Below are 72089 nucleotides of genomic sequence, written 5' to 3' on the forward strand. Positions count from 1 at the left end.
TTGTAGATATTTTTTATTTTTCTTATATTCCTTATGTAGTGCAACTGTCCCCAAAACAACTCGTAAAGTCAAAAGTTTCCAAAAGCATTTAAATAATAATACATGACTCTTTGTAAGTGAAAAAATATTAAGGGGGTTTGCTTAAAATATGGCACTGCTCGTACCAGTCTTTTCTTTCTTGTAATGCTGTCAAAGATGACTTAGCCTCAATTAACATTGCACTTTTGACTCAGAACTTGTCAAACATTTCATTTCATCATCTCTAAACTTGCCCCTAGACATGAACAGAAAAACAGGCAGCAATAATCATTAAACATGAAAAGCACATTTCCCTGTAAAGAGCAGAGTGGCATAGGGTAATGGGTAGGAGCAGACAAGTAAGTAAATGGATAAACGTATTGACAGTTTGCTTTTAACAAATCAACACTCTTCAACATTTTCTAGCAAGAACCAGCCACTGTGACAGGAGAACACACTGGCAGATGGATTTCTCTTCCCATTTACAGACCAGAACAAAATGAATGAAATAACGAGAAATATGTGTACAGTTACAAAGGCAGATACTTGATGTTAGAGACTAAGTGGGATGTGTTTAGTGGTTAGCAAAAAGAATATTTGCACAAGGCAAACACATTCCCTCAATAACCTTCAAATGGGAATCTGAATACTAAGAATCCATGGTAATGATTCTGACAGTAGAAACCAGCAGCCTCAGTGCTCCTGGCTCCAGTTATAGGTAGAACTTATGTTCTATATTTGGGCTCACAAAATGCTAAAGGAGAGATAATGAAGACCTTGAAGACAAACAGAATGGATCCTAATCACATTTTGATACTTGCTAGATGAGATATCTGAGGAACCTTAACCATATAATAGAGATTATAACAGCTATATAAATGCCCTCCTTAGGGAAATCAGTGAGTTGGTAACTGAAATATTCAATGAATAATTGAATCATTTCTTAAGTACTTGAATGGTTTCCTTATGTCTAGTATTCATTTTTGTAATACATTTTTCAAAGCAAGTTAAAAACAAAACTTTCTATACTATGAGCAAATGAAACAAATTGCCACCAGAGTGTCTGATTCTTCTCAGTATGGATATTTTCTCCAGTAGCCTATTTAGTTGAAGACAAGGGTAAGAATGGTGATGGGTATTCCTGAAAAAGAATAGGTGAAACACACACACACACACACACACACAAAAAAAACTGTGCCTCGGATGTAGGCAGAAAAACTGAGTCAATTGAAACTCATACTCTTTTACATATACATGAGTAACCACTGCTTTACAAACAAAAATAGCCATTTCAGCCAAAATGAATAAAACTTTTGTGAGCTCCACTGTAACCTCAGCCCAGTGAATTAGTAGTTCATTGACTTGATGGCATTCGTAGTATATTATTTAACAAAATGGAAGGTCAATATGTGCAAGTAGGTAGTGTCAACCCAAATTTTCAAAATGTTTTGTATGCCTAAAGTTAAAATTATATACAATCCATCATCTTTCCTTTTTTACTTTTCCCCCTAACTGGAACCTGCTACTGAATCCATTCAGATCCTTATATACTAACAAAAAGCATCTTTTCTCAAATGAACTATAGCATTAATTTTGATTTTAAGAACAGGTTAGGTTTGAATAATATATTGAACATGCTTTTGTTTTTTTAAAACTTGTAAAATTTATCTCTGTAGCATAAGGTTGCATTTCTCATAATAGACTTGAACAGACCCTGTGACTCACCTTACTTAAAGAGCCACAACACACTCAAAGGATTTTACCAGTAAGGAGCATTGTAGTATGTAAGGGCACCAGGGTTTTAGCCATTTGAGAAATTAAGAATTGTTTAATACTCTCTCATACTTCTCACAAATTATAGACAAACAAATGAGCAATACCAGTCAGAGATTCACCCAGTAGTTCATATCAGCTTTTAAGATCTTATGTTGACTTAAAGGCCATTTTGGAACAACAGCTCACACACACAGAAATAATGTATTTGAAATAATGTATTTGAAGAGTCTTTGCCAAATGGGATGCATTGATAGTATTTTTTTCTATTGACTTTAAGAGCTCAGAAGTAGATTAGTCATCATCTCTAGTAAATTATTTCCTAGTATATTTAGTGCATATGTAATGTTCTTTTTACTGACTTATTTAAAAATTTTTAAGCATATATATACATGTCCACCATATATTTTATCTTCCATCTACTCTGTTACATATTTTAATATATATTATAAGATGTTAAGGCATATAATGACATACACAAATTACACATGCAAATACAATTTGTTTCATCATATATATGAAATAAGCATGATATACTTGATAATATATGAAATTGATTTAAATATGCTTTATCATATACGTATACTGTATATTTTAATATGTATTTATGGTATCTATAAATGTATACAATATTTTCCTATATAACTATAAATGTAATATATTTCATTTGTTTTGAATTTATAAAGAGCATATCATATTGGAAATAGTCTTCTGCAACTTGGTATTTTGAAACTAGTCATCTGTGTTCAACAAAATTTTTATGTTTTTGATATACAATTGTAGTATTTTCTTTTTATCTTCTTAATTAGTAGTGCTTATTTTTGAGTTATATTATCTATGCTTTCTCTCATTTTTCTTTGTCAATTCTGTCAGAAGCATATCTGATCTGTACTTAAATAACCGGTTTCACTGATCTTTATCTTCTTTTCATTCCTGATCTTTTCTTTATTTTCTCATTCTCTTTATTCTGCTGTTATTTTCTTAACTGCCAGGTTGGAAACCCAGTGTATTGATTTTCTCCATTCAATTTTCATAGTTGTGATATAATGAGTTATAAGAAATACATATTTGGTCATTCAGATGACCAAAACATATCTCTGAGGTATACTTGGTCTTGAATGAGAAGAGCATTTTGCACTCTTTTGCATCCTGCTTCTCTGCCAGAGGAGCTGCCACGCTTGGGGAACCAAAGCACTTCCACGTGCCACGCCGCCAGGCCCAAGCTCCATGAGGACAGAAGCTCCTTCACTTGAGGCTTTGCCCTGTGTGCATCTTCATCTGGCTGTTAACTTGAATCCTTTATAGTGTCCTTTATTAAACTGGTTGACTCAAGCGTTTCCCTGAGTTCTGTGAGCCTCTGTAGCAAATTAATCAAACCCAAGGGTGAGGTCATGGAACCTCCAGTCTGTAGCCGGTCATTCTGAAGCGCAGGGAGCAGCCTGGGGTTTGCAACTAGCATCTAGAGTAGAGGGTGGAGGGCAATCTTGAAGGATGGAGTCCTCAGCCTGGGTAATCTGATGCGGTCTCCAAGCAGATACTGAGTTGAATTCTCAGATGCCCTGCTGGTGTTCCAGAATTGCTTAGTCTTGTGAGTGTGGAAAGTACCCCTAAAATACACACACACACAGCTGTTAGGTCTGGGAACCCTAGAGGAATAGCACAAACATTAAGGGGATAGGTTTCATTCTAATCATCTTTCATTACTACAAAAAAATTGATATAATGATTTTATTATGATTCATTTCTGGATAGTTTCAGACTTTATTATAATTTCATCTTTAATTCATAAATAAGTTATTTTTGTTTCCAAATACACATTTTTATGTTAAATTTTTGTCATAAATCCTTACTTTCATTTAATTCTACTTGGAGAAGTGGTCTGTGTAATTGAAATTCAGATGTGCTAAATAAAAAAATATTATGCAATCAATTTATATAAAATTTCCATATGTGCTCTAAATTTCCATGTTAAGCTCAGGAGTTTTGTTCAGATCTTTATCTTGTTTTCTCTTATATCTCCTCTTCCTGCTGCTGCTTCTCCCATTGACCAATTAATAACAGAGATAAGTTTGAAAATCTTCAACTACCATTTTAGCAGATTTGTTAATTCCTCTTGTTTTTACCAGATTTAGCATTTTATGATTACAATTTTATTAGGTACATCAGTATTTATTGTACTTTTCTTTCTGGTGAATTTAACTATATCATTATGTAGCTATTAATATAGCCATTCCAGTTATTTGCTTCAAAATTATTTTCCAATATTTTTATCTTCAGTCTTTTTGTCTTTCTTAGAATTAAATTATGTGACTTGTAGACAGGCCACTCCTGGATTTATTTTTTAAATGCAATCTGATAATCTTTGTGTTTTAAAATTTTTGTTTAATCTATTTTTTTCTTGTTGCTGATAGACACCTTCTCAGCATTTTTCCCATCATCTAACTTTCCTATATTCATAAGAAAATGAACTGATAGTATACATACATATTTTTGTTTCTTCAAGTAAAAGATTTACCCATATTCTTTGTGATTGGCTTTATGTTCTGGTCTTAGTCCCTGAAATGAAGAATGATACTTTCTATTGAGTTCAGAATTCTCAGTAAGGATTGATATGCCTTCTCTTCTGTTATGCCCTCCCTGGCTCCTTTAGATGGGGAAGAGTTTGTTCCACGTACTGAAGTTGGTCTTAGTTAGAGTTATCTCCTCTTTGAAAATGTATAGAATGTTTCTTCACGGAAATGCAGGAGGTTCCGTTTTTATATCCTAATCACTGAATGCCTGTTTTGGTTTTGATGACACATGTTGACTTCTAGAAGATATATGTACATACAACAGCTTGTGTGTTTTCCGACTTACTTTCTCCTTTAAGTTGGAGACCTGCTAACACTGAATCCAGACTGTTTATTTTATTTCTGAACCTAAGCACACACTTGAACATTGATTTGCCCTCTGTCAATGCCCTTATTGCAACATCACACTGGCTGTCTTGAGGCTGACTGAATCATTTTGCTGCAACCCACCAACTCATAGGTTTCTGATGTTACAGCAACTGGTTTCCTAGCAGATGTTCTCTTGTTTTCAGATACTAGTCAGAACTTAATTCAGTATTCAGTACTAAAATGTCATAATTTTTAAAAGCACTGGTCTTAGAGTAATTCCAAGATGAGGATTCTTGTTTTTCTATTGTTTATTGTATTACTTAGATAAGCTGATTAGCTTTCCATGGCTTTGGTTTTTAAAGTTGGGATAATAATAGAAATAAAAGTAATAGTAACTATAGTACCAACTACGGAACATAGTTATGAAAAGAATAAGTTGTAAAGATAAAATATTAAAAGCAACATGACATTTTTAACCACCTGTATTGAAAGTATAACGTATTCTAGGTAAAAATCAAATTGAATTTCACTTCCATATAGGGTGTTCCAAATATGATCTTTTCTCTGATTCTACCACTAACTATTCATCAGTTCAAAAGAAAGAATTCATTTAGCTGAAAGAAAATACTATTAGTAGTAGATGTTTTTCAATTCTACCTCTGATACAGAATGAAACTAGTTTTTCAATTATTGAGCACTTTTAAAAAAGATAAATATTTTGCAACCCAAATAACATGTAAATATGTCAAATTATTCAGTACTCAAAAACAAAAGTATTAACGTTCTCACATTCATTTTTTTGGTAAAATATAAATGGTTCAATATTTCATTAAACCAAACAAATCATATTTGCATAAGATCATCAGTTTGGCACTCTGCCCAATTATGCTTCTTGTTCACCTACAACTATAGGACCTATAGATGTCTGAAAAGCCCTGTTCCTCTAGCTGAGCCTGTGCATTGCAGTTACATTCATTGAGCTATACTTGGGTCCATCCTTTTTAAGGGTAGATGCTGGACTCCCATTTTTATCTACTTAGCACTCAAAGATTGCCAAAACCACTGTTTTGCTTTTCAGTGGCTATCAGTTTATTTGATTATGAACTTGACATACTCAGTTTTAAGAATATGGTTCATCCTTCAAAGGGAAAACCACACTCTGTATCATTTCTCTGTACCTGCCCCTCCTATTCGGGGAAGATTGAGCCCTTTATCCGGGGCTTCAGCAGCTCTGAGCTCCATTTTAGGACTCCAGCAATGTAGTGCTGGCCAAAATATCAATGGCTTCTCTGCTGCTTATTCATAACTCCTTACTTAACTTCAGCCTCTGGCTCTGCACCTGTAATAGACAAAGGCCTTGAGGAAAGCAATGGCTCTGTTCTCTTAGGTTTCCTTTCCTCTGAGATTTTAACCCTTTGAGCCCCAGTTTCCATAAAGGCAAACACACCAGGGCTTTCATTTATAGGTTATTTGCATATTATCCTAACTTGTTTTGAATCGAGTAACTCCATCTGACACGGAGCAGCAGTAATGGCTTTCCTTTAGTCTTGTCTTCTTACATTTACCCTGCATCTTTTCTTTTCCCCATTTTCTTTGCACACAATATGGAGCAAGAGCTAAAAAAAGATATGTAAATTAACATTTAAAAATATCTGGTAACTCATGATTGTTTCTGGGGTGTTCTGTTCTAGTCTTAAAATTTTACTAGATTTCATCATTTACAATGCTGTTTTCCAAATATTTTGAAATTAGTAATGATGTTTTCATTGCTGTAGTAAGCTACCTGGTCCCAACTTTTCCTCAAGCTTTCACTCTTCTCTCCACATTTGTTTTTCATACAAGTCTGAGTAGACAGTGTAATATAAACAAGAATGTTAAACTTTTTTTTTTTTAACTTTTTCTACTCTGGAATGCATCCAAATTTAGTTAAAATCTACTTTTTCCCATCTCTCATATCTTTTTTTTCAATAAGAAATATTTATACCTTTCTGTGTTAAAATTGTATAGAAAGGTTAAGATCTAAACAAATTAAATATTTGGTACCAATCCCAGATTCCTAAAGTAGGCATATATACAGAATGCTGCCATGGAAATTCTTAACTCTGCACACATAAGTAAAATGTAATTGTGGTTATTTTAGTATCAATCCCAACATATTTCACTTTTGTTAATAGAATTTGCAAAAGAGTATCCTTTGATACATCAGTAAAAGTATTGCTTAAGAGAGAGTAATAATTGATTTCTGGTAATTGCTCATTAGCAATTGCTAAATTTGCCTTCAGATTGGGAGAGTATTATAGAATAAAAGAAAAAAAACTGAAGAACTATGTCAACAAAATGAAAGGTGCATAAAAGTTAATATTTATGACAGGAAGAAAAAAATATCCTTGATTCAAAGTTAAATCATGCAAAATGTTATTTCTGATATTCTATGGGATTATATGTGAGACTATCCATAGACTCTATATTACCACATAAAAATATTAAAAGTCCTTTGACAATCCAGAGTGTGGGTGGAGGGATGAATTTTTAAATTTAAATTATTTATAAATAATAAAAATATTTACTTAGCCAGACCATATTTTTACCAAATGTAGTAATGCAGAACACCTGGAAATGTGACTTCTGCTACAATAACTAAAATGATGCTAGAAATCACAGGATCAAAACTCTGTTGATACTCATGAATGAAAAATAAATAATTTGTTTTTTAACTGAACCTAATACTTTCTGGAAAACTACTAATTGACACCCTTGCTCATGAAGTGGTATTTCCCTGACAAAAGAAAGGGGAATGTATATGATTTTAAGTAACTTATCATACAAGTATTTTGAATATTACAACCTCATTCCTCTTGGTGAAAAAGTGTAGTATATAAGCCTGAAATGAACATTCTTTTGTGTTTCCCATTTATCTGTCCCTTTAAAATAGCACTTATAAATAGAAAATGTGTACAATATCCTATAGCCCACTTTTAAATGGTGAGTTTTATGGCATATAAATTACATTTCAATAAAAACATCGTATTGTGACTGAGATTATAATTGTGATAGAAAACAATTTTTATCTAATTTTGAAGCAGATGAATTCTGTCAATTTTACTTGAAATATTCCTCAACATGTTTGTTTTGTTTCATTTTATGCTCTAAAGAAAGGCTTTGTGAAAATTTAGAAAAGTATAAAAGTCATTTGTTCGTGTAACTTTAAAAAGTTTAGAAATTTCCTAGATTCATTATGTTGTACTCTACAGGGAGACTAAAAAAAGAAGTGCCATTTCTTGCTTTTATTATTTTTTAATTCCTCCCTTCATGAAAGGTACAGGATGATCCTCATAACCCACATACTTAGCCTCACATAAATACATTTGGGTCTTTAAAATGTTCCTCTGTGCTTTATTTTTATAGGGAAATATTTCATAGGTTAATTTGGATATTGATATTACACACAGATTCAATAAGCCAAGGGTCCTTTGAGGTGCTGGATAATTTTCTTAAAACAAAGATACAGTGTGTTTACAAAGATTTTAGAAGATTCTCTTGGCATTCAGAAGATTCAGATGATTCTTGGGAGTTTCATAGAAAATATTATAATGCAGTGATTCCCTATTTGGTACCCATGTGACAAAGACTATGAGTATCTCCACATTAGCCACCCAAATAAAATTTTGATAAAAGATCAATGTGGAAAGGTAAAAACCTTCTCCAATTGCAATGTGTGACAAACTCCTTCCCTTTAATCCTCTCATTTTTAAATATATTCACTCAGTCTTTTATCTGTGTTATCTATACATGGCACACCAGCAGTTTGTTCTTTTTCATTGCTGTATAGTTTTCTATTGCATGAATATACCTTAATTTTAATCCTTTACCTAAAACCATAAATTCCCTCTCACCCTGAATAGTATGAAAATTAATTCAGGAAAATCAAATTTCAGTTGTGGCAGTCCCATCACTTCATTTTTTTTCTAATTGCCCTTCATTTTAATCTTAAACTTCCATCACTTTAATATAAATGTTCAGAATTACAAATGATTTTATGTAGCTACTGAATTAAAAAGTTAAAAAGACAAAACATATCCAAGTATGAGGCAACATGTGTGCTAGTGTTATCTTATTGTGTTTGTATGTTTAATTGAGCATAGTATATATATATATGTTAATAAAATAAATAATTTTACTGTATATGCAGCATTATAGCTACCATTATGATTGATATATTAGAAAATTCCCCTAAAGTAACCATTAGGAGCACTCTATATTAGTTCCAGAAGTTTTTGAACTTCATATAAATGAAAATCATACAGTACACACTCTCATTTTTAAATATATTCACTGAGTCTTTTATCTGTGTTATTTATACAAGGCACACCAGCAGTTTGTTTTTTTCATTGCTGTATAGTTTTCCATTGCATGAATATACCTTATTTTGTTTGTACTCTTATTTGTATCACTGATGGTCATTCCCAGTTTTGTGTTACCACAAATAAAGCTGCTATGAACATTCTTTCATATGTCTGGTTAGAATTGGCTTGTCATAGGATATAGCTTTGTTTTAGTTGGTAATGCCACACATTTTTCAGTAGTGATTGTTCTAAGTTATACTTTCATCACTGATATAACAATGTGGCAGTTGATTTATATCTTCTCTACTGCTTGTTATTCTCATTTCTGTTAATTGTATCACATTTATTTGGGTACAGTGGTACCTCAGGAATTTAATTTTCATTTCCTGAAGGCTAAAGCACTTCTTCATATCCCTATTGATTGGCTGGATATCTTTTCCTAAGCACTTGTTCAAAATTTTTGCTGCTTATTATTGTTGTATTTTGCTTATTATTTCATTTTAAATACATTTTGGTCATAGTCCTTTGTTGGTTATATTAAATGATCAGTCCCAGGCAGAGGCTCAATTTTTATCCTCTCAAATATGTCTTAGAATGATTTGATAGTCTTAACTTTAATGATACCTGATTGACCATATTTTATGACTTCTACTTATTATGGTGTGTTACTCAAAATAAACATGTCCTTAGTATAAAAATGTGAAGCTAATGTCCTGTAATTTATTCTAGATTTGTTGTTTTATTGTTAAACCTAGGTCTATGTTCTTTCTGAAATTAGAATTTTTTCCTTTTGAATGTGAGGTAGTGGTTATATTCATTTTTTCACCATATTGTGGGAGGCAGTCTCTAAAGTAGCCTTCAGTTATCACTGCCTGCTGATATTCATGCCTTATATAATTCCCTTTTCATGACTGTGCATTATATGGTACTGCAAAAGTGATGGGATGTCACTTCCAACATTACGTTATAAAAAGTCTGGTCTCTCTCTTTAATTGTGTCAATCACTTTCTCTTCAATTACTCACTCTGAGGTAAACCAGTGGCCCTGTCATAAATCAGCATTGTAGAGAGACTTATGAGTGATTTTGGAGGCTGATCTTAGGCCTGTGAACTGCCTGAACTTGAAAGTTGAGCCTTGAAGTGACTCCAACCCTGGGTAACTTTTGTTGATTGAAACCTTGTGAGAGAACCACCTAGAACCGCCCAGTTAAAATATTCCCATATTACTCAGATAAATAGAATGTGGGATAAATATTTATTGTTTTTAGTTACTATTGTTACATATAGATACCTAATTTATTCAGAACTATTTACTGAAAAGATATTTTATCCTACTAATTTAAGTGGAAGTTTATCTTATATCAGGTGACCATATAAAACAATGGTCATTTGTCAATTCTATTCGAAATTATTGGTCTATTTGTATAGCATTTGACCAGTATCATATAGTCTTTATTACCATAAACTTTATTAAAAATGTTGATATGATACTGTGAGTCCTCCAACATTGTTTTTCTATTTTAAGTTTACTTTGACTATTTTAATTCTTTCTAATCTCCATGTGAGTTTTTAAAATCAGCTTTTTAATTTTCACAAAAACCTGCTGGTATTTTCATTGAGATTGCATTAAATATTTTAATCAATTTGGAAGTGATATTTTTTCCAGTGCTGAGTATATGAGAAAATGAAGGAGAGAATTACATTCATTTTTAAGGTGATTTCCAAATTTTTAGAAGCCATTATTTAAAAAATTTAATTGTAGAGTTCTTACACACCTTTCATTAAATTTGTTCCTTGTTACTAGTTTTTTATACTACTATAATGATATTTTAACTTTTTTTTGAATTTCAGTAGATACACAAGTTATATTGAGTTTACATTCAGCATCCATGATACTTGGTGATTTTAATTTCTGTATTTTTGAATTTTCCAAATTCTCAATAATTTCCACATCCAAAATTAATATCGTTTGTTATTGGCAGTTTGTTTTTACTTACTATCTTAAAATTTTTATTTCTTAAGGTGCATCTCAGAGCATTACTAATAAATGTGCATAAAGATGCATATAAAAGAGTACTGGATATTGAACATTGAATCATTCCAAATCCATTCCATATACCCCTTGTTTGAAAGGTTGGAAACCAAAAGTGTTATATCTAAGACTCCAGTGCTGCTGGACCTTTGGAGGCACTAATACGAGATTTGTCATTTTTGTTTCTAACAGCACCAGTAGTGGCAGTATCATGACTTGATTTCCTCATCCTTGAAACAAAGCTTCAGATGTCTGCATTCTAACTTCAGGTTTCTTTGTAGGGATGACAGCAACAGCAATAAGAGTGTTGATAGCACTAGGTTACTGAACGTGGCATTAGTTTAATCCTGGTCTCACTTGTAGTTACCAATGTGTTGGGTAAATTTTTCATTATTTTGGAACCAAGTCAATAATTTCAGTTAAGTATCTTTTTCAATACTTTCAACTATTTGCTGGTACCCATTTTTGTATGATTATGATTATTGTTGTTACTATTTAAAATTCATAATTTGTTTCTTCTACTCATCCCTGACTAGTAAAAGTATTGTATGCAAGAGCTCCTCAAATAAATTAAAATAGGTAAAATTATCTGGCATGATTTTTGAAGTTAAGATGACCTTCAGTGAATCATCATGATTCAAATTATCCTAGCAATTCTTAACTACTAGGAAAGTTTCCCTAAAGTTTAACTTTTGGAGTATTTGCCTGCTGTAGTAGACTATTATTGGGACAATAATTGGAATGCAGAAACAATGAATTGATCGTATAGATTGCATGTTTTTGTTCCCCCAACATTCATATGTTGAAATCCTAACCTGCAAGATGACAGTTTCAGGAGGTGAGACATTTAGGAGGTAACTGGGTCCTGATAGGAGAGCCTTTGTGAATGGGATTAGTGCCCTTATATGTGGCTCCTCTCTGCTTCCACCATGTGAGATATGCTTCGAGATTCCAACATGTGAGGTTACAGGGAAAAGACAGCATCTAGGAATTAGGTCCTTTCCAGACACTGAATCTGCTGCCATCATGACCTTGAACATCCCAGACTCCAGAACTGTGAGAAATATTTACTGTTTATAAGGCACTTGGTCTCTAGTATTTTATTATAGCAGCCCAAACATACTAAAACAATGGAATACCTACTTCTGACTACAAAACATAATTTAATTAAAGAAAATAAAAACATTTTGGGCTTTAAAATCTGGCCTTTAATCTATCTTTAATTTATTTTTGTTTATAATGTAAGTTTCATTCTTTTGTATTGAGCTGTCCAGTTGTCTGAGCATCATTTATTGAAGGGACTTTTTCCCTATTGTATATTTTTTCCTCCTTTGTCATATACTAATTGACCATATACACATGGTTTATTTCTGAGCTCTCTATTCTTTTCCATTGGTCTATGTATCTGCTCTTGTGCCAACATCATACTGTTTTGATCACTGTAGCTTTGTACTATAGCTAGAAATCAGGGAGCATGATATGTCAAACTTTGTTCTTCTTTCTAAAGACTGCTTTGGGTATTCAGGGTCTTTTGTGATTCCAAAGAAATTTTAGGATTGTTTGATCTAGTTCAGTGAAGAATGCCATTGGTATTTTGATAGAGATTGCTTTGAATCTGTAGATTGCTTTGGGTACCATGACCATTTTGACAATATTCTTTCTATTCATGGGTATGTAACATCTTTCCATTTGTTTGCTTCTTCTTCAGTTTCTTTCAACTGCTGTATTGTAGTTTTCAGAGTACAAGTCTTTTTCCTCCTTGATTAGGTTTATTCTTAGATATTTTATTCTTTTAGATGCAAATAAATGGGATTTGTTTATTGTTTTCTCTTTCTGCTGGTTTGTTTAGTATGTAGAAATGCAACAGACTTCTGTAGATTGGTTTTGTATCCTTAGCCTTATTGAATTTATTTATTCTATAGTTTTTTGGTAGAATAGTTTGGGTTTTCTATATATATATAATATTGTGAACTCTGCAAATAGTGACAATTTTATTTATTTCTTATCAATTTGGATGCCTTTTATTTTTCTTGTCTGATTGTTGTGGCTAGGACTTTCAGTACTTTGTTGAATAAAATTGGTAAGAGTGGGTTTCCTTGTCTTGTTCCTTATCTTAGAGGAAAAGCTTTCAGCTTTTCACTCATTGAGTATGATGTTAGCTGTGGGTTTGTCACATATGGCCTTTGTTATGTTGAGGTATGTCCTCTGTATTCCCACTTCATTGAATGGATGTTGGATTTTTTCAAGTACTTTTTCAGCATCTATTGAGATGATCATATGATTTTTATCCTTCCTTTTATTAATGTGATGTATCATACTGATTGATTTGCAGATATTGAACCATCCTTGCATGCAGGGAATAAATCCCACTTGGTCATGGTGAATGGTCCTTTTGATGTATTTTTAAATTTGGTTTGCTAATATTTTGTTGAGAATTTTTGCATCTACATTCATCAGGGATATTGGGCTGTAATTTTCTTTTTTATACTGTCTTGTCTGGTTTTGGTATTAGAGTAATGCTGTTCTCATAGATTGAGTTTCAAAGTATTTGTTCCTCTTCTATTTTTTGGAATACCTTAACAATGATAGATATTAGCTCTTCTTTAAATGTTTGATAGAATTCACCTGTGAAGTTCTCTGCTCCTGAACTTTTGTTTATTGGAAGTTTTTTTATTACTGCTCCAATTTGTCTGTTCAAATATTCTCTTTCTTCCTGGTTCCATTTTGGAAAATTGTATGTTTCTCAGAATTTATCTATTTCTTCTATGTTGTCCGATTTATTGGCATATAAATTTTCATAGAATTCTCTTATATTCCTTTGAATTTCTGTGATGTCATTTGTAACTCTTTCATATCTGATTTTGAGTCCTCTCTTTTTAATAAGTCTACAAGTTTGTCAATTCTGTTTATTTTTTCAAAGAACCAGCTCTTAGTTTGATTTTTTCTATTTTTTCTTAGTCTCTGTTTCATTTATTTTTGCTCTAATCTTTTTTATGTATCTCCTTGTACAAACTTTGGGTTTTGTTTTTCTGTCTCTAGTTCCTTCAGTTGTAAGGTTAGATTGTTCATTTGAGATTACTCTTATTTTTTTAAGTAGTCCTGTATCACTATGAATTTCCCACCTAGAACTGCTTTTGCTACATCCCACAGATTTTTGAACAGTTTTGTTTCTGTTTTCATTTGTCTCCATGTATTTTTTGTCTCCTCTTTGATTTTTTTCATTGATCCATTGAGTATTTAGAAACATATTATTTAACTTCCATGCATTTGTGTTTTTTCCAGTTTATTTCTTATAATTGATTTCTAATTTCATACCATTGTGATCTGAAAAGATACTTGATATGATTTCAGTCTTAAATTTGAGACTTGTTTTGTAACCTAACATGTAATCTATCTTGGACAACATACCTTATGCACTTGAGAAGAATGTGTATTCTGCTGATTTTAGGTGGAATGTTCCTGTTAAGTCCGTCTGGTCTAATGTGTCATTCTCAGTGCCTCTGTTTCCTTATTTATTTTGTGTCTGGATGATCTATCCATTGATGTGAGCAGGGATTAAAGTCCCCTACTATTATTGTATTACTGTCAATTTCTCCCTTTAGGTCTGTGAGTATTTGCTTTATATATTTAGGTACCCCTATGATGGGTGCACAGATATTTACAGTTCTAATATCCTCTTGTTGGACTGTTCTCTTTATCATTATGTAATATCCTTCTTTATCTCTTGCTACTTTCATTATTTTGAAGTCTATTTTGCCTGATTCAAGCATTGGTACTCCTGCTTTTTTTTCTTCTGTTTGCATGGACTATCTTTTTTGATCCTTTTGCTTTCAGTCTTTATGTGTCTTTAGGTCTGAATGAGTTTCTTTAAGCAGCCAACAATAGATGAGTCTTATTTCTTCATCCATTCTGCTACTCTATTCCTTTTGATTAGAGCATTTAGTCCATTTAAATGTAAAATAATTATTGATAGGTATTTACTTATTAACATTTCATTAATTTTTTCTGGTTGTTTTTGTAGTTCTTCTCTGTTCCTTTCTTTCTCTCTTGCTCTCATCCCTTGTGACATGATGACTTTCTTTAGTGTATGTTGGATTCCTTTCTCTTTATTTTTGTGTGTTTATTATAGACTTTAGGTTTGTGTTAACAATAGGGATCCTCTGTGGCATTTATATATGTATGTGTATATATGTATATATAACAGTCTATATTAGGATGATGGTAGCATAAGTTCAAACTCATTCTAGCAGCACTGCTTTTTAATGATTATCCCCCCTCCACATTTTGTGTATATATAGTGCCATAATTTATCTTTTTATTTTGTGTATCGTTTGACTAATTTTTTTATATAATTGATTTTATTTTGCTTTTAAACTTCATACTCACTTTATAGGTAATTTGCTACCTTTATTATAGGTTTGTTTTCACTCATGGAAAAAAATTCCATTTAAAGAAGTCCCGTTAACATATCTTGTAAGGCTGGTTTAGTGGTGATGAGTCCTTTTAACATTTGTTTATCCAAAAAGCTTTTTATCTCCTTCAATTCTGAATGATAACTTCTGGGTGGAGTACTCTTTGTTGTAGTTTTTTCCCTTTCAGCAATTTAAATATTTCATGCCACTCCCTTCTGACCTATAAAGTTTCTGCTGACAGCCTTACGAGGTTTCCCTTGTAGGTCACTATATGCCCTTCTCTTGCTGCTTTTTTATTCTCTTTTTATCTATAATCTTTACCATTTTAATTATTATGTGTCTTGTGTGAACCTCCTTCGGTTCATCTTGTTAGAAGCTCCCGGATTTGAATGTTTGCTTCCTACCTCAGGTTAGGGAAGTTTTTAACTGTTATGTTTTTCAAATTGGCTTTCTGCTTCTTTCTCCTTTTCTTCTCCTCTGGAACCCCTAATATGTGAACATTGTTTTAAGTTGTCTCTTGGCATATTTTCATTTTCAGAAATTCTTCTTTCTTTCTGTTGCTCAGTTTGAGTACCACCGCCCTGTCACCAGATCACTGATCTGTTCTTCTGCATCCTCTGACCTGCTCTTCATTCCCTCTATTGTATTTTTCATTTCAGTTATTGGATTCTTCAGCCCTTGATGGTTCTTTTTGTATTTTCTATTTCTTTGTTGAAGTGCTTGCTGAGTTCACCTATTCTTCTCCAGTGAGCACCTTTATGACCATATTTTGAATTCTTTATTATGTAGATTGCTTATCACTGTTTCAGTCATCAATTTTTTACTGGTGTTTTGTCCTGCTCTTTTGTTTGGAACATATTCCTGTGCCTCCTTTCCTTTGATTCTCTGTGTTTATCTTTCGTATTAGGTGAACCAGATATGTCTTCTGGTTTGAATATAGTGTCTTTATGTAGTAGGCATCCTGTGGTGCCCAAAGGCACAAAACACCCTGGTCACCAAAGCCAGATGCTGTGCAGGTGTCCCTTTGGAGGATTGTGCTCACCACCCTTTTGTTGCTGTGCTGTAGTTGCTGTGAGTGGGCTGTGGGCATGGACTGCACTGAGCACAGCTGCCATCGTTGGCCAACTGCCACTGCTCTTCTCTAGTATGAGATGCTGGTACAGCCCAATGCATGGGAAACTCTGCTGCTGGTGTGTTGTCATGGGGCCCACACTAAGCCAGGCTTCTAGCAATGGCCAATGTGACTAATTACTTCTGGGCTGGGCATGATAGATCAGGCAAGTCTTCACAGGAATGCCTGGGCCAAACAGATAGGGTAGATGAAGAGCTTCAGAACTGGCTTCCATAAGCTTCTGGACAGCTAGGCTGGAAAAGGGTTAGAAGAGTCATGTCTGCCAGCCTTTCCTCCCCTGGGGAGAGTCCTGTCAGACCCAGGCACTCTGGCACACTTCTGAAAACTTATCTCATTTCAAACTGCTGCTTCTCTATTGGGTCTCAAAGTGATTGACACAGCTCCCTGGTTCTCCACAGCTCACCAGGTTTCCCTGGTGTCTAGCTCCACTGATTTTCAAAGCCCAGTGCTGTGGGGGCTCATCTTCCAAAGGCATATTCCCAGGGCCAAATGTTCTCAGGTATTTATCTCCTCCCTCCTGTGTTCTTTTCTCCCATTTATGGGTTGGGATGGAGGAAGGACTTGGATCCTCACTGATCACAGCTCTGGCCCTTTATACTTCTCTTTTCATTAGTTTTAGAAGGTCTGTTCTGGCAGTCTGAAAATGCCAAGTCATTTTCAGAGTTAGGTCATATTAAATGTAGTTGCTTACTCAGTGTGTACATGGGAGGAGGTTTTCACAGTGACCTCCTATTCCTTCATCTTCCCAGAATCTGTCTTCCATATGCTCTTTTGAAATGTGTTCTTTTTTTTTTTTTTTTTGAGAGGGCATCTCTCATATTTATTGATCAAATGGTTGTTAACAACAATAAAATTCTGTATAGGGGACTCAATGCACAGTCATTAATCAACCCCAAGCCTATATCTCAACAGTCTCCAATCTTCTGAAGCATAACAAACAAGTTCTTACATGGTGAACAGTTCAAGGGCAGTCATATCACAGAAACTTTTGGTTTTGATCACGCATCATGAACTATAAACAATCAAGTCAGATATGATTATTCGTTTGATTTTTATACATGATTTATATGTGAATCCCACATTTCTCCCTTATTATTATTATTACTATTTTTAATAAAATGCTGAAGTGGTAGGTAGATGCAAGATAAAGGTAGAAAACATAATTTAGTGCTGTAAGAGGGCAAATGTGATCACATTTGCCCTCTTACAGCACTAAATTATGAAATGTGTTCTTTAACATCCCATCAAGAGGAAGAGTTTGCAGGCCCTGAGACAGCGTTATGCAGTAGAGTAATGCAGAAATGATCTTATGTCAATAAACAAGAATTATTTATACACTGCTATCAGTTACTGCAATTTACAGAATTGTAAAATCTCTGAGACAACAGACTAAAATCAGATATCATGGAATTTTGTTCCCTGGATCATGCAGATTTTCTCACTGAAGTACAGGTAAGAAGCCTGGTCTGTTCTGGTGATCATGTTGTGTGGGTGGGGAGAGGAAGGGAGAGAGAGAGGAAAAATAGAGCATGAGAGAGAAAGAGAGAGAGACCGACTACTTGGAAGAGAAGAGGTACCAGACATGTAAGTGAAGGAACCAACTTGGATATCTAGCCCAGTCTAGGTTCAGATGACTGTAGTGTCCTTATCTTCAGATGACTCTAGCACCAATTTCTGTATGACTACCACTGCATGTGAGGACCAGTGAGAACAATGAAACTGATCCTAGTAAAGTCATGGAAGCAAAGAATAATAATTTTTCTCTAAACCATAAAGTTTTTTTGGTGTTCTGTCACAAAGTAATAGATAGAAGAATGGAAACTGTTATGGATAATGGGGTGTTCACAAACAAAAGCCTATAATATGTGGCACTGATCTTAGAACTGGTAACAGAAGTGGCCAGGAAGACCTTGAGTAAACTCATGATGGAAGCTAGAAAAATAATGAGGAAATTGTTTTTAGAGTCTGGAAGGAAAGCAATCTCTGTTAAGAAAAGTTGAAAATATAGTAAAACTGACACATGTTATAGGTCGGAAAATAGAAAACATACTTAATGAACTAGTGAATCTGGCTGAAGATATTTCCAGAAAGAGTGTTAAAAATGCCAACTGATATTTTTTAGCCATTTGATAAGAAACACATATATAGGATGAATGAAAGAAGGGACCATTCCATTTTTGAGCAGAATTTATAGGAAATCTGGATGCCTTTCCAGCCAAAATGTTACCAAAGTAAGAAATGGCCCCAGGGTTAAAGATCAAATTCAGGGCACTTTCAGTAAAATATGTCCTCAGAGGCTGTTTAAATTAAGGATATTTCTCTAAAACTCTTTAAGACATTGGAAAAATTTAAGGGGACATCTCTTATGTCACCCCAGCTCGACCAAATAACTTGAGAACCTTATGAGCATGTTTTCTAGACTTCCTCTGCTAGGCAAAATGGCTTCTAAGAATCATCAGGCTATTGTGCAATAGCAATTTCTCACTCATCCCACAAATCTCATTGACACAGCTCATTTGCCTCTTTGAGAGGAGTATGTCTTGAAGAAATTTTCAGATGTGACTTGATTTAATAGTAAAAATACCAGTAAGATTCATAGACCATTGAGACAGGGACCTGGTATTAGACACAGTAGAGTGAGGGCTTCAGGGAGAAGAAAAACAGGATACTTGAGATTGAAGCAATGTAACAAAGTATAGAGAAACCCCCCACACACCTGTGATATAGAACAGCTTGCTGACCATAGTCAGTGTAGGCGTATTAGTTTAAAACAGGAGTACCTTTGAAAGAATTGGTTAAAACAAAAAACAGCATTCGGGTAGGAACCAATGAAGAGCCAGCAATTCAGTTTAAGCATTCAGGCAAGAACCAGTAAGAAACAGACAATTTAGTCTAAACTAAGATATAAACCCCTAGACAAAACCCAGCCACCGGTACTCTTGCCCCTCCCCACTTGTCAAGGGCCCTGTACTTGCACTTTCTCTCTAAATAAAAGCCTTCGCCCTACTTGCCTACTTTGAGTGTGTGCAAAGTTCATTCTTCGACTTTGTGAACAAGAACCACGGTGTCACCATCACAAAGATTTTAGGAGAATTGGATCAGCAAAAACACCATTAACTTGGACTAAACCAGGCAGACAGTTTACGAAAAAAACAGTCCCCAGGGCTCCCAACATTCAAATGTCAAGAAGCATATTCAGAAAGCTACTCAGCTGCAAATATGAACATTGTCTTACCAAAAGGGAGGCTGAGCAGAGCACAGAGTTAAAACCCAAGTAAATCCCTAAGAACAGGAATGATCCTAATCAAGGAACTTATGAAATATGCCTATGCAGAGTCAAGACTTTCTAGGGGACAGTGACTACTGTTTCCTTCCACATTCTCTGTATCTGCTTCACCAATATATTTTGGGTGAATGTGGAGGTAGATAATTTGGCTCCTTAGTTGATGGGTCTTCAAATATAAACATTATCTCCATCCATCCATATTCAGGGTTCATGGGGGTTCTTGTTATCTAATTTATTTGAAATTGCCCATATTTTCTCTTTTACTCCTCTTTAAAATAAGGGAATTTATGAAAGTTTAAATAAAAAAACAATCCAATGTTGTTTAAATATGAGTTCTGAAGAATTCCTAGATCTCCAACCTGATTTTTTTAGATAGCTTTCTGTCTTTTTAAAAATTGTTTATCATTAGTTTGGAATCAGAACTTAACATCAAGACTTTTTAATACCATAGATGTTAGAGCTTCATCAGCTTAAATATCTGTGATCTTCCCAACATCATATAAAAAAATTGTACCACACATACTTGATCTAAACTTTACTCTAAGGCAAAAATCTTTGCCACATTCTACTGGAAATGTCCTGGATTTGATCTTTACCCTAAGGCCATTTTTTGCTTTGATAATATTTTGTGGGCTGAAAATACCGAAGAACCATAGCTGTAGATTTCTGAAGATTTGGGGTTTTTTTGGAGTTACTTTTTGTTTATATGTTTCCATTAAGTCTAGAAAACATACATGGCTAATCATGACCTCCATTCTTTGGCAATTACAGACTCCAAACTTCAGATTCCATTTTCTCCCCTAAAATCTTATCACATCCACTTTCAACTGGTTATTCCTAAATGGTCAGATTAAGCTGCAAAGAGCATTTCCTATTATGAATGACATCTTGAATCATACAGGAAAGGTACAATTTTAACAAAAGTACATCAGACTTTCCATTTCAGGTCTGCCTTTTTGAAGGTGCATCACCAAAAGTATGATAAAATGGAATTCATATGCTTTTAATTAAGAGAGATCTAATTGTTAGGTACATGAATTTGAGGAATGTACTTAGTTACTCAGAGCCTATCACTATGATTTAAATGCAAATGGTCTCTTTTTGGAATTTTAATTAATATTAATGATATAATACACACAGAGTGGTCAACAGAACTTAGGCATCCATACTCCTGTTTTATCTTAAAAATTTTGATTAAGAAGGCATCATCTATGCATGTACCTGGCTGAAGATAGATGGATAGATGGCTGAAACAGTATTCCAGCCATCATTTAGAAGTTTTCAATATATTTTCTCTCTTAAATTCTCCCCACAAATGATGGTCCCATTCACCTACAATACTATTTGGTACTCCTCGCTATTGAAGACACGTTGATTGGTCAATAGTTACACTGGCTTCTAAGCCAAATGCAAAGGTGTAAAAAGATGACTTTGCCTCACCCATGGAGATTCCAATTCAGTATGTGCAGGATGAGGCCAGGATGCTGCATTTAAAAAATATTCCCCAAATAAATGAACATATCCAAGTTTGGATTAAAGAAACTAACGTATGCTTCTTTTCCCTAGTCTGAATAATAACATCCACAGAACAAACATCAATAGATGAAAAGAAAGCAATTGTGATTCATAAATTAATAAAAAGACAGTGGCAACAGTATACATTTGAGATCCTGAGGCAGAGCTTATTTTTTTCTTAGACTAATAGTTTACTATTTAAGAAAAAGACATGTATCACTGGATTTGAAGACCTGAACATTTATTAAAAATCATATAACACATATTTGTTTTTCTGGGTCTTCATTTTACCTTATCTGATTGATTTTCCCTAATTTATTTATGTCATATTTTCCCCTTCTTTGTTTCTTTAGATACAATACTAACTAGGAAGCTAGCATGAGACTTAGCAATTCCTGATGAAATATATTGTGCTAAGGAATTCTATCGCTAGTGGAGAGAACATATTAAAAGTATTCCACCTGTAACCCTGTTAAAAGGTTAACCTTTAAAATAAGACTTTCCATATTTTCTTAGTGTTTTTACTGTTTAATTAAATTGTATTCTGAGAAAATAAAGTTTAAGTTCAGGTAAAGTTTTCACTAACACAAACTTTATTCATTTCCTAACTGGGACCTTCCTTTGTAAATATGAACACAAAGGGTATCTGAGTCATTGGAGCTTGGGAAACGCTGGTCTTAGTGTTTTGTGGAACAAGAATGTATGATTGTATTGCTGTTACTATTCCTTTGGGTAAAATAAACTGTGACTGGTGGCAAATACTGTTAACATTGTTCCCAGAACTGCAGGCTTTGGATTTAGTAATCCGAGCATGGAGATTGTCTTAAATCAAAATAAGTGCTTATTTAGCAGTACTGTCTGGCCAAGGAGTTTGCTCTGCTTCTTTTGTCAATAAGTTATTTTGATAAATGCTTCCAATTTTCTAATAAAAAATTTAAGGGTTAGGGAATTCTCTCTGCTTAAGAAAGCAGAGAGAAACCATTGGAGTTATTAGAAAAGTATATAAACCCAGGATAATTAAAAGAAAGATCCCAGTTTTTCTACTACAGCTAATTTCATTTTAATGAAAAAGATAGATAGATGATAGATATTTTCTAGTTTTTGATCTATAGATATATTAAGAAAATCTTATAATGGAGATAAAATATGTAAGTATAAAACAAATCAGGATTTAATAGTTTATCTGAGAGAGACCCAAAGTGCCAGTGGTCACAGAAAAGAATATTGTAACTGGGTATTGTGGAAAGTTTTAAAAAGAGTAAGTTATTTGTGGAAGTAAATAACTGGTAGGTTAAATCAATTGTCATACCATAGGAAAGAGCTTCAAGAGATCAAGTGTTGATGATAACCACAGTCTTGCTAAGTTTCCTTTAGTTTTCTCCACTTACGTATCAGTGATTGTTATATCATTAATGATCTATAACCTCTGCTGTGTATAGATGATGATCTTTATTTATGCATCTATAAAAACAAAGGATATACCAAAAATGTGATGTAGTAACACAATTGCATTTTAGGAAAATAACTGAAAAGATGACCCTCTAGTATTTAGGTAACTCAACATTTGGGGATCAGATTAATATCCAAGTTTATTCACTGTATGTATGCAATTGCCAAAAAATAAAGAAGAGTTACCTCCTCCAATTGCAGCACTAGACAGAGAATTGCTGTTGCTCTCACATTTGCATTCTTCACTAATTAATTTTATTTCAACAATATTAGCAAATAACATAATTTAACCCACTTAGTGCTTTGTTAGCATACCAATTATTGGTGAGGGCAAGGAGGAATGAATTTGTAGTTAATGGGCAAGTTCCATATTTAAGCATCTAAACTTTTTCAAGGTTTTATCAGTCTCATTTAGCATGCAGGTGGGCAATTCTGGTGAAGATTTCAATTTCTCTCTAAATGAGTTGAGGCTTTGAACTTTCTTCAGAAGCATTGTTTGTCCAGGAATATTTTGCTTCATAATTATTTCATGAATTATGAAGCAAAATTCTGTCATTTTACAGTTACCAAGTGAAGCAACATGTGACCACAGCCAGGGGTAATCAGTCACGGGCAAGGAAAAGAGGCTGTCACACAGGCTCAGACTTCAAGGCATCCTCAATCGTCCTGTGGACTTCAGCCACCATCATTAGCCATTAGTTTCCATATCTAGACATGGCAGATGGCAAATTGTTTCTCAAATAGTAAATACAAAAATAATTTTAAAAGTCAGTGAACAGTAATAGGAATAGAAACAAAACAGTCTTTAGAAAAGTGTTCCAAACAAACTGAACTAGTTTGTGATTTTGACAGTTCTATTTCCTCCAGTTCAGTATAATCAAAATCATATACAAAAAACATTGTCATATTGCATGCTGTGTTGCAGTATAAATATGGTATATTTTATAGAGTATAAATATGCATAAGAAATGTTATATTTTATTTCAATTAGTTCACACAAATAGCAAAGTTGATATTTAATTTGCAAACTTGGTCTGCTAATACAAAGAAAAATAAATTAATGCTATATGACTAGAAAGTTAATTTAAAAGGGCATTTGTTTAATTTTGTAGGTAATACACTTCTTAATAACAGCAAATTAGAAAAATAGTATATTTAGAAAATTTTTTAAAAGAGTCACTTGGCTTACTCTTATTTCATCTGGTATTTTTCACAAAACACACTTTAAAAGATGTATGCTTTATTAAAATTAGTTTTTTTTACAAATGTTAACTCTCAAATGAAATAATGAATGACTTTAAAATACTGAATCTGTTTTATTCTGGTGTAGCATTATTACAAATATTAAAGCAAATAACCCCCATGCTGTAAACATATCTGTGGGGTTTTTATAGATGACAGAGCACATCAAACATACATTAGGCTTTATAAAGGTATATAACATTTATATAATGCATAATCTTGAAAGGCTAATGTTTGTTTGATTTTGAATTCCACTAAGGAGATTAGCAGAATAAATAAGTACTTTGGAAGTTAAGGAATGGTCCAGAAAAGTGAGTTTTAACACAGGTTTTCAATTCAGAGAAATTTGTCACTGAAAATAATAATCTGGAGGTGTGGTCAGAAAACAGCTTTTTGGAATGACATCTCCAGCATGTGACTCTTGCTACAGGAGAAGTATCTCATTTAAAATATTGATAAAGCAGCAGATGGCAAGAAGGAAGGCAGTGCAGGGAAGAGAGATGTCACGTCTGTGCACTAGTGCTATAAAATGTAGCTGGTAGGAGATTTCTTGCGCCATCTGAATAAGGTCTTGATAGAAGGTGACAGCCACTTAGCAGTGCACCTCCCAACTGTAGAGACCTTTATGAAGGCCTTTCTGCACCCCCAAATGTACCAGGAGAATGCAAGTTCTTATCCTGACTCCTGTCCTGAGACTCACACTTTTGTGGGACGTCCATTCCCATATCACTATATCCTTTTGGCTGCCCCTCCTTTATCACAAATCCTAGACATGAAAGACATAAATCATGATAGAGCATTAGAAAATAGCATTTATTACTCCAGGTTTTAGTAGTAAATTGCATCAGTTGAATCTAGTCTCACCATTTTAAAATTTGGAACTGTGGAACAACCCATTTTTTTCCTCCAAACCTGTTATTTCATCTGTAAAATGAATATTATGCTAACCTATGATACAGTATATTTGTAAGAATTAAATGAAATAAATGATACAAAATCTTAGCAGAACCTATGATACCCAACAATGAAAAGCAAATGTCACTTTTTAATAAAATTCTGTTTGAATTGAGTTCTGCTTCTACTACTTGGCTGTCTGATACATAATACAAATTTAGTAAAACCATTTTGGACACTGGAATTCTGACTAATATAATTTAGATGTGTCCACTAAGGTTAGATATAATCCTCTTAAATGATAGAGACAAGTTCCTTAAATCATAACTTTAGGAAGAAGAGCGAGAGAATTCACTGCATTCTCTGTGTTCACTTCTCTGAGATGAAAGCTAGATGCATTTTACTATATTCTTCACTTCATTTGGGCATATTTGTATGCAAACCCTAAAAGACTGTGGAACTTTATTTCTCCTTGATAGCTCTTAAAATAAACAGTAACTGTGAGAAGGCCCTCTCTTCTCATATAAACCGAACTTATTTCTTATACAGTCTTTTGATCCTCCTTCCAGTGCTTTATTTGTTCTTGGCTTAAACTTCTCCTTATCAGTCCCTTTTCTTTAGACCCTTATTTTTGGTTGAAATTTTCTTTTGCACTTTCTTATGAGTTCACATCAAATAGCTTTTATCAAGTGTTATCAAAGAATGTTTTTCCCCCATATTCAGTAAAACACTGGCTACTTGCTTTATAGTTCTTACTGTAAGCACAGTGTCCCTTTTTTTCTTTGGGGAACCCATTTCATGTGTGTGCGTGTGTGTGTGTGAGAGAGAGAGATGTGGGTTTTCCCCTGTTACATTACCAAAATGGAGAGAATGTGATGGTGGTTCAATTTTCGTTGTTCAATATAGCAAGAATATTGTACTTTAAAGAATTTTTATTATAATACTTGGAAATCAGTGATTATTATTATCACTATTATTATTTTGTTCTTAGATGATTCTAAATTCACATTCATAATCATAATCAGTTACCACAGTAAATATAGGAAAACTCATATGAATCATAAGTGTTAAGGGGTCTGTGTAACATGAGTGTAGAAATAGAACATGAAGAATTGTTGAGATGCATTAACATAAGTTGAGTTTAAACTATAGTAGTATAGGGTACTTTTATTAAAAATGTTTACCTTCCATCTTTTTGATTTATATTTTTATTCCTTTTTGTCAAACTTAAGGTTATATTTCCTGTGCATTAAAATTGAGAAATAAACAGCAACTTAATTAGGAGGAGAAAAGTAATGTCTCTTAGATATATTACCTTCACATCAAAATTTCCAAGTAACAGAACAGACTCAAAATCTATTGTGAATAGCACAGTAAGAGATATGACTTCTGTGATTAAGACTGTTAGCAAAGGGATTTATTCCATAGAGTGTGAAGAAAACTCTAAATAGTTCATATAGGTAAAACGCAGGTTTCTTATCTGTACTGTATGTAAAGAGCTGCTATAGATTCATCTCAACACATTTTATTCTGTAAAAAGGATTAACTAGAAACATTTTAAATATAAGGATGATGAAACAAATATAAAGTTATACCATATGGATGCATTATATACTGAATTATAAGTAGTATTGTAGTAATTTCAATATATATATATATATATATATATATATATACACACCTCATTCCAACATACTAATATTATTATAATTTCATATATATATGCCCACATTGCATATGTAAATATATATCTTCATTGAAACCTGGGGAGTTTACTATGAGTATGCCTGCCTCGTTGAGTAATGACAACACAAAGAAACTATATGACTTGCTCATAATATTATAAAGGTAAAGTTGGAACACAAATTCCAGTTCCTTACTCTAAATCCTAGTTCTTCCATCACAGAATGGCACCTGTAATGGAATCAAAGACCTTGAAAGAGTCCTTTGAGATCATCTCAATGAGAATTGTGCCTTCATGCAAATCTAACTATTCATAACGAATGGCTTCAAGAAGATAGGTGACCTTCCTGATGCTTCATTTCCCAGTAGAAATCTCCTTTCTTTCCGTTCCAATTCATTTACTTATCTATGACTCCCAGTGGCTGTGAAGAACAATGAGAGAAAGAGTGAGAGAGGGCAGACACTCCTAAGTGTGGATCCTCTAGTCAGCTTCATTCCCCTTATTTATTTCTCTGTGTCTAACTACTTAAGAAACAAATGTTAAAACTATTAGTATAGTTTTTTCTCATTATCAAATATTTTGCCTTCTCCTTTTAAAATTATTTAAATTCTTGAGCAATTTCTTATCAAATATAATCTCTAGCTTGTAAGCCATCTTACTGAGTTCCTTGGGCCTTTTATACTTTTCTCATCATCAGTAGTATGCATTATTTTTTCCTTTTTCTTAAGGTTATCACTCATATATTATCTAATAAATTGTGTTATGTTTTGTGGGATATTTTTCTGGCTTGCCTTCCCAAATATACTGTGTACTTATTTTAGCAGGGCAATAATAAAAATTTGATATAATGAGTTCTCAGGAAAAATTGTATGGGGGCACTAATCAATACTTGTCTATTTAAATTATGAGAAGTATAGATAAGATGAGCTAAATGATTTTTCAACCATCTAATATTTTAAGCATTTTATTTCATTGGCATTTTTAGTGAGTATATTTAATGGAAAGATTGTAAGATTTTGCTGAAATCTGAAATATATTTTTCCTTCCTTATTTATCCAAGAGATAACAATGACAGCATTTGAGAACGTTATTCTTTATATATTCACATAAACTTTTCAGATGCACAAGATTATATTTTATGTTTCTGACTAATTTTTTTTCCTTCTATTAATTGCTAATTGCAAAGGAAAAAAATGTATCATTACAATGAAGATACTGGCTGTCATTAACCTTGTGAGTAAATTGGCTCTCTTTATAGTGGGACACCTTATATTATTCACATTCTGTTTTGATGAAAAATGAAATAAACAGACTCATCTATGACTTTGCTTTTTTAATCCCAGATCTAACTGATAGGCTGCAGGAAATACAAAGGAGAGAGGAGCAAAGTTAACTATATAAGAAGACAACACTAAAATATAGACACTTTAAATGATAACTGGCCAGGACACTTCAAAAAGCTCATTTTTTCACTTTTTGATACCCATAGAAAAACAGGGACCACATTTTCATGAGATATAAATAGCACAGAGAACATATCACATCACCTACTTTAAACATGAATACAGCATAGCTTGAGGACAGAGAGTATCACAAACTTTAAAGTACATGCAGCGAATGGGGAGTAAGTCACACAGTAAGTTTCCAAACTAACTTACATCCTTTCAGAGAATTAGTTTAGGACCAAGCACAACAGAGGACACTCTACTAAGGTCTGTGGAGAAGAGGCACAGATCATATCAACAAGAGTTCATGCCAGAAGGAGAAAGTCCAGTCTGAGTTAGGAATTATGGGTGACAGGTCTGAACTCTGGAGGATCCCAGCACAGGCTCTTGGGGAGAAAAACAAAACGACTTGGAAAATGTGTGGAAACAAAGGCAGCAGTTTTGGGATATATCTCCTCAGGGGCATGCCTTTGGACAGGCGATGACAAGAAGGAAGCTCTGCAGAATCTGGACAGGTGTCACAGGGAAAGAAGGCATTGCTCACTAACCTCCCTAATGGTTTTATTTATGTAAAAAAACACGATTTAATGGAAAAAAATAAAGAATGACAGTTTAAACTCTAGAGCAGAGTAGACAGCGGCATGTTACAAAGCTCACTGAGGTAACAACAATCATTCAGTGTTAAACTGGGTAAAGGAACTTTGGACTTTTGCCTCTGTATCCGCTGTTCTGTGCTACGAGTTTGATGTTTCTCAGGCACAAAAAAAATGAAGCCAGAAGTTTTAAGTATTTTTAAAGTCTCTCTCACCAATAAAAAGTTTCCAAGGCATCTTTCCCAATAAACTGTTTTTTTCCCATGAATTCTCCCAGGTTTGTTACACAACTTCTTAAAGATTCAATGCTCCTCTTCCTTGGAGTGGAAACGCTCATAACATAGAACCGTGGATAAAAAGACAAAAGTCAAAGTGTCTTTACCCAGTTTAACACTGAGTAATTGTTGTGACACTCAGTAAGTCTTGTAACATGCCATTGTCTACCCTGCTTTATAGTTTAAACTTGCCTTCCTAATATTTTTCCCATAAAATTTTGTTTTTGGAGGTGTGTGTTTAGTACCTTAATCATGGTGATGAAATCACGGCGTATGCATCTGGTCAAACTCATCAAGATATATACATTAAATGTGTGCAACTGTTTTGTATATCAATGACACCTCAAAAACGTCATGCCTGGCATGCATTACAATCACCCTGTATTGTAACTTAGGGTTGATACTTTGTTGGCCACACTACATTGTAAACTTCTTGATAAGCAGACACTTTTAATTCCTTAAAAACCATAGAAGCATCTTGTAAATATACTATATTGTGAAACATATCATTCCTGGTATCCTTACAAGTTTTATAAGAATTATTTTTAGAGAAAACAACAGGGCTGTATCAGAGCTTTTAATTTTTTAAGATACCATTATTCTGGGTTGATGGTAGATTTTTATAAATGTAAAATGAAAACAGTTTATTCTGAGCTTTTGTGCAGCTGAACATGCATTAATTATTCTTTGTGCTTCATCAGAATGAGATGATTATGGGCTCTTAAAATAATTCTAGAAGAATATTTAAAAATGAGCTAAAATGTTATGCCAAAATCTTTTAAAAAGAGATTTTTAATCAGTATTTAAATTAGTATCAGTTTTTTTTAATGTCAGAATTTTATAATATTTAATGTTCTTCATAATGATTTTAGACTGTAATGAATGTTACCTTATGGTACCTTTGTTAGAAATGTGGTTGTTAATACATTTCATAGATAACCTTCAAATTTGTCAAGTTGTGCTTTATTACTTCATCAGTATTTACAATGAACTGAGTTAATGTCATTTGGGCCTACAGATTATTATTCCCATAGCATGCTAAGCAAGGTTTTCTGGGTAACTCTTTAAATTGTGAATTTCCAAATTCAAGTGTTGGAAATGCAAAACTCTTCAGATAATTTAATTTCCTCTTCAGACTTTTACATAGTTTGGAAACTAACTAGAAAAATACTGCCTATTATTTGTAAAAAGGAATTATGGGAATTTGGGGTCATTTCTAAAGTGAAATATAATAAGGTCCCTGAGAACATAATTTGAATTTGTTGGTGTATGGAGGCAGCAAGCCTGTTTAGAAATCTCATTGTCTTTCTGACTTACTGATTTATGATGGATATAAAATCAGTGCATGTTAAAGCAATGAACTGAGCCTCATAGTATTTTTTTAATCCTTGGGAGCATTTAAGAATCATGGATCCTTTTTCATTTCTAAAACCTTTTTTTTATATTTGTATGCGCACGTTTGCTTCTTTCTTTGTGCACATTGTTCTTTCTTGTGTCAGAAACTTGACCATGTTCCTTCTTAACATCTTTTAAGTACTGTTCTAATAGCCTCTTAATGGTAAACTCATGTTTGTTTATGTGAAATATCTTTTTCTGTCTTTTTTGAAAGTATTTTTGAAGCTGTCATTTCTGCTATGCTGCCATTGAGAGCTTCTCTTAATCTTTCAATATTCCAAAATTTCACAATGATGTATCTAGGTATGGATTTAATAGGCTTTAAAGGATGGTTGAGGATCCAGTGGATTTCATGAATTGAAGATTCATTTTTTCAATGAGTCTTTTCATTTATTCCTTCAAATATTGTCTCTTCTGTGTTAAATACCATCTTTTTTCAGAAGTCAAACACGCTTTAGCATGCCTCCAGACATTGCTCTGTATTTTTGCTGTCTCATAACCTATCACATTTGACATCTTTTTATCTCTCTTGACATCCAGCAATCTCTAAGTTGATTATCTGTCATTCTGTATCTAGTCCACTGTTCAACACATTCATTAAGCTTCTAATTTATAGTTCCTCTTTTTCTTCTTAGATTTGAAAATCTTAAAACATGCTTATAATTGCTACCCTTAGTATTTGTTGACTTGTTAATTCTGATTATTAATTTTTTTCTACTGATTTTTGTTTATGGCAGTTTGTTTCCATGTGAGTTCATGTCTGTGTCTGTATGAGAAAGGGGGTGGAGGAAGAAGACAGAGATTTGTGGTTTTTGTATTTTATAGAACTATAATGAGGCCTGCATTGGAAGTCAATCTTAGGTAGATAATTTGTATTTGTTTCCATGAGGATCAGTTTAGAAGAGTCTTTGGCTTGTAGAAGGGGAGGGGGGCGCTTAAGCTGTTACACAGGGCTGAGGAATTCTGCCCAGGTGCGCATTTGAAGACTCGATTTTGGTTTTAGATTCTGAGGAGAGTCTCTCCATACGTATTCCCATCCTCCAACTATGATGGCCAAAATAGGCCCATTTCCTCACCTTTCTCCCCTCTCCATGAGTTTTGTCCTAGTCTACATATCCTGGAATAAATTTTGCAGGGGGAACCAGCTTTATGCAAATTCTTTGTTCTCATTTCTGAGTTCTCTGAGGCCCCAGTCTTGCATCCTCTTCCGAATCTTGTTGAAAAGGAAAATCTAGGCAAGTGGGATATAATACATGTTCCCTGGGCAGCCACCAGCTTTATTTGCTCAGTTTCTTCCCTGTTTATAGTGCTTTTTGGCCTCAGGCTTTCTCTCTAACTTTTGTATTGTTGGACAGGATAACTAGATGGCAGGTTGCCAAAAACTGCAGGCTTCATTGTGACTTTACATTTATATAATGCAAGAAGGCCAGTTCCACTAAAATTTGTGAACAAAACAATATAGCTATTCCAGCTGATTTAATATTTATGTTCATTAACTTAAACAGCTGAAATTATTTCTGTCATCTATCCCTGGTTTTTAAACTGTGAAAGAATGTATCTTTTAATTCATTTTCTTTTTTTCATATCTAAAGGTAAAACACATATGATCATTATTCTGAGAGTGATTCAACATTTAAATATGGTGGTTGGGGATTTTTCTGTTTTTTTTTTTAATAATTTAGAAGCATATTTTACCCTCAAGTAGCATCCACTTCCCTGGATACGGGGAACTTTGCCACTTATAACCACCTCTTTGGAAACTTCAGTTGGCTCAGACATAATTATTTAATGAGAATAATCCTTGATTCTTTGACAATGTATAATCAAATTAAACACTTTTTATTTACTGGCAGACTTATGTGCAAACATAAGTAATACAATTTTCAGTTTTCATGAAAAAGATTTTGTCTTTTTTTCTCTTCTTTTGTTCTAGAGTAAAACACAAAGAACTCCTTAGAATTTTTCCAGTCATACTACATACATTTCCCATGTTTCTAAGGTATTTCTCACCACTTGTCCCTCAAACACCTGACAAAGTCAAAGTTGTGTCTGTCCTGTTTTACTACAAATAAGGGGTAATTATTGAAATTCCTAAGGGTAGGAATTTGGCACCTTAAAAGTAAAGGCTGTAATTATCCTCAGGAACATGAATTGGTACTTTTGTATCATATATATCACCATTTTGCAAATGTGAAGTTAGAGACTCAAAGGGAATAAACTACTTGCCCAATGTTATGTAATAAAGTAGCTAGAAAGACTAGGAAAATATCAATATGTCTGTCTATAATACCAAGTCTTTACTTAAGAAAGGCTGCTTCACTAAATTCAGTAACAGCAGTTATATACAAATTGATTTTAAAACAATGATCAATACTAAGTTGAAAAAGTATGTTTTCTTCCTATCTTGTGTATTGTATTTTTAGCTGTGTCTCATTTATCATCAGTTAAAGCCAAATTGGGGAATAGGTATAAAAGAAAAGTAGAGAAAACTTTAGCATTGTTTTCTAAGACATTTTTCTCCAAGTCAGATCTGTATCAAAGATATATTTTACCTTATATTTAGAAGAATATGTTAGAAGTAAAGAAATATCTTAAACAATGAAGATATCTTAAAGAAATTAGTATTACATTGGGCAAATGACTTACTCTGTTGAAGACTAACTTTTCATTTGCAAATTTTAAATGATATGATTCAGACACATTAAAAATACAGATTATAATAATTTTCAGGAATGTTTGTAATTATAATCTATACTTTTAATGTGCCTGAATCCTGTCATTTAGGATTTCATTAGTCTTGCATTCAGTAAAAATAAATCTAAATAAATAAATGTATTTAAGCTCATTGGTAATTTTGGAGAAGAGTGGTGGGAAGGACTTTAGGGACACGGGAAATGTATGTGAAATATATCCAGAAAATCACACAATACAGAGAGATTCTAATTATAGACAGGTTACTATAATTGAAATTTAAGCATGAAGAAATCATAAGCTACAATTTTCACCTTATTTACTTGAAATTATTTCCTTAGATCATTTCAAAAGAAGCATTTTAGATAGAAATGGAACATAGCTATGAGTACAGTCATTTACTTTTTGTTGATCACATAATGTACAGCTTTTTCAACTGTTTTCTAAAATTGTAGAAATAAAAGCAGCTTTCTGTTACTTGCTAAGATGAGATTTTTAGCCTGTACTATCTTGTATAATTTTATCTGACAAACAGATGAAGAAATTTAAAAGCTTGATTACAACATACTTCATAAAAACAACTGTGCTTTCATTTATGGAATGAAATTGCTAATTTAATTACATAAGACCTTTTTTCTTCTTTGTTTTATTCTGTTTAACATGGACATTAACATACAGATTCCTGAAATTGTCTCCTGTAATTTCCCAGTTCTCATACAAATCCTTGTTTATGTGAGTTTACCTACCTAGTTTTAAAAATGAAATAGGCAGTTTAATATCAATGAGTTTGGAACACATTTCAACAGTGTTTCATTTACACAGCATTGGATACAGTTCCCCATAGGAGCCTAGCCATATAGTGGGAATGGTGAACATTTAAACTGACTCTTATGTTAGTACGGGGAAGAAAGTAGTGTAATCTCCACACTAAGAACTTGCAGCACTATGTCATCAACTCCTTAAATCCATCTAATTCGCAGTTAAAATGTGTACCATGAAAATGAATATATTCATTGGTTGTCTCTATTTTCATAACACTGACACTTAATTCATTGGGTGCAGATCTTTTTCTGTAGCATAAGAATGCTAATTATGAAAAGTCAGGCCAACATTCCTAGAATTAAGCACAAAAGCAGAAGGCGTTCTGACAACAATGTAGAGATAGATTCTGGATTATAATTAACTGAGAGGACAAGAATAATTCACCTTTAGTGTCACTGATGGAGTTGGAAAGACACCAAAAAAAAATCTCTCTCTTTCATTTCACTGAATATTTAAAAGCACATAAAAGTTCCAGAAATGTATATTTGTTATCTAATTTGAACCCCCCCAGACATTTTGGTATGATGTACTTGCTATTAGTGAAGTAATATGATGGATTGCACATTTGCCATTATTGGTATAATTGTTGTTTTAATGGTTTTTGTGGTGGGGGGCGAGAGGATCTTGTCCTTTTGCTGAAAAAGAACTTCTGGGTCAGATCATTAGTCTTCATCCTGCTTTATCATTAGAAAAAAAAAAAGGCAAAGATTAATTTAGGAATAACTCAAGTACAGGATCCTTTTAGCTGGAGATCTATATGCCCATATCTATCTATATCTGTATCTATATCCTTATTTTTACCTGTATTTTATCTACACCTATGTGGTTCAAGGACATCCAGCATGACATTCCAAACTGTGAACTTGCCTGTCATGCACTCTGACCTTGTCACTCTGAATCAGCTATGATTTTTTTTTCCCTTACGTCATAAGATAGTAAGAAGCAGTCCCTCATGTGACACCATTGTAGAATCTTGGTCCAGATTACCTGAGTCAGAAATCTGAATCTGCCACTACAAGCTTAAATCCTCTGTATCTCACTATTCTCATTGGTGCCAGTGACAATACCTACCTTATAGATTGCTATGAGATGACTCTGACTAAAACTATGCCCATGGTAACTACTGCATGTGCTGTTTGCTCTTTCCCTAGCTTCAGCAGGAATGATATACTCCCATTTTTTACGTGTGCATAAAATGTATAAATATTTTGAATGAATATTCAAAAATATCTGAAAAGCCCAGAAAATGAGATTGAACTGTCTCCAGAAATCCCACTCTAGTAACTGATAATAGTTTAGTGTACCTTAATACAAATCAGACACTGTTCTTACCTATTTTTTCACTTAATATACATCTAGAAGTACTTTCTGAATTTACACAAACATGATTTTTTAAATTCCATGTAATAGTCTATCAAATGGAAATACTCCAATTTATTTAAACTTTCCCATACTAAACCCCATAGAGTAATTTTTAATCTTTGATATTATATACAATGCTGCAATGATCCTGGCTGTTGTACATATGTAAATGTATATATTTATACATGTGTACATATATATACACATATACTTTTATATGCATATACAAACCCACACACCCATATGTGTATGTGTATATATGTGAAAAATCAGGAAGAAATATTCAAGGAATGTTTTCTATTAGAAGTTGCATTAAAATCCAAACAGCTATCACACTCTGTGGATCATTGCAACTCAGTTCATTTGAGAAGAGTGTGCTACTAATGGGATTCTAAGTCTCATTATTGGGCTGAACACTAGCTTAGGCTGACCAATGACACCAATAGGTCCATGTAGCTCAGCAAATTGTATCTGTTCAATTTGTGATATTTCTAGTAGGAGTCCTTTTGGCTGTTTCATTGAATACTAGGTTATTTAAAAATGGAAAGGCATTTCATTTAGAGAATGTAATCGATGTCAACTTTTTGAAACAGACATAAAACAGAAGCATACTTAGTTAAGAGGTAGAGAAAGATAAAGAAAATTCACTAAAATTTGCCATTTTATTATGTTCAATTTATTAGAATATCTTTTGACTTTATTACAAGAAGTAATTAATATGCTCTTAATGAAGGAATTTACCCAGGTTGCTTTTGGTACTAAGTGTACCATCAAGCCTAATTTATCATGAGGCAATTATTCATGTTTATTCTAAATTTTTATACCACCTCTTATATTTAACTTTTTAATAGCCTACATACATTAAGTTATGAAGACATTATTTATGACCTATAAACTAAAACTAATTTGAGACTTTCCAGCCTCAAAATTTCCTTTATGATAAACACATCCCATTTATATAGTGAGGATACACTGCTAATAGCTTCATATATTATTACCAATAATATTAAAGCTACATAATATTTTTGTCAAAATCAAAGATGTTTTGTACAATAATATTATTATAACACATTAAGCATAGGTAAAATATTTTCTAGATGTGTGAATTCAAAGAAATAACATAAATTAAGAATTGAAGTCCAGACAGCAGTTAGTAGGTTTGTTATCAAAATAGTACAATCCTGACAGAGTGATGAGGTTGGGGGATGAATAAAAGAAAAACATTATATGTTATGAGTATCTGAGTTTCATATTTGATGTTTAAAAACATACTCAAATATCAAAAGGCAAATCAGGAAATACATTGAAGTTTGAGGTAAAAGCCAGTGTTTCTCCTAATAAAATTTTACAAATTACAATATCTCTAAGTCAAACAGTTCAGTCAGTTTTAAAAATCACGTTCTAAATTCTTTGATGAATTATTCACTAATAAACTCACACATCACTTATGCTATGTGCTAATGATTACTTAAATGTTGAGGACTTCTCTCTCTTTCATTTTCTTTTCCTAGACTGAAAAAGTCTAGATAAGGGAACAAAGTCTTGACTGTGACAGTCATTTTGTATAAAGACACATTTGTCTAATTTAGAAATTAGTAAGTAAAAAATGAATTATCTGAGAATAATTAAATTCATGCTAGGGAGTAACAGATATAATTGATTTACTAAACATCAATACAGAGAAGAAAATTATATATGAAATCTATTAGTTTCTTTACAGTTTTTATAATAACTTTGAGTGCTTACCAATCCACTGATTAAGTTCCTCAGCCAAATTTACACCTAAGAGAATTTCCTTGTCTACTAATATCTGCTCAGGTTTGTCTTCCTTGCCTGCTCTTACATATGTGATGTTGTTTTTAATCACACTAGTTTAATTATTATATTTATCTCACCATATACAACTGCTCTCTCTGAGTGAGAATGTTCCTCAAGTCTACTAAGCATCTAGTGACTTATGAACAATTGCCTAGAATTCTTAATATTAGCCACTCACTCAGGCTTGTAATATTTGTCAAGAAGTCTCTCTTATATGAAATTAATGCCATCAATGTTTCAGAATTCTCCTGATTCCTTAGGTACACAATTACTGATCACCTACTATGCAACATGTACTCTTAGTCTGTGGCATAAGAATCATAGACACCCTGCTTTGAAGGAATTCACTACCTAGTGATCTAAGAATGTGCTAGCTACTGGTCTTCTGCAAGCAGAGGATGAAAACAGATACAACTGAAGCTGACCTAATTGATGAAAGATTATCAGGGTTGTAGTGAGGACTTTCCAGGTAAAGAAAATGTGTGAATGCACAAACAAATGAATATTCATGATATTATAGAGAAGTTTAGAAGAAAAGTTAGTTCAGCATTGTCAAAGAGACATGTATATGTAAGCATGTATCAAGCTGCAATATAGAGGTGATTCAGGAAAGTTCTATTTCTGTTGACCTCTCCTGGACAGATGAGGAGAAATAAAACAGGTGCAAGTGAATTATCTAAAAAGTATCATGTACATAGAGACTACGTACATATGTAGACAGTAAACAATAATAGTACATGTGATTAAATCTGCTGTGAAGGAAATGAACAGTGTGCTGTAATAGAGGATAATAGGCTGGAAAGAGATTGAAAGTATCAAAAAGAATGGCATTCAAAGAGTCAGGACTTGTGTTATGGAAATGGAGTAGTCATAGAGAAGAATAAGTAAAATTGCTCTCAGGTGAGAGTCCTTGCTGCAGTCTAAGAGCTGCTGGATATTGCTAGAGAGTTGCAAGATGATGAATGAGAAGGAAAGTGACATGAATTACAATTGGTTATAAAGATTGGAATTGAAAAAAATGGTTTTGGAAGTTCTGGGTAAGGAACTGGATATGATTCTAAATGTATTATCTGATATATGAAAATATGCTCAAATTTATTATTTATCAGGGCCTACCAGAGTAAAATTATATAAAATACAATGTTCTGTCTTAAGAAATTAATTAAGAAACAATATTATTCAGTCTCGTTAAAATTGTAAGATAAATGTGCATTCTCATATCCAGTTCGTGTACATGTAATTGGTAAAGTATTTTGGAGGGAAAATTGATTGCAGTTACCAAATGCACATTCCTTTTGAGCCAGTTTTGAAAACTCATGGAAACAAATTAAGAATAACTATTATAGCTTATCTATTTTCCCTGTTAATATAATTGAGACAGGCTTTTTAATGTATTCACATATGTGGAAATATAACTCATATGTCTTTATTATTTAGGTACTTCCATATGCAAGGGACAGATATATTCATCATTTAAGTTTGCTTAAAAAAGTACATATTTATGCATGTCTTCAAGTTATATGAATATAAACATATGAAAAATATTTATATGAATATAAATATACAAATAAGCATATTGAATTAGTTTCTTTATAATAGTGACCTGACAAGAGTGATGTGACACTTCCCATCCATTAGTTTATATGTTTTTTGCTATATGTCTTGTGTTTTCAAAATTTTCATCAAACATTAGAGTTTATGATATGATAAATGAGATTTTTTTAAAGAAATGAAAGCATCAGAGTAGAAAAATAGAAACTGATTGAATGTTTTATAAGATTTAAGGATTCTTTGGATGGCAGGACAAAACATACTTAGACTCAGAAAGATGAAAGGCAGAACAGAAATCTGACAGGCAGGGCCATGCAGAGGGTTGGAACTGGGGATGGAGTAACAGCAAGCTGAAGTTTTAAAAGGCAGCTTATATAAGGTAAGAAGTACAGTTAGCAAGGTTTCCTGGACTTTCTGCCAGAGGGCTGATTTGAACACTGTTGCAGGCTCCTGGGCATATGGGGCTGTCCTGTTGTCTAAAACCTGGCTCTAGGGCATGTACGGCTGGTGAAAATGGGCCCTTAAGTGTAAGAGCATGATAAAGGAAGTGGTTGGGATGTGGACTTAGTTGCTCTCTGAAGGGGAAATGATCAGACTTCATCCATGGCCTCAAAACTGGGTCAAGAAAACATTTCAAAAAAATAGAATGGAAAACAAAAGAACAATGTTATTTGTTGATTTGAACCAAGTGCAGACCATCCTGACAAAATGAGATTCTATTAGCTGTCTTTCTTTTTGGAATCAGCTATGAGTAATCCATCTAAACTACAAACCACTCTAAAGTGAGGTTCTGGGGTGAAATATAGTCATCAGTCATTAGGGAACACTGTGATTACTAAACCAGAAAGAATTATGTTCAGCTGTTCTATGGTTTATTCTGAGGTTTTATGGAAGCATGAATTGATTTAATTGGGAAGAAAATGGTGAAGAAAGTTTGATGCAAACACCAACTGGAGTCTATATGAACAAAGGGTGGGCTCTCATTCTTACTCGGATTCTCACAGTTCTCTCTTATTAATGCTTTATTTCAGATGTAAAGTATCTATAAGTTTACTGAATGCCCTCTGTAAAAGAGTTTATTCCTATTATTTTTAGAAGAGATCAGCCATCTTTTTGGTGGTTCCACTCAAGCCATGTGTATTTGTTTAGCAATAACAGAGTTTAATAAGTCTTTTAGAGGTAACAAGTCTTTACCTGAATATTTATGGAAAAGCTCAGAATAAAAAAATAAGTTAGACTTGAGTCTCACATATAGAAGACAGGGTACTGTGCTAAATTACACCATAAAGAAAAAGTAAGCAAAAATTTACACAAAGGGATTTCTACAGGACAAATGACCTCATTTCTTTAGCAAACTAGCTACAAGAAAAAAATTTGATAGTAAAAAATATAGATTAAGTAATAGAAGATATGTCAATCATAACGTGTGAAATTTACATCCTTATTTAAACAAACTATGAAGAAAAGACTTCGTTTGGAATTGGCATTACACTTAAGCACACTAAAGAAAAATATTTGATATTAAATTGTGTATGCACACATGCATGGTGAAACCATATTTTATGGTCATATTGGAAAAAGTCCTTTTGGTGATATAAGCTGAAATATTCAAAGATAATGTGGTAATGATGTCTACAATTTGCTTTAGATTATGATTACAGAGGTGGTACAAGGAAGACTTTTGAGTTGAAAGTTATTGGAGTGATGGGGTTTCATTATGCTGTTAGGTCTATGGATATCTGCATTTGAAATTCTCCATAATAAAGTCTTCCTTGTATTTCTAGTGTAAAAGATCAACATAGATAATAAAATAATTTGTCAATTTGATGGTATGAACAAATGACTAATGAAACATTGATAAAGTGAACCATAGCCTTGGCGTAGAGCCAGGGAGACTCTACAAGGCAAGTAAAATTTACTTCCTTCCTATGAAACAGTTTATAATTTGTTTAGCTTTAAAGGGGTAAAGCTTAAATCCAAACATCCATCATGCAGTTTTCTTTTTTGGTACTTGAACAGTTAAGTAACCAGAAAATGTGTAGGAGATATTATCATGACTTCCTAGAATCTGTGACATTATCTATCCTTTTGGACAGTTCTGTGGTTTGAGATAATGCTTATTATCTCTTTACACGTTAGCTACATATTCTGGCTCTGTATTACTGTTGTCATGTGAGAGTTTAAAATTTTTAAATAATTCTATCAAAATAACGTAAAGGCAGGAAATACTGGTCAGGTTGTATGAAATAACTTTGATATAATAAATACATTGCTTCAATTAAGAGTAAAATTCTAGTCTAGCCTTGTCAAAAATTAAAAGTTAATGCATTTTACTACTACAAATACTCATTGTATTTTGAAAGACTTCTGACAGCCTTTGCTGTTATCTGCACAGACTAACAGCACATTGTTTTGTTTGGTATCATAAAATTAACAAAATCCAAAACAGTATCTATCTTTAGTAAAATTCTGAACTTTCACTTATCATCCTCTAACTGTGACTTTTAAATCCATGACTCCGGTCTGACGTTAAGGACAGGTCCTTGGTAAATTAAAAAGAAACCTTAAAGCTTTTAAAAGGTCAGTGTATATTTTTTATTGACTATATATGATTATCTTCTTATTCATATCCCTTTTCATATCAACCTATTATAAGCCTGTAATTAACTTCCAGAAGTTAAGATTGTTATTTGGGATAGATTTGAACTTCTGATTTTGATTTTTGTTAGTAGGGTAACATGCTTCTGTAACTCCAGGGAGAAACATGTTCCCAGCCTGGGGCAAGTAACCTTTGAAGCCAAAAATCAGTCAAAGGGAGAAATACTTTGGAGAAGCCTGTTTAGTGCTTACAAGCAGTCATCCACTCCTGCTTGTCCACATCTCTTGCAACCTGGCTGTAACAAGCGACCCTAGCAAACCTCTTCAGTCCAGATATGCCCTTGTCCCCCACCCTTGTAATCCCCTGTTGATATGGAGATGGACTACTGCTCTCCACCCTTTGGAAACACCTACTGATGTGGAGATGCATGAAGGCCCTGCAAGAGATTCTGGAAATATCATGATTTTATCCACAGCTTCCAAAATAAACACAAATAAAAATAAATGCCATCTGATTTCTAGGGAAAAATTAAGAACATAAAACATACAGGTGTGTGTCAGAAAATTTCCAGGTAAACCTTCTGTCACAAATCCTTGCAGATCAATTATGGGTCAGATTGTGTGGACTCTTCCAGCATTACAGCACTGCAAAACCTTCACCAAATATATAGTAATGACTCATGTACTATATAAGTCTTATAGATTTGACATTAAATAATTCAAAATCCTGTTAACTGTTGTAAGAGCAAATAAATATAAAGAATAAGAGGTTTATTCTCCCTGTTGAAAATACAAGACTGCAGCTCCCTCCCTTTTCTTAGAGCATTACGTTAGCTAACATGAGTTCTTTCTCTCACTGAAATGTGGACAAATATTTTAGAGCTAAGTAAGACTCTAGCCAGAATTATGACCCTAAATGTCTTTTTCAGGAACTTGGGAACCATGTCTTTGAAATGTAATCACCAAGGAAGATGATTATCTCCCAGTTTCTGTAGGAGGGTAGGCACCTAACTTCTTTGGTGCCTTGCTCCAAACTATGAAACTACTTCTCATCCTAAAGATAAGAATAGTTTATTTTTCCTTTGGAAAAGACCAGCTGCTGACACACATGGTCATTTCAACTATTAAGTGAATCAGGATGAACAGTGTAGGACAGATGGTACTGGCAAGCCCGTTACTGAAGAACTAGTTATTGTTTATCTTGACAACATGGTGGAATGGGTTGTATTCACTTGTCTGTATAAATGGGGGAGTTTTTTTCTGTCTTTCCAATTTTTTGGTGGAATGCCTGGGATGCACATCACAGTCTGGTTTAATACTTATTCAATAATAAAATTGTTTCTTGTCCTTCTACCTTTGTGGAGAAGTTTCCAGGGCTAAGGGATTTTGTTAATTATATTTCTCTAACACTGTATATTTCTTTTTAACATACATTTTAGTTCTCTTCACTACATCTCTACTCCATGCTTCATTCTGACCTCTTTTCTGCTAATATGCTATCTTTCCATCAGTTCACATCTAATTGACTTCCAGAGTCTAGTGATGGTGATTCTTAATTGTCTGAACCCACAGTTAAAGTAAGGGTGGGCAGAACACCTAGCCGCATTGCCTGTGTGTCTGTTGAGAGACCATCATGCTGCCTCCATACCCAGTCCCTATCACTCCTGAGGTCCTAGCCAGATACATACAGCCTGGAGATACTCCAACCATGAGCTCTCACAGGGGCTATTTATTGCAAGTGTAGGAAATCACAGGGAAACATTTTGCTCCAGCCTTATTCCTATCCCTTGTTTCCTCTTTGCTCTTTCATATCTATGTATATATATATGTTCTTATATTTTATTTAATACATTTAAGCCACTTCAAATATTTCTGGGGAATTGCATAGTGTATAAATAAAAAATAAATAAAATATTCTGGATTGGGAATTCAGTCCAAATAAACTTTGAGCTCCACACATTAAGAAATACAAATTTTAAGAAGTTTGTAACTTGAATATGCATTAAAAGATTATTCAGTGAAACTTGGTTTTTCTAGTCACTTATCTGCTAAAGTTAAACGACCAAATTTTTTTTAAACTGTAAGATAAATTGTATATAAGATGTGTACTATATGACCAGTCATATAGTATTTCTTAGAAATTATACTTTCATTCAATAACTAGAAATTTAAATGCAAAATGGCCCCCTTTTCATGGACCAATATTCATTTAATATCTCAAATCCCCAATCATATAAATGTGCTAATTACTTCAATGTATTAAAAATACCTGAACATCTTAATTCTGGATATATGCAGTGCCTATGGTTCCCAGAAACTCTATCCTAACATTATGATACCTTTTTTTACTCTAAATGTATTTATTTTTATTAACCTAATATTTAGTTTGTTTTTATATTATGCTGTGTACACTTATCTGGGCTTCCTATGTATTTTTTCATTTAATTTTCACTATGATCCTATGAGTTAGGCTGAATTTTGCAGAGGAGGAACTGACAAAAAGGACCCTATAAAGAACTTGATGAGGTCACATACCCAAATGTGTTAGGGCCAGGATCCACACCCAAGCTATCAGACTTTTGGCAGCTGTGCTTTAAAGCACCTTAGCATTTTGGAATAATTTCTAAGTATGTTCTAAGATATGGAAATAATCAAGATGTATCACTTAAATGATTTAGGTCATTACAAAATTATTAATTACAAGAAATATCATCTACACTACTTTTACAATATACCTAATCATGAAATATTTATACTTTCTCTAAGATCTATAAATGGAGATAAATATATAACATTCCCAAATAAACTCAGCTTGATGATATATGAATTTTCTAATTACTGTGTCAAGTAATACATTGGTTTTTAAGGAGTCATTCTTAAAATATGGTCCACGGATTCCCCCAGGGTTCCCTCAAGATCATTTCAGGTGACAGCAAAGTCAAAAATATTTTCATAACAATCTCAAGATACAATTTGCCTTTTATATTGTGTTGATACTAGGGCAACAGTGATGATGGTTAAAAACTGTGAGTAAGTCAAGGCGGTGACATTGTACCTTAATGGTGGTCATTGTGTTCTTCACTGCCACATACGCAGTTAAAAAAAAAAGGAAAAGAAATACAACGAAATAGGACAACAAAAATACTGCATAAATGATACTCCTGGTGAAGTAGTACAAATTATTAATTTCACTATTGAGCCTTCTGTGTGCATCATTTTATTTTTCTGTGTGATACATTGGGAAGTAGTAGTAAAGCATTTCTGCTGTGTACTGGGGCACGATGATTATTTGAAGAAAAAACACATAGGTGGTAAATTTTTTAGCTGAATTAGCTCTTTCACGAAACACAGATTTTACTTTAAAAACATAGCTGACAAACAAATTACAGTTATTTGAACTTGAGCATTGGGCAGATACATTTTTGTAAATAACAAGGGGACTTTCACTTCAAGAAAACAACTGACATTATTTGCTGCCAACAATAAAATTAAGGCTTTCGAGCAGAATTTAGCAAGTACTTCACCACAGAGTTTGACTGCTCCTAGTACTTAAAGATTTTCTGGATAAGATAGATACTGATAAGAAAATTCGATTTTTTGATAATGTACAATGAAATGTATCATAATTTGGAAAAGTGATCAGTGAGTAAAAATGTTCCAAATGACAAATATATGATGTTACCTAATTATACATAAGTGAAAAATCCATTCAAAGTGCAAAACGGGTAAAAGTGCAAGGGTGAACATGAGAAGTTTATTTTAAGGTTTTAGATACTACATTCCAATCAAGCTTTGAATCTCCCACTTGTTGAGTTTGGGTGTATGTGAAGAACATCCACAATTATCTCTGAAAAAGTTATGGAAATACCCCTCTGGTCTGAGCTGTATTTTTTTATATAGTTCAATAAAAACAACATATCACAACAAACTGAAGGCACAGATATAAGAATCCAGCTATTTCCTATTAAGCCAAATGTTAATATTTGTAAATATTTAAAATAGTACCTCTCTTTTGAATATTTTTCTTTGGAAAAATGGTTTATTTCAAAAAATTTGCTATGCTAATAAATATATAGACTTATTATCACTTTAAAATTAATTAGTATATATTTTTAAAGCTGTCTTTATTTCTACTATGGTAAATATCTGTAGCTATCACATAAAAGGTTTTGTTCCTACATGTATTTTACTACTTTAATAGAGTCTTAAAATAATAAAGTTTGAGAACTACTGGTTAAGAAAACTATGTTCCACAATAATTATAGTCAAATGATTCATTTTAGCTCTTATAAAAAGTAGTTTTTAAAAGCAATTGTGACTGACATTTTTACTAAAATATAGATTTGAGGGTAAGGGTTCTAAATGTGAGGTAATGTCCCATTTTATGATTCTGCCACCACTATTAATATCATTATCAACTGAATATCAATTGATATATTGAGAAATAACAAAAAATAATAATAGAACAACTGTCTTAAAAGTGTGTCTTATACTTACTGTAAAATGATTATCATTTTTGCTACAGTTATTTGTAAGGAGTCTAAAATATTCCTCCCTACCATATTGTCACCAGCTCCAAAGATAGAATTTAAATATGTTGGATTTAATATCTCACACACTTTACAAATATGGCCATTATTTCTAAAGTGTGTGAGATCTTAAATGCAGATCCATGACACTTATTTTGACTGTTTAATGTGATTCCTACTTCCTGGTTCTAGATAAATATGGACTGTTTCATATTAAGAGATGAACAGTCAAGATTAAAGATGTGTTTTCAGTAGTAGTTACATCAAATTACCTTAATTTATATTAATTTCTGAGTATAAATGAGTACAATTTGCCATGGCCAGATGAGAAAACCTTTTAATGGGGCATTTACATAAATATTGAAATATGAATATTTTCCTCTTTTAAATATGTATTTTACATAAACGTAAGTCAAACTAAATTTCTATTTTAAGTAGCAGGATCTAAAAACAGATTGACTTATAATGAACTTTGCTACTAAAAGCAGAATCAGTATGATAAGAATATTAGGCCTTTTTAATTCTGATCTTCTATAATTTTTGTTACTTTTCAGTTCAGGGTTTTCTTTATCCTAATCCAAAACTGCAACTTTGTTGGGAGATGTGGTGAATGGATTAGAGTTGGAATAGTAAATAAATCACTCAGTCTCAATATTATTGTTCATACATTTTCCCGTTTCAAAATTTTTAGTGATTGTGACTGTCAACTTAATCAGACATTCTGGAGCCTCTCTTCTTTTTTCTTTTTTTCCCTTTCAGGTTGATCCTTGGTGATTCCCTGAGTTTTGTTACTTTTTTCTAGCTTTATTGAGATATAATTGACATACAGTGCTGTATAAATTTAAGATGTACATCATAATATTAGGCTTATATTGTGAAATGATTATCACAGTAAGTTAACACCAACATCTCACATAGATGCAAAAAAAAGGAAAATAAAAAAATGTGGCTTTTTCCTTGTGATTATAACTCTTAGGAGGTACTCTCTAACAGCTTTCATATGTACCATACAGCAATGTTAAGCATAGTCATCATGTTATACATTTTAACTTTGTATCTATTTTTCTTATAGCGGGAAATTTGTATCTTTTGACTACCTTTGTCTAATTCCCCCTCCACCTACTCTCTACCTCTGATCTCTTTTACTGTGAGTTTTTTTATTTTAGATTTCACATTTAAGTGAGATCATATAATGTCAGTCTTTCTCTGACTTACTCTCTTAACTGAATGCTGTCAAGTTCCATCATTATTGTTGCAGATGGCAAAATGTACTTATTTATGGCTAAATAATAGTCCTTAGTATGTGTATACCACCTCATGCTTATCCATTAATCTGTTATGGACACTTGTTTGCACATATTGGTTATTGTAAATAATTCTGCTAAGCACACAGGGTACAGATACCTCTTCAGTGTAGTGTTTTTGTTTCCTTTGGGTATATTCCAAGAAGTATAATTGCTGAATCATATGGTAGTTCTATTTTTAATTTTTTGAAGAACCTCCATACTGTTTTCCATATTGACTATACCCATTTACAATGTCACCAACAGTGTACAAGGGTTCCCTTTTCTCCACATCCTAGCCAACACTTACCTCCTGCATTTTTGATAACGGCCATTCTAACAAGTGTGAGGTGATATCTCATCATGGTTTTGATTTGCATTTCCCTAATGATTGATTATGTTAAGCACCTGTTCATGTATCCATTAGTCACTCATATATCTTCTTTGGAAAAAGATCTATTCAGGTCCATTGCCCATATTTTAATTGGATTATTTGGACTTTTTGCGATTGTATGCAATTATATATATTTTAATGTTAACCCCTTATCTGAAACATGACTTGCAAAAATGTTTCCCTGTGAAGAAGCTTTTTATTTTGATGTAGTCCCACTTGTTCAATTTTTACTTTGTTGGTTGTACTTTAGGTGTCATATCCTGGAGGCTGCTTTCTTAATGTTAGTAGTGGTTTTGGTTGTTTCATTTGGAACCGTATGCTATATTTCAGCAATACTCAACAGAGTTATTTGGTTGCCGAAAGAGTGGGTTATGAATTCTTTTTTGTTTTGCATGTTCATTTATTTATTTATTATTATTATTATTATTTTTAATTCATTTTATTATTACTAATCTACAATTACATGAAGAACATTATGGTTACTAGACTCCCCCTTCACCAAGTCCCTCCCCACAAACCCCATTACAGTCACTGTCCATCAGCGTAGTAAGATGCTGTAGAAACACTACTTGTCTTCTCTGTGTTGCACAGCCCTCCCTATGCTCCTCCCCACACTATACATGCTAATCGGAAGACCCCTTTCCTTTTCCCTGCCCTTATCCCTCCCTTCCCACCCCTCCGCCCCAGTCCCTTTCATTTTGGTAACTGTTAGTCCATTCTTTGGTTCTGTGATTCTGCTGCTGCTTTGTTCCTTCAGGTTTTCTTTGTTCTTATACTCCACATATGAGTGAAATCATTTGGTACTTGTCTTTCGCAGCCTGGCTTATTTCACTGAGCATAATACCCTCTAGCTCCATCCATGTTGTTGCAAAAGTTAGGATTTGTTTTCTTCTTATGGCTGAATAATATTCCATCATGTATATGTACCACATCTCCTTTATCCATTCATCTGTTGATGGACACTTAGGTTGCTTTCATTTCTCGGCTATTGTAAATAATGCTGTGATAAACATAGGGGTGTATCTATCTTTTTCAAACTGGAGTGCTGCATTCTTAGGGTAAATTCCTAGAAGTGGAATTCCTGGGTTGAATGGTATTTCTATTTTGAGCTTTTTGAGGAACCTCCATACTGCTTTCCACAATGGTTGAACTAATTTGCATTCCCACCAGGCATTGAAGGAGGGTTCCCCTTTCTCTGCAACCTCGCCAACATTTGTTGTTGTTTGTCTTTTGGATGGTAGCCATCCTTACTGGTGTGAGATGATATCTCATTGTGGTTTTAATTTGCATTTCTCTGATGACAAGTGACGTGGAGCATCTTTTCATGTGTCTGTTGGCCATCTGAATTTCTTCTTCAGAGAACTGTCTGCTCAGCTCCTCTGCCCATTTTTTAATTGGATTATGTGCTTTTGGTTTGTTGAGGTGTGTGAGCTCTTTATATATTTTGGATGTCAACCCTTTATCGGATCTGTCATTTATGAATATATTCTCCCATACTGTAGGATACCTTTTTGTTCTATTGATGGTGTCCTTTGCTGTACAGAAGCTTTTCAGCTTGATATAGTCCCTTTTGTTCATTTTTGCTTTTGTTTCCCTTGCCCAGGGAGATATGTTCAAGAAGAGGTCACTGATGTTTATGTCTAAGAGATTTTTGCCTATGTTTTTTTCCAAGAGTTTTATGGTTTCATGACTTACATTCAAGTCTTTGATCCATTTTGAATTTACTTTTGTGTATGGGGTTAGACAGTGATCCAGTTTTGCCAGCACCATCTGTTGAAGAGACTGTCATTTCCGCATTGTATGTCCATGGCCCCTTTTTCGAACATTAGTTGACCATACGTTCAGGGTCTCTATTCTGTTCCATTGGTCTGTGGCTCTGTTCTTGTGCCAGTACCAAATTGTCTTGATTACTGTGGCTTTGTAGCAGAGCTTGAAGTTGGGGAGCTAGATCCCCCCCACTTTATTCTTCCTTCTCAGGATTACTTTGGGTATTCGGGGTCTTTGGTGTTTCCATATGAATTTTTGAACTATTTGTTTTAGTTCGTTGAAGAATGTTGTTGGTAATTTGATACGGAATGCATCAAATCTGTATATTACTTTGGTCAGAACAGCCATTTTGACGATATTAACTCTTCCTAGCCAAGAGCATGGAATGAGTTTCCATTTGTTAGTGTTCTCTTTAATTTCTCTTAGGAGTGTCATATAGTTTTCAGGGTATAGGTCTTTCACTTCCTTAGTAAGGTTTATTCCTAAGTATTTTATTCTTTTTGATGCAATTGTGAATGGAGTTGTTTTCCTGATTTCTCTTTCTGTTGGTTCATTGTTAGTGTATAGGAAAGCCACAGATTTCTGTGTGTTAATTTTGTATCCTGCAACTTGGCTGTATTCCAATATCAGTTCTAGTAGTTTAGGAGTGGAGTCTTTAGGGTATTTTATGTACAATATCATGTTATCTGCAAATAGTGACAGTTTAACTTCTTCTTTACCAATCTGGATTCCTTGTATTTCTTTGTTTTGTCTAATGGCTGTGGCTAGGACCTCCAGTACTATGTTGAATAACAGTGGGGAGAGTGGGCATCCCTGTCTTGTTTCCAATCTCAGAGGAAAAGCCATCAGCTATTCACTGTTCAGTATGATGTTGGCTGTGGGGTTATCATATATGGCCTTTATTATGCTGAGGTAACTGCCATCTATGCCAATTTTGTTGAGAGTTTTTATCATGAATGGATGTTGAATTTTGTTGAATGCTCTTTCAGCATCTATGGAGATGATCATATGGTTTTTGTACTTCTTTTTGTTTATGTGGTTGATGATGTGGATGGATTTTCAGATGTTCTAACATCCTTGCATCCCTGGGATGAATCCCTCTTGGTCATGGTGTATGATCCTTTTGATGTATTTTTGAATTCAGTTTGCTAATATTTTGTTGAGTATTTTTGCATCTACGTTTGTCAGGGATATTGGTCTGTAATTTTTTTTTTTGGTGGGGTCTTTGCCTGGTTTTGGTATTAGGGTGATGTTGGCTTCATAGAATGAGTTTGGGAGTATTCCCTCCTCTTCTATTTTTTGGAAAACTTTAAGGAGAATGGGTATTATATCTTCTCTGTATGTCTGATAAAATTCCAAGGTAAATCCATCTGGCCCGGGGGTTTTGTTCTTTGGTAGTTTTTTGATTGCCACTTCAATTTCCTTGCTGATAATTGGTTTGTTTAGATTTTGTGTTTCTTCCTTGGTCAGTCTTGGAAGGTTGTATTTTTCTAGGAAGTTGTCCATTTCTTCTAGGTTTCCCAGCTTCTTAGCATATAGGTTTTCATAGTAGTCTCTAATAATTCTTTGTATCTCTGTTGGGTCCATCGTGATGTTTCCTTTCTCATTTCTGATTCTGTTGATGTGTTTTGATTCTCTTTTTCTCTTAATAAGTGTGGCTAGAGGCTTGTCTATTTTGTTTGTTTTCTCAAAGAACCAGCTCTTGGTTTCATTGATTTTTTCTATTGTTTTGTTCTTCTCAATTTTGTTGATTTCTTCTCTGATCTTTATTATGTCCCTCCTTCTGCTGACTTTAGGCCTCATTTGTTCTTCTTTTTCCAGTTTCGATGATTGTGATGTTAGACTATTCATTTGGGATTGTTCTTCCTTCTTCAAGTGTGCCTGGATCGCTATGTACTTTCCTCTTAAGACTGCTTTCACTGCGTCCCACAGAAGTTGGGGCTTTGTGTTGTTGTTGTAATTTGTTTCCATATATTGCTGGATCTCCATTTTGATTTGGTCATTGATCCATTGATTATTTAGGAGCGTGTTGTTAAGCCTCCATGTATTTGTGAGCATTTTTGCTTTCTTTGTACAGTTTATTTCTAGTTTTATGCCTTTGTGGTCTGAAAAGTTGGTTGGTAGGATTTCAGTCTTTTGGAATTTACTGAGGTTCTTTTTGTGGCCTAGTATGTGGTCTATTCTGGAGAATGTTCCATGTGCACTTGAGAAGAATGTGTAGCCTGTTGCTTTTGGATGTAGAGTTCTGTAGATGTCTGTTAGGTCCATCTGTTCTAGTGTGTTGTTCAGTGCCTCTGTGTCCTTACTTATTTTCTGTATGGTGGATCTGTCCTTTGGGGTGAATGGTGTGTTGAAGTCTCCTAAAATGAATACATTGCATTCTATTTCCTCCTTTAGTTCTGTTAGTATTTGTTTCACATATGCTGGTGCTCCTGTGTTGGGTGCATATATATTTGTAATGGTTGTATCCTCTTGTTGGAGTGACCCCTTTATCATTGTGTTATGTTCTTCTTTATCTCTTGTTACTTTCTTTGTTTTGAAGTCTATTTTGTCTGATACTAGTACTGCGACACCTGCTTTTTTCTCTTTGTTGTTTGCATGAAATATTTTTTCCATCCCTTCACTTTTAGTCTGTGCATGTCTTTGGGTTTGAGATGAGTCTCTTGTAAGCAGCATATAGATGGGTCTTGTTTTTATATCCATTCATTGACTCTAGGTCTTTTGATTGGTGCATTCAGTCCATTTACATTTAGGGTGATTATCAATAGGTATGTACTTATTGCCATTTCAGGCTTTAGATTCGTGGTTACCAAAGGTTCCAGGTTGCTTTCCTTACTCTCTAAGAGTCTAACTTAACTCACTTTGTATGCTCTTACAAACACAATCTAAAGGCTCTTTTCTATTTCTGCTCCTTTTTCTTCCTCCTCCACTCTTTACATATTAGGTATCAAATTCTGTACTTTTTGTCTCTCCCTTGATTGACTTTGGGGATAGTCAATTTAATTTTGCATTTGCCTCACAATCAGCTGCTCCAACCTCCCTTCCGTGGTTTTACTACCACTGGTGACAGCTATCCAACCCTAGGAACACTTCCATCTATACCAGTCCCTCCAAAATAGATTGCAGAGATGGTTTGTGGAAGGTAAACTCTCTCAGCTTTTGCTTATCTGGAAATTGTTTAATCCTTCCTTCAAATTTAAATGATAATCTTGCCGGATAAAGTAATCTTGGTTCCAGGCCCTTCTGCTTCGTGATATTAAATACATCATGCCACTCCCTTCTGTCCTGTAAGGTTTCTGCTGAGAAGTCTGATGTTAGCCTGATGGGCTTTCCTTTGTATGTGATCTTATTTCTGTCTCTGGCTGCTTTTAACAGTCTGTCCCTATTCTTGATCTTTCCCATTTTAATTACTATGTGTCTTGCTATTGTCTTCGTTGGGTCCCTTGTGTTGGGAGATCTGTGGATCTCCATGGCCTGAGAGACTATCTCCTTCCCCAGATTGGGGAAGTTTTCAGCAACTACTTCCTCGTAGATACTTTCTATCCCTTTCTCTCTCTCCTCTTCTTCTGGTATCCCTATAATGCAAATATTGTTCCACTTGGATTGGTCACACAGTTCTCTCAATATTCTTTCATTTTTAGAGATCCTTTTTTCTCTCTGTGCCTCTGCTTCTTTGTATTCCTCTTCTCTAGTTTCTATTTCAATTATTGTCTCCTCCACCATATCCAACCTGCTTTTACTACTCTCCATTGTGCTCTTCAATGATTGGAACTCTGACCTGAATTCATTCCTGAGTTCTTGGATGTCTTTCTGTACCTCCATTAGAATGTTGATGATTTTTGTTTGAACTCCCTTTCAGGAAGAGTCACGAGGTCCATATCATTTAAATCTTTCTTGGGAGCTGTATTAACAATTTTACTCTGGACAAGGTTCCTTTGGTGTTTCATGTTTGTATATGGTGCCCTCTAGTGTCCAGAAGCTCTATTCTGAAGCTGCTCAGCCCCTGAAGCAATATCGGGGGTTGCAGGGGAGCGGTACTGGTGCCTGGGGGTAGGAAAGAGCTGTTCCCTGCCTCCCGGCTGCTGTGCCTGTCTCCACTGCCTGAGCCAGTGGGCCGAGCACACAGGTATAAGTTTTTGTCCCAGAGCAGCTGGATATGGATCCCTGCTTTCCACAAGCGGCCAGAATCCCAGTGTCCCCAGGAACTCTGCCTGTGTTAACTTTCCAGTCCAATAGTCATGCGAGTCTCATGAAAGCACCATGAAATGTAGGTTTGTGCTCCCAGCGCAGGACTCCGGAGCTAGGTATGCAGCAGCCCCAAGCCTTCCACTCCCTCCCTACTCCATTTCTCTTCCTCTCACCAGTGAGCTGGGGTGAGGGAAGGTCTCGGGTCCCACGGAGCCACAGCTCTGGTACATTACCCCTTTCGGTGAGGTCTGTTCTTTTCTCCCGGTGTGTGCAGTCTGATGCCATCCTCTTTCCTGTTGCTCTCTCAGGATTAGTTGCATCAGTTAAATTTTCTAATTGTATCCAGTTTTAGGAGGAAGCCTCTGTCTCTCCACTCACACTGCCATCCTCAATCCCATTGCATGTTCATTTTTATTTAAAGAAGTATTTATAAAAGTATGCTATCTACTTGGTTGGTAGGTAGTAAGACTTCTTTACAAGTAGCAATAATACTCAACAGAGATAAAGGATGATGGCAAGAGTGTTTTAATTATTTTTTCTTCATGATTTTTAAAAAATATTCTTAATACTTATAAAAAGACTTCATTTCATTTTCTGGGAGTAAAACCAATTTGTATTAAGTTGTAGAAAGATCTTGTGTGTGTGCCTGAAATATGCAGCATATCTTTCTAAGTGATTGCAGTGCCCAGCCGGCTGGCTCCGTAACCTAACATTACTGCTCTATGCTAGATGGAGATTTACTGTTTCATGTGAAGTTCAAACTTCACTCTCATTACCTTTCCTTCTTGATATCAAGCCCATGAAAAAAATCTACAATAGTTCTGGTCCATTGCCAAGTATATAATCTTACTACTTTGTAAAGAAGGGTAATCATCTTCAGCTAGTTTGATTCCTGGGATATTTTTATTAATAATGGAGATTGGGATATAATTCAGATATTCTACTAACAATAATTTTCTCAGACAAAAAGATAAATTTTTTTAAAACATAGCTTTTTGAAGACAAAGAATAATTCACTTAACAATAGCATACTATTACTTGCATTGTAACAATTTCTATTTTACATTATGTCATGTTTTCTAATGACATTTTCAAAGACAGTAAGATGAAATAAAAGCTGTAGATTTTAATTCCAATATAAATGTTGCTGAAGTGTTATTACAGAATGATTTTTCAATCAGAGGTATATGTAGGTATTTCACCTTTTATGAACACTGTTATCAGTTCAATGAATTCTTTTTTAATGAAATAATTACATAAAATAAAATGTATAAGATAATGAATGTACAAAACAGATGGTCTTGCCTGCCTTCTTAAATTTTATATCTTTAAATGGCTTCATGCACTATCAATCCATTTAAGGCACAGAGGGGGTAACCATTAAACAGTTTTCCATTCTTCTTCACTAATGATATTTAAAGACATTTAATAACGTTTGCTAATTGTGTAATGCCAATCCTCCAAAAATAATGTATCAGTAGGGAGTATTTCTGCTTCATTCCTTTTGTTTCCAGACAGCATCTAATGAACTGGAATTATCATAATTGGCAGAGCACATTGCATTGGAAAACATGTTGCTCGGGGAATTCTTTAAATGTCAAAAGATTTACCTTCTGCTTAGGGAATTCAGCTAAGTCAATGAAACTTGTATTAAAATCGAAATAGTTAAAACTTTGTCTTTTATCACACTATGCAAAGCCTAATAGCCTTGTAAGGATGATAAAAGTCTGCATTACACTGTTACATAACTACTTGTGTTATGTCCAATGATCAAATTGATTTTTACTAGCCCAAGCAACATTGGTCACTTAAAGCAACAAAATTTCTGAACTAATACTTTATATGTCCCATCATGAATAGAGACCAATAATAAAATCATAGAGTAATTGAAGATAGCAAGGTGCCTTTAAATAATCAAAGTAATAAGTATAATAACACTGATTATAAATTATTTTGTGCCTATTCTATATTTTTCTAATTAAAAATGAGAAAACAAAATTTTTTAAAATTCCACAACAGAGTAACAATCAAATCTTTGAGGGAAACATTTTAAATGTCTCTTAGCACATCAAGTACCTGTTACCTTTGCAGGTTAAAACAGCACTGAATAAAGTCCGAGGGTCCTCTTGAATAACTTTCTCTTTTTATTTTAACATATCCCTCACTAACAGATTAATTCTTCACATCCTTTATGTAAAACTAGTAATAATCATTAATCTGGCACCTCCTTCCATAATAATGCAATTTTAAAGGCATGGCTATCTCAAATTAAAATGTAAATAAATAAGCAAACATAAAATACATGTCATGGATGACCACATATTGGTTTTGCTTGGGAGCTTATTTAATTCAGGTTAGCACAAAATTTTTCATTACAAATGAAAAACACAAGAACTGGTCAAAATGATATAAATGCTCTGAAGTATTTTAATTAGAAATTAGTTTTGGAGACATATGCCAGATTCAATATGCAATTTTATATAGACATACATACACATAAAGTCACACTCAATTGCAATTACTTCATAGTTTAAAATCACCAGAAATGGTAAGATTTCAGGTAAATGTAACAAGGTTGGTTAGTTTTTTTCTATTGCTTTGTAGAACATTATCATAAGCATAGCAGCTTAAAACAGCAAACATTTATTTTCTCCCAGTTTTCAGGTACATCTGGGCTGCGTCCTCTGCTCAGGGTCTCAGGAGGCAGCCATGAAGGTGTGTGCGGGCAGCATTCCTTCCTGGAAGCCAGGATCTTCTAGCAAGTTCAGGCGCTTGTTAGTAGAATAGTTCCTTGCAGTTGTAAAACTAAGTTTCTCATTTGTTGGTGGCTGTCAGCCAGAAACTCCTCTCAGTTTCAGGGGCCACTCACAGTTCCTTGCCATATGGCGCACTCCCTCTGGCGATTCTCTTACAACATGGCAGCCCACGACTGCGAGCCCGGCAGGAGACTCAGTCAGTCCGCTAAGATGGAGTCTTATTTAATGTAACTCAAGGGCATGGCTATCCTATCACCTTTCCCATCTTCTAGTAGCTAGAAGCAAATGACAGGTAGTGCTTGTTGCCAAAGGGAAGGTATTATAGAAGCCTGTGACACACTGGAGTTCACTCTTGACTTTCTCCTCCACAAAGAATAAAGGATATATTTATTAAATACATAGCAAGCATTGATTATTTGAAGTGAATTATTTTATAAATACATTTGAGTAATGACTTCTCTTCTATATCATCAGTGTAATCACAGTTTTTGTAAATTTTCCTTTCTTCTGAACTGAGTAACTGTCAGTTTCCTTGTAAGCTAAATACTACTAAATGAGCATTCATGGTGGAGAAAAATGAACTTTAATTTTGTTCTACAATATATAAAAATAATGGAAAAATATTACTTAATATAAAAATGCATTTAAGAGATTTGTGATGAATTTGTTAAATGTATTATTGTCCCACAGAGGATAAGTGCCAAAAACAATTTAGGTCATTCAAAACACCATATTTTGTTCACTTTATGCATTTATTAAATACTTATTCAAATATACTTGAATGTTCCTTTTAAATTAGAATTTGAAAATATCTTTAGCTATCTCTAAGATAAAAAATCCACTTTTACCTTTATATTTTAAAAGATGTAGCTTAATGAAGCTTAGTTTAACTCTAAGGTCTCTGATGATGTTTCAACACCTGAACAGCTTTCCATGCAATTCTCTATTGCTCCCAAATTAGTAATGGTTGCTTGCTATGAACTGAAAGTTTGTGTTTCCCTAAATTTCATAGCTTTGAAACCTAATCCTCAAAATAATGGAAGTACTAGATTTGTTTTTACTCCTTTCGTGTTTACTTGAATTTTCGGTAGAGGAAAATAACTTTATTTTGCCAAACATATCAATGTTAATTTTTTTCTCCAATGATGGGTAGATATACTGGTATATCTGAAATGTGTAAAAGTAATTCATCCATCACTAGATTCACTAGTATACTCTTATGTAATTTAAACTTTATATAGAGAGCACATGAGACTCCTTTTTTCCCAAATGCAACTGTTTAGACCAGCCAGCAATTGGAATATTTGAACATATATGAAAAACAAATTTAAAGAACCAAGTTTCTTTAGTTCTACATGTGATAGGAAATGTGAGTCTGCTACAGACTAATGCTACAATAAATAACTATAAACAATGAAGTATATAAAACAAAATAACTACTTGAGAATTTTGAAGAATATATATAAGCAGGAAGAATTGAGAGAGACTATAAATGGAGAAGCTACCAGCGGGTGTGTGAATTTCTCATTTTTTTGCTTATGTTGGGCACTACTTGCAGGAGGTCTCCAGGGACCACTTAAAATCTGATAGAAAATCCACCAACTTTCTGGATAGAGGAGCTAGGAAGATGAGTGTGGGCAACCACATTTGACTACCTTGGAGTCAGTGAGAGACCAAAAAGGGAGAGAGCCAGAGAAGAGGATCTAGAGATTTTTTGGGTGAGCCCTACATGTCTTTCCTGCACCTACATTCCAGCAGTTGGCAAAGGAAGCATGATAGTCCAGCAAACAAAACCACTCCTAGAGCCCCACAAACCAGATGATAGGCCAATTTCTGTTTCTCTGTTGCAATAGGGTTAAAAATAGCTCCCCCAAAAGATGTCCACATCAAAGCCCTGGAAAGCATGAATATACCCTATTAGGCAAAAGATGTGACTAAAAATCTTGAAAGGAAGAGCTTTTTAGGGGTATAAGGTAAGCTCTAAGTGAAGTCATGTATATCCTCATAAGAGTAAGGCAGAGACAGTTTTGAAAGAGACACCAGAAGAGCAGAAAGCCGTGTGAAGACAGAGGAAGACATTGGAGTGATATGGTCTCAAGCCAATGAATGCTCCCAGCTCCAGAAATTGCAAGAAGCAAGGAATAGAATATCCTCTAGACTCTGCACACACCTTGCTTTTGACAGTCTAGCAAATGGGAGAACTGGGGGAGAATAAATTTTCTGTTGTTTTAAGCCACAAATTGTGTGGCAATTTGTCACTACAACCACAAGAAACTATTATACCCCCTCTTCAGACAAGAACCTGACCTGTGGAGCTAGTCCTGTCACTATAGAGTAACTTATGATGTTTCAGTATGGACTACCACTCAGAAATTATAATCAATATTTTAGGGGAAATCTTCCCAGATGCTTTTTATAAATAATATAAATTTATATAAAGTGGACATAAAATACTGTATGGCAACCATGTGCATTGGAAATTCATATAAGCTGTGTCTGTTTCACATCAATATAGACACATGGCTTTTTTATAGATAATCTTTGGTATGGATACACATAATTTATTTTAGCAATATGTTATTGATTTAATTTTAGATTCTTTCCATGACTCTGCTCTAAAATAATGCTGCAGAGTACATTTTTACATATAAAATATTCAGGTTCCAAATTCTTACCTGTGACCAAAGGAAATATGCAGATTAGGCTAAGCAACAGAGAACTCAAAAGCAAGTAGGTTGACAAATTACAAATTATTACACCTGGCCTTTAGGAATATTTCTGTGTTGTCCTGGCAAATGATAGTAAATGAATTTATGTAAGTTATTCTGCAGATTCTATGCGTACTTGAGAATTAAGTTAAAGAAAAAGGCTGAGTTTGTTTTGAAATGGCATTTTGTAATTTGTTAAAAGGCAAGTGTTGTAGCTTTGTGTGTGTGTATGTGTATTGTGTTCCCCCCACCCCCACCCCATTACTGGTGAGCGGAGTTGGAGTCTGCCATAGAAATGCTCACAAATACTGGATCGAGTGTGTCTTTTGGTACCAATGGCAGTTAGGCAAAGCAGCCATGATGCTTCTGGTGGGACTGTCAGTTGGAAGCCATCTTTATAGAGGGAATCATTAGTGTTAGAGGTAGTAACTGAAAATTGTATAGCCTGGATTTGTTCTGTATTTACTCCTCTTTTTACTCCTATGCTAAATGTCTATGTGCTTTTACTTTTCAAGAAATTTTCTCAATTTTAGCTTCCTTTTCTGCCAATTTCTTTTCATTTCTGCTCTATTGATATATTTTCCAATTTTCCTTTTAGGTTGAACATTTTTCACCCCTCTTTGTTCTTTGTAAAAATTGACAAAGTGAAAGCTTTGAGCATTCAGCTTTGTCTTCCCATAAAAGTATATTCTGCGCTTTGAAATACACCATGTTTTTAACGAGCAGTCAGAGATAAAATATAATGCATACCATAGAAAATCCAAACATTGTGAGTTTAACTTCCTCATGTGATTTTCTAGAGTTAAATTCTCTAGTTGAAAAGCCAAGTGATTGAAATTCAATATAATATTCTAGTTTCTGAGGATTTGTGAAGAACCTTAACTGAAGAGTGAGGAAGAAAAGTGGAGAGAGAAAACTGACATTTCTTTTCTCATTCCCCAAAGGTATTTCACAAACCTAATAGCTACAGATAATTTAGTTTTATATTTTTGACTATAGATTTAAAAATGTAATTACTTGTTTTTCTTTGTTCTCCCTAGAATTGTTTTCCCAGCCCACATTTTCCTCAGCACTACAAGTATTGTATTAACCTTTAGGGCAGCAGAACAAAATTGTTACAGGTTTTGTAATTAGCTGTGGTTGTAAAAGTCAGACATTCGGAAAGCAGAACTCACTGTCAGAGCGAACATCTGATGAAAGTACAGATGCACTCGGAGAATAAATCTGTTGCTGTAGCAACCAGTGCTCGCTCTCTTCCGAAAGAGGGAAAACAAACAGAAAACAAGTAAAATGCCTCAACTTTCAATTTAAAAAGATAGCTATTCCACATGGAATTATGGATGAAATCTTAAAATCCAACATTTTAACCAATAAGTGGCAGCGACTGTTATATTTTAAATCACCCCATCAAAAAAGTAACTTCCAATCCTCTGAAAGTATACATTTTTGAGTAAAAGAAATTTACTTTTGACAACTGGTTCATTTTGTTTTAATTCCTTTAAAATGTTTCGAAAAATGTCATACAGGCATTTTTCTCTGAGAATATCTGTTGCTTCCCTGGAGGTTTCCAAACAATCTGCTCTGATGGAGTAGTTGACGCATTTTCTTCTACATCAAAGATATTTCATGAGCATCTTCTTGAGGACTAAAGAGAAGTAGGTCTTGTAATAGACAAGGTTCCTGGTTTCTAGTGACTCAGTAAATCAAAGGAAGAGGCCATTCTTACAAATAAAACATTGAAAGAGCAGAATAAAATGTGATGCAGATGCAGAGACAGTAAAATAAGCTTTATGTCAAGTGCATTTGGGTGGGGTGGGGGGACCTGAAAAGCATATACATGGAATGAAGTGAGGGAACCACTGTGGGAAACCTTCCTGCAGAAAGATCGGTTTAGAGGTCGCTGGTGTCTCCCTTCTGATTACACTAGGAAATGTTCAGAACAATGGAAATCTGAGGATTTGTCTGATGAAAAGATAATGGCCTGGTGGAAGGAAAAAATAGGTGTTTCCAAGCATATTATCTGATTTACAAAGAGCTTGAAAGTGAGAATGGAAAAATTATCTAGATGGATACTTAACAAGTGTATTTGCTAAAAGTTGAGAGGCTGGCAAGACAGGAGAGATCACAGAAGTCTTTTGGGCTAAAAGCGCCTCAGTGAACAATTGTGAAACTATCAAACCACCTTATTTTCTTTAGAAAAATAACCTTCTTTTCTAGATCTCCTAGTATCTTAGTAGAATCAATATTACTGCTGCCTAGACATAAGACTATTAATCTGAAATTGGTTTGAAAATTCACAAATCACAAAAAATGACTTAAATGTCTGTGGCAGTTTTAATATAGGGAAAAAGTCATAATGTAGAAATTCCCATAACATGTGTTTCTATTACCTACTGTCTCAATAACTTCTAAGTTTCTATTAGCACTACTGTCTCAATAACTTCTAACTAGGGATACAGACAGAATAACATTTGACTTTTTTATTGTAATGCATTTTTGATTGTGCAACTGAGTAAATTATGAAAGTGGGAAGGAGCTAAGTTAAACTACATATTTAGACATATGGGGGAAAACTTTAAGAGGAAATTCTAAACGTGTGTCTACTTGGATTTCTTTAAGGCACATGCATGTTATCTATTAATGGTGATCACAGAATTTCTTAGCATCAGTCTGTTTCTCTTTACGTTAAAATATATCCACCTTCTTTTGTGATTGGAATGTACCTCAAATTGAAATTCTTGTCCTTCCCTAGATTTGCTTCGTAGAACCATGTAATCTTTTTGTTCAATGTATCTATTGGAGTGAACACTGAGGAAGACACTCATGGCTCTGAACAAAACGAGGGAACTTTTTAATCCAGGGATGAGTTTAGCTGCTGATTGCTTACTGCGTAACCTAACAGCTATAAGAATCCACAAAAACAGAAATGAGATGACTGGGGGGAAGATACTGGAATAAAATCTTTATACTGAAGGGCTAGAGCCATTCACATACTGGTTCTGCTCATGTCTCTCCTGATAATTCCTAACACTTTTTATGTAATGAAATGATTGAGAGGATTTGAGTCATTTGAAATGATGTTTTGGTGTGGCTGAAGACATCCTTATTTCAGTTCATGAAATCAATACATTCTCCTAAGTTCCTGTGAAAGTACTGGTCCATGATTTCCCTGTTTTTATATATTTTGTCTAGAAGATAGAGAACTACTAAGCAGTGTCTTAAGGTTATAAACACATGAAATAAAAATCCACACACATGTATATTTTGTGTATAAAGTTTGAAAATAACTGGTTGATTGCTTTCCAAATATATTCTCTTCGGGCTAATTGCAGGGTTGTTGAATAACTGAAAACTCCTGTTCAATGTTTTCTTTACTTTTTAAGCTGTTTAAAGTGGGAGTAAATACAGTCGCTGTTAACTCCCATCATGTCCAATAGCAGATTAGCTCCAGTAGGGTTTTCAGCCCAACAGTACATGAATTCTTTTTAAGTTCTACTCACCAACATAAAAGCAAATGAAAAGATTAAGAATTGATAAGCTTGGTATAGAGACTCTTTTAAGGTCATGCAAATAACAAAATTACCACACATTTAACATTGGTCAGCAAGGTTCAGAGACTAGATTTTTTAAAACTCAACTGAGTTTTCTTAAACTTGAACTTGAAAAATATGGTTAAAAACTTTGCTTGACCAGCATTCTCCTTTTATTAAGTGACACCCATTTTCATTTTGGGCTTGCACTCAAAGAAATCGTAAAAGAAAAAAAAAACATTTAAAATGATTAATATACATTTAATTAAATAATTGAAAGAAAAAATGTTCTTAAATTATTGTAAGCTTTTTTCCAAATACATGTCTAATACTATCTTTGACTAGGAGATTGTAAAACAGTGGCAGATGATTTCTAATTATGACATCAAATGTGCAAGTTCAGATCCTAAAATGAAATTCACGTTTTCTTTTTTTCAAAATGAATGTCAGTGAATTTAACTGAACTCACATAAGCCACTTTAAGAATAAAAACTGTAAGTCTTTAACCCAAGAAACCTGAAACCTGTAGTTCACCAAAACATGATTCAATATATACTTATTGAATGTCTACTGTGTACAAACTCTCAAAAAGTTAGGAAAATAATGTGTCTTGGCTATTACCATTAACAAATTTATAACCTATTAAAAAGAGGTGAGTGTGTACATTCATAAGTAACACAAGAAACAAATGAGAAACAGATTTCTCAGATACTATCATACTTGATGGATCTGTTAAGAAATAACATCAATGTAAAGATGGGATAAGAAAACAAATGAAGTGTAAAATAAAATGCTGATGTAGTGAAGTGAGAAGGCCTTGAATAGATGCAGGAAAGGAGTAATAAAATTTATCTGGGATAAAGGGATTGCATCATTTGACTTAAAAATAAATCAAGAGAGAAGTGGAAAGCCAGACTTTAGTTGAGTCCAGGCCATCACGTGTGGCACCTCGAGGTGACTGTCTTCTTGAGATGAAGTTAAATCATACCTCTGCATCTCTCTGCAAGTATTAGCTGTTAGGAACTAGATACAAAAAAATAATTATCAAAATACCAACTTTCTTACCAGTAATCCAGACTATAGGTGGAGACTTAGGTTTATGGTTCAAATCATCTCCCTAATACGATGAATGTACCTAAAAATGTGAGTTTAGGAGTCACTCTAGTGGAATGTTGGCTGTAGTAGAAGTTACCTAAACACTTATTTAGAAGTTACTTCACCACGTGGAGGCACCGTCAAGAAAAGGAGGTGATATATTAGCATGCTCTTTGACAAATATAAACGTGACTTTTAACACATATGAATATGACTCTTACCACTCGACCTTTGATACATTTAGTAAATGGCCTACCGTTGTGAAGCTTAAGCATATACAACTTATGAGCACTTTAAAAAAATTAGCATTCGTTAGAGACACGTTAAATCAAGTCCTGAAGCCTAAGTTTAATTAGTTTCAGAGGAAATCCCTGTCTCCCCACAGACAAAAAGAAAAAAAAAAAATTGCCATCGTTTGGGTGATCTCTGATGATGCTTTAGAAGTTGTGTGCACATTTTGTTTTGGCATTGGATAATTCTCTGCATTTAGTCTAAGTATTTTTCTCATTAAAAATCACCTTTTTCTTCTCAAAACCATCAATTGGGAGAATCTGTATGTTATATATTTTTTCTTGTCTCCATCTTTCTTAAGATTATTTCTGATTCCTTTAATTTTTTATAAAGTAAAAACCTAACTATAATATCAGCAAATGATCTTTCTTGAACCAATTATACATTTTATGAATTTATTTCACTTTTATCTGTCTTTTGTTGTTATCCCAAGTGTATATGTCATAAAGAACTTTATAGGCTATAGAATCCACAGAAAAGATGTGGAATGTTTTGCATAATAACCTTTCCACATGTTTCTTCAGTCACCACATGTTCACCTCCTATAAAGGGGAACTCATTTCCTTCTGAAACCTCCCATCACATGTTGCCAGATTTTATTGTAACACACATATTTAGTCCATCACCATTCTAAATCTTCTGACCAACACTGCGAACACTACCTTCCGCTTTAACCAAAATTTGAATGGCCATTTGTGGCCAATCAACTTATAATTGGCTTTGCTATTTAAAGGCTGGCAAGATCACTTTCCTATCAATTCCTTTCCCCATAAGTTTTTACTTTGCACACATCCTGTAATATTATGACCTAGTTCCTTCCCATCTTCTGCAAGTCCTTAAACACTAAATCATTTCTAATTGATTTTAATCCATCATCTCCTCCATTTTGGAATCATGGGTTGGGAACATTTCTATATATCCATAAAATGATGGTAGAAGCAAATAATTTGTATAGCATTCACCATGGTCTAGGTACATTATTGTAAGTATATAGACTTCTAAGTATATAATCTAAATAAATAAACAGGATCCTTAAGGGAGGTAACTTTATTGTTCCCATTTTAACAGTAAGAAATCAGGAGTGTAACTGAAGGGGCACATAATTTCCATACTGCACAGTCATACAGCTGTAAGTGGCAGAACTATGACTCAAAATCAGGCATATTTGTCTTCAAAGTCTCCAAAGTGATTTATTTAACCTCTAGCCCATGTTGTGTCTCATATGCAAAGTCTCCTTCAAATAAAAAAGCCAAGACATACTTCCTACAAATAGGAGCCAACATTCTATCCTCCATAGAGCCAGCTACTTAGTTTTTGGATCCTCCAAAAAAGATAATCTGAGTCACTTTGTTCGAATAGTAGCATATAACAAACAGGAATAACAGTAGATACTGGATTTTTTTGAGTGCTGTTAAAGGCACTAAAAAATAGTGTTTTATTTTCTTCTATGAGCTCTCTAATTGCCATGTTGTATTTTATATGCATTCAGTGCCATTCTAAGTAAAGAAAAATTAAAATTTTAAGACATTATTAACTTTTAGTGTTCATCTTTGTATTGTGCAATGACAGTTTTAATGCAATTATAAGACCATTTAATTCATACATGGAATCACCAAAACACTTCATTTTTTTTTGGTTCATCAATTATTTTTTTTGGTATCATTAATACACAATCACATGAGCAACATTGTGGTTACTAGATTCTCCCCATTATCAAGTCACCACGACATACCCCATTACAGTCACTGTCCATCAGTGCAGTAAGATGCTATAGAGTCACTATGTGTCTTCTCTGTGCTATACTGCTTTCCCAGTGTCAACCCCCCACGTTATGTGTGCTAATTGTAATGCCCCTTATTCCCCTTCTCCCTCCCTTCCCACCCACTCTCCTGAGTTCCTTTTCCCTTTGGCAACTGTTAGTCCATTCTTGGTTTCTGTGAGTCTGCTGCTATTTTGCTCCTTCAGTTTTTGCTTTGTTCTTATGCTCCACAGATGAGTGAAATCATTTGGTACTTGTCTTTCTCCACATGGTTTATTTCATTGAGCATAATGACCTATAGCTCCATCCATGTTGTTGCAAATGGTAGCATTTGTTTCTTTCTTATGACTGAATGGTATTCCATTGTGTATATGTAGCACATCTTCTTAACCCATTCATCTACTGATGGACACTTAAGTTGCTTCCACTTCTTGGCTATTGTAAATAGTGCTGCGATAAACATAAGGGTGCATATGTCTTTTTGAAACTGGGACCTGCATTCTTAGGGTAAATTCCTAGGAGTGGATATCCTGGGTCAAATGGAACTTACATTTTTAGATTTTTTGAGAACCTCCATACTCTTTTCCACAATGGTAGAACTATTTTGCATTTCCAACAGCAGTGTAAGATGGTTCCCCTTTATCTGCATTCCTCACTAGCATTTGTTGTTCCTGGTCTTTTCTGTATTGGCCATCCTAACTGGTGTTAGGTGATACCTCACTGTGCTTTTAATTAGCATTTCCCTGATAATTAGCGATGTGGAGCATCATGTGCCTGTGGGCCATGTGAATATCTTCTTTGCAGAAGTATCTGTTCATATCCTCAACCCATTTTTTAATCTGGTTACTTGCTTTTTGGGTGTTGAGACGTGTGAGTTCTTTATATATTTTGGATGTTACCCCTTGTCAGATATGTCATTTACAAATATGCTCTCCCATACTGTAGGATGCCTTTTGTCTTATTGATGGTGTCCTTCATTAAACAGAAGCTTTTTAGCATGTTGTAGTCCATGTGTTCATATTTAATTTTGTTTCCCTTGCCCTAGGAGATGCATTCAGGAAAAAGTTGCTCATGTTTATATTTAAGAGATTTTTGGCAATAGTTTCTTCTAAGAGTTTTATGGTTTCATGACTTACATTCAGGTCTTTGATCTATTTCGAGTTTACTTTTGTGTATGGGGTTAGACAATAATCTAGTATCATTCTCTTGCATGTAGCTGTCCAGTTTTGCCAACACACATTGTTGAAGAGGCTTTCATTTCCACACTATATGTCCATGGCTCCTTTATCGTATATTAATTGACCATATACGCTTGGGTTTATGTCAGGGCTCTCTAGTCTGTTCCATTGGTCTATGGGTCTGTTCTTGTTCCAATACCAAATTATTGTGATTACTATGGCTTTGTAGTGGAGCTTAAAGTCAGGGAGCTAAATCCCCCCTGCCCCAATTTATTCTTCCTTCTTTGCTTTGGCTATTCAGGGTGTTTTGTGGTCCCATATGAAGTTTAGAACTATTTGTTCAAGTTCCTTGAAGAATGCTGTTGGTATTTTGACAGGGATTTCATTTAATTTGTAGATTGCTTTAGGCAGGGTGACCATTTTGACAATATTAATTCTTCCTATCCATTAGCAGGGGATGTGTGTCCATTTATTGGTGTCCTCTTTGATTCTTCTCATCAATATCTCGTAATTTTCAGGGTATAGGTCTTTCATCTCCTTGGTTAGGTTTATTCCTAGGCATTTTATTCTTTTTGATGCAACTGTGAATGGAATTGTTTTCCTGATTTCTCTTTCTGCTAATTCATCATTAGTGTATAGGAATGCAACAGATTTCTGTGTATTGATTTTGTATCCTTCAACTTTGCTGAATTGGGATATTAGATCTTATAGTTTTGGAGTGGATTCTTTACGGTTTTTATGTAAAATATAATGTCATCTGCAAACAGTGACAGTTTGACTTGTTTCTTACCAATCTGAATGCCTTTTATTTCTTTGTGTTGTCTGATTGCTGTGGCTAGGACCTCCGGTACTACATTAAATAAAAACAGGGAGAGTGGGCATCCTTGTCTTGTTCTTGATTTTAGAGGAAAAGTTTTCAGCTTCTTGCTGTTAACTATGATGTTGGCTGTGGGTTTGTCTTATATGGCCTTTATTATGTTGAAGTACTTGCCCTTTATGACCATTTTGTTGAGAATTTTTATCATGAATGGATGTTGAACTTTGTCGAATGCTTTTTCAGTATCTATAGAAATGATCATGTGGTGTCTGTCCTTCATTTTATTGATGTGGTGGATGATGTTGATGGATTTTCAAATGTTTTGCTATCCTTGCATCCCTGGAATGAATCCCACTTGATCATGGTGTATTATCCTCTTGATTTTTTTAATTAAGGTATCATTGATATATACTCTTATGAAGGGTTCACAAGAAAAACAATGTGCTTATAACATTCACCCTTACTATCAAGTTCCTCCCCATACCCCGTTGCAGTCATTGTCCATCAGTGTACTAAGATGCCACAGAGTCACTACTTGTCTTCTCTGTGCTACACTGTTTTCCCTGTGATCCCACACACACCAGGTGCCCTAATCATGATTCCCACAATCCCCTTCTCCCTCCCTTCCCACCCGCTCTCTGCCACCCCTCCCCTTTGGTAACTAGACCCTTCTTGGGGTCTGTGAGTCTGCTGCTATTTTGTTCTTTCAGTTTTGCTTTGTTGTTATACTACACAGATGAGTGAAATAATTTGGTACTTGTCTTTCTCCACCTGGCTTATTTCGCTGGGCATAATATCCTCTAGCTCCATCCATGTTGTTGCAAATGGTAGTATTTGTTTCTTTCTTATGCCTGAATAGTATTCCATTGTGTATATGTACCACATCATCTTTACCCATTCATTTACTGATGGACCTCTTGATGTATTTTTAAATTCGGTTTGTTAATATTTTCATTAGTATTTTTGCATTTATGTTCATCAAGGATATTGGTCTGTAGTTTTCTTTTTTTGTGGTGTCTTTGCCTGGTTTTGGTATTAGAGTGATGCCGGCCTCATACAAAGAGTTTGGAAGTATTCCTTCCTCTTCTATTTTTTGGAAAACTTTAAGGAGAATGGGTAGTATATATTCTCTAAATGTCTAATAAAATTCAGCAGTGAATCCATCTGGTATTGGTGTTTTGTTCTTTGTTAGTTTTTTGATTACCAATTCAATTTCAGTGCTGGTAGTTGGTCTGTTTAGATTTTCTGTTTCTTCCTTGGTCAGACTTGGAAAGTTGTATTTTTCTAGAAAGTTGTCCATTTCTTCTAGGTTTGTTAGCATACAATTTTTCATAGTATTCTCTAATACTATGTATTAGATAATTTTGTTAACATATAATTTTTCATAGTATTCTTTAATAATTATTTTTATTTCTGTGGTGTCCTTCATGATTTTTCCTTTCTCATTTTTTATTCTGTTTATGTATGTATATTCTCTTTCTTTCTTGATATGTCTGGCTAGGGGTTTATCTATTTTGTTTATTTTCTCAAATAACCAGCTCTTGGTTTCATTAATTTTTTTCTATTGTTTTATTCTTCTCAATTTTATTTATGTCTTCTCTGATCTTTATTATGTCCCTACTTCTGCTGCATTTGGGCCTCATTTGTTGTTCTTTTTCCAGTTTCCATAATTGTGAATTTAGACTATTCATTTGGGATTGTTCTTCCTTCTTTAAATAGGCCTGGATTACTGTATACTTTCCTCCTAGAACTGCCTTTGCTGCATCCCACAGAAGTTGAGGCACTGTGCTGTTGTTTTCATTTGTCTCTGTATATTGCTTGATCTCTGTTTTTATTTAGTCATTGATCCATTGATTATTTAGGAGCATGTTGTTAAGCCTCCATGTGTTTATGAGCCTTTTCATCTTCTTTGTACAATTTACTTATAATTTTATACCTTGTGATCTGAGAGTTTGGTTGGTGCAATTTCAGTCTTTTTGAATTTGCTGAGGCTCTTTTTGTGGCCTAGTATGTGGTCTGTTCTGTAAAATGTTCCATGTGCACTTTAGCAAAATGTGTATCCTGCTGCTTTTGGGTGGAGTGGTCTATAGATGTCTGTTAGGTCCATCTGCTCTAGTGTGTTGTTCAGTGCCTCTGTCTCCTTACTTATTTTCTGTCTGGCTGATCTTACTTATTTGGAGTGAGTGGTGTGGTGAAGTCTCCTAAAATGAATGCATTGCATTCTCTTTCCTCTTTTAATTCTGTTAGCATTTGTTTCACATATGTTGGTGCTCCTGTGTTTGGTGCACAAATATTCATGGTTATATCCTCTTGTTGGACTGGCCCCTTTATCATTATGTAATGTCCTTCTTTGTCTTTTATGACTTTCTTTGTTTTGAAGTCTATTTTGCCTGATACAAGTACTGCAACACCTGCTTTTTTCTCTCTATTAGGTGCATGAAATATCTTTTTCCATCCCTTCACTTTTAGTCTTTGTATGTCTTTGGGTTTGAAATGAGTCTCCTGTAGGCAGCCTATAGATGGGACTTGCCTTTCTATCCATTCTGTAACTCCTTGTCTTTTGATTGGTGCATTCAGACCTTTACATTTAGGGTGATTATTGATAGATATGAACTTATTGCCATTGCAGGCTTTGGATTCACGGTTACCAAAGGTTCAAGGGCAGCTTCTTTACTATCTAACCATCTAACTTAACTCACTTATTATGCTATTATTAACACAGTCTGATGATTCTTTGTTTCTCTCCCTTCTTTTTCTTTCTCCTCCACTCTTTATATGTTAGGTGTTTTATTCTATACTCTTTGTGTTTCCCTTGACTGACTTTGTGGATAGCTGATTTAATTTTGCACTTAGTTAATATTTAGTTGGTCTACTTCCTTCCTTTGCTGTGTTTTTATTTTCTCTGGTGATAGCTATTTAACCTTAGGCATACTTCTTTAAAGCAGTCCCTTTAAAATGCATTGTAGAGATGGTTTTTGGGTGGTAAATTACCTCAACTTTTGCTTATCTGGGAATTGTTTAATCCCTTTCAAATTTAAATGATAATTTTGTTGGATAAAGTATTGGTTTTATTTGCATTGAATATATCTTCTGTTTCATTGCATTGCATATATGATGCCATTCCCTTCTGGCCTGTAAGATTTCTGCTGAGAAGTCTGATGATATCCTGTGGGTGTTCCTTTGTAGGTAATCTTTTTACTCTCTGTAGCTGATTTGAATACTGGGTCCTTTTCTTTGATTTTTGCCATTTTAATTATTATATGTCTTGGTGTTGTCCGCCTTGCATCCCTTGTGTTGGGAGATCTGTTGACTTCCATGGCCTGAGAGACTATTTCATTCCCCAGATTGGGAAAGTTTTGAGCAATTATTTCTTCAAAGATACTTTCTATCCCTTTTTCTCTCTACTTCTTCTTCTTCTGGTACCCCTATAATGCGAATATTATACTGTTTTGATTGGTCATACAGTTCTCTTAATATGCTTTCATTCCTAGCAATACTTTTTTTCTCTCTCTGCCTCAGCTTCTCTGTATTCCTGTTCTCTGATTTCTATTCCATTTACTGTCTCTTCCACCTCATCCAGTCTGTTCTTAAATCCTTCCATTGTTTGTTTCATTTCTCTTATCTCCCTCGAATTCATCCCTTTGCTCTTGAGTATTTCTCTGTAGCTCCATCAGCATGGTTATAACTTTTATTTTGAATTCTTTTTCAGGAAATTTGGTGATTTCAGTCTCACCACGTCCTCCTGGTGTTTTTGGTATTTGGATTGAACCAGGTTCTTCTGCCTTTTCATGGCAGTAGAAGTGATAGCCAGTGAGTGGCACATGTGTCAGCTTGGAGAACAAAGTCCTTTCCTGTTTGCCGGTCACCTTGCCTGTCTCTGCTGTCTATGCCAGTTAACCATGCACAGGGAACACCCTCTGGGTTAATCCCCTAGGCTGCCATGGGCAGGGCAGCCCTCAGGATAGCCTAGGACACTGGCGGGGGTTACAAGCCAGCAATGCATGTGTCTGTCACAAGGACAAGGCCCCTTCATGCCTCCTGGTCTCCATGCCCGTCTCCTCTGTCTGTGCTAGTCATCCGTGCACAGGTAACAGGCTCTGGGTCTGGGCTGGTTAGCCGTGCACAGGGAGAAACCTCTGTGTTAAGCTGTGTGGTTGCTGTAGGCATAGTTGCTCTCTGAATGGTCTGCAGCAACGTCGGGGACAGCTGGTTTGTTCACAGGTGCTGGTGGGGAGGAAGGACTGGCAGGCTGCTTATCACTGTGAGGTGCCTCAGAGCTGCATTGCCCACCAGGGAGATAGGGCACCTGAAGCTCTTTAAAGTTCCCAGCCTGCTGGGCTGAGTGTGCCAGGATGATTTTGTCTACCTGTTATACCTTTGTCCCTTTAAGACTTTTAAAGTGCCTGCTTTTCTTTTGTCCCAGGGCAGCTGACTGTGGGAACCTGTTCACAGTCTTAGTTTTGGATTTTGCTTTTCCGCTCCTCTAATATCCAGAGTACCATGCAATGTGTGTCTGTGCTTCTGGGGAAGATTATAAGGCTGGTTATTTAGCAGTCCTGTGCTTCCACTCCCTCCCCACTCTGATT

The sequence above is a fragment of the Manis pentadactyla genome, chromosome 2 (genome assembly GCF_030020395.1).
Source record: "Manis pentadactyla isolate mManPen7 chromosome 2, mManPen7.hap1, whole genome shotgun sequence".
NCBI classification, from domain to species: Eukaryota; Metazoa; Chordata; class Mammalia; order Pholidota; family Manidae; genus Manis; species Manis pentadactyla.